This window comes from Hippocampus guttulatus, chromosome 1, assembly GCF_054856545.1.
Source record: "Hippocampus guttulatus isolate MCC_2025c chromosome 1, RoL_Hgut_1.0, whole genome shotgun sequence".
Classification (NCBI taxonomy): Eukaryota; Metazoa; Chordata; class Actinopteri; order Syngnathiformes; family Syngnathidae; genus Hippocampus; species Hippocampus guttulatus.
This window is the reverse complement of record NC_141261.1, coordinates 21,694,502-21,764,829: the sequence shown is the minus strand read 5'-3', so window position 1 is coordinate 21,764,829 and position 70,328 is coordinate 21,694,502. Positions and strand designations below refer to the sequence as shown.

General features: G+C 42.9%; 4 protein-coding genes across 7 annotated transcripts; all 4 read left to right on the top strand.

Annotated features, from left to right (window-relative positions):
* The first annotated feature begins 16,104 nt into the window (after positions 1 to 16,104).
* On the top strand, positions 16,105 to 20,579 carry lancl1 (LanC antibiotic synthetase component C-like 1 (bacterial)). 2 transcript variants are annotated; one of them, XM_086119489.1, is made up of 11 exons: positions 16,105 to 16,276; positions 16,359 to 16,460; positions 16,541 to 16,658; positions 16,929 to 16,978; positions 17,058 to 17,268; positions 17,916 to 18,063; positions 18,148 to 18,294; positions 18,372 to 18,554; positions 19,086 to 19,262; positions 19,384 to 19,456; positions 20,199 to 20,579. In XM_086119489.1, exons 5-11 carry the CDS (start codon positions 17,081 to 17,083, stop codon positions 20,273 to 20,275), a joined length of 993 nt encoding a protein of 330 aa, XP_085975615.1. In that variant the 5' UTR covers positions 16,105 to 16,276; positions 16,359 to 16,460; positions 16,541 to 16,658; positions 16,929 to 16,978; positions 17,058 to 17,080; the 3' UTR covers positions 20,276 to 20,579. The 2 variants fall into 2 exon arrangements, with proteins under 2 accessions (XP_085975615.1, XP_085975605.1); XM_086119479.1 differs by lacking the exon at positions 16,929 to 16,978 and having other exon boundaries at positions 16,105 to 16,460.
* Positions 20,580 to 21,313: 734 nt separating this feature from the next.
* On the top strand, positions 21,314 to 24,133 carry mylz3 (myosin, light polypeptide 3, skeletal muscle). Its single transcript, XM_086119502.1, has 6 exons — positions 21,314 to 21,998; positions 22,324 to 22,351; positions 23,038 to 23,181; positions 23,267 to 23,437; positions 23,517 to 23,594; positions 23,676 to 24,133. The coding sequence occupies exons 1-6, from the start codon at positions 21,996 to 21,998 to the stop codon at positions 23,702 to 23,704; spliced, it is 453 nt and encodes a 150-aa protein (XP_085975628.1). The 5' UTR covers positions 21,314 to 21,995; the 3' UTR covers positions 23,705 to 24,133.
* Positions 24,134 to 25,743: 1,610 nt separating this feature from the next.
* acadl (acyl-CoA dehydrogenase long chain) lies at positions 25,744 to 31,382 on the top strand. Its single transcript, XM_086119467.1, has 11 exons — positions 25,744 to 25,782; positions 26,144 to 26,193; positions 27,767 to 28,084; positions 28,174 to 28,338; positions 28,949 to 29,015; positions 29,310 to 29,474; positions 29,562 to 29,663; positions 29,742 to 29,855; positions 29,929 to 30,056; positions 30,127 to 30,213; positions 30,765 to 31,382. The coding sequence occupies exons 1-11, from the start codon at positions 25,744 to 25,746 to the stop codon at positions 30,856 to 30,858; spliced, it is 1,329 nt and encodes a 442-aa protein (XP_085975593.1). The 3' UTR covers positions 30,859 to 31,382.
* Positions 31,383 to 32,706: 1,324 nt separating this feature from the next.
* Positions 32,707 to 70,115, top strand: LOC147210966 (uncharacterized). Of its 3 annotated transcripts, XM_086119454.1 has the most exons (18): positions 32,707 to 32,987; positions 50,047 to 50,101; positions 52,451 to 52,624; positions 52,838 to 52,912; positions 54,268 to 54,480; positions 55,997 to 57,670; positions 58,404 to 58,556; positions 58,678 to 58,806; positions 59,395 to 59,447; positions 59,561 to 59,596; positions 61,295 to 61,471; positions 61,553 to 61,670; positions 63,478 to 63,785; positions 66,607 to 66,699; positions 67,017 to 67,109; positions 67,747 to 67,828; positions 67,904 to 68,016; positions 68,962 to 70,115. In XM_086119454.1, exons 3-18 carry the CDS (start codon positions 52,492 to 52,494, stop codon positions 69,169 to 69,171), a joined length of 3,660 nt encoding a protein of 1,219 aa, XP_085975580.1. In that variant the 5' UTR covers positions 32,707 to 32,987; positions 50,047 to 50,101; positions 52,451 to 52,491; the 3' UTR covers positions 69,172 to 70,115. The 3 variants fall into 3 exon arrangements, with proteins under 3 accessions (XP_085975580.1, XP_085975563.1, XP_085975573.1); XM_086119437.1 differs by lacking the exons at positions 32,707 to 32,987; positions 50,047 to 50,101; positions 52,451 to 52,624; ... (3 more) ...; positions 61,295 to 61,471; positions 66,607 to 66,699 and adding an exon at positions 62,910 to 62,966 and having other exon boundaries at positions 54,519 to 57,670; XM_086119447.1 differs by lacking the exons at positions 32,707 to 32,987; positions 50,047 to 50,101; positions 52,451 to 52,624; ... (3 more) ...; positions 61,295 to 61,471; positions 66,607 to 66,699 and having other exon boundaries at positions 54,521 to 57,670.
* The last annotated feature ends 213 nt before the right edge of the window (positions 70,116 to 70,328 follow it).

Genomic DNA, 70,328 nt, shown 5'->3' with positions numbered 1-70,328 from the left:
ATGCGAACTTGAGTAGATGGAGGGCAAAAAGTTTAAAAAATAAGAACAAGGTGTAAAATGGTTTGCACAGCAGCGCCAATGTAGCGCATGCAGGCGAAATGAGAGGCTGTGGGCTGCTTGGTTTGGCATGGGTGGGAAAATAATTTTCTAAAAAGGCCACATGAGGAACTGGAATAGTTGTTGAGGGCCACACCGACGTGCTCGCCTCAACTGTGTTCCATATTAATTTAATGTTTTAATAAAATGGATTAAATGGTCTTGTTTTAATAAGCTGCTACCCATTTAGATGGGTCATTCCATATAAACGATGGCTTTCTAAACAGCGATGATTTTTTTGTGTGATTTCTAATGACCAAAAGTGTCATAACAGTTAACCATTTAACATTATAAATCACATAAATAAGAGCTTAATATTTTGTTAAATATATATTTTATGCGATGACATGGAAAAATGAATGCGACTTCGTAGAGCATCTTAACATTGCTAAAACAAAAAAAAAAAGAGTCATTTGTTATAATCATGCAATGAAATGCTAATAAGTTAATGAGTGAACATGTCCAGTAATTAAGCACCCATGATTTGGGATCTTAGTAAAAAATAAAAATAAAAAAAACATTGCAATCTTAGTAGATGACACATAAGATGCCCACCAACAGCATGCACAATCTGTTGAAGTGAATATGCAACTTCACTTTGGGATCAAAGGTAAATCAGGCCCGGGCTCTTGGGCCTGATTTACCTTTGCTTATGTGCTTATAGTCACAGTATTACGTTTCCAGTCTGCCCAGAAATGAGTGCAGGAGTTAGAGCCCTATCTTACAGCTAACATTGCTCTCTTCACCAAACACTGTTGGGGAAAGCTGCAGGCGATTAGACATCAATTCTTTCTATGCACAGAGCACGCCTTTTTTCTTCGAGATTGCTCCTGGGCTCCAAGTCAGAGTTGTCACTCCTCCGATCTGCTGGAATTAAAATCATGGTGGCAATCCAACATTGAGAAGCCGAGCTGTGATTGTCCTAAAGGTGGTCAAGGATGTGTATGGGCGGGTTACTGCGAGCACATTAGCCAACGCCTCTGTTTGACAGACCGCAGACCTGCCTAAAATAGTGTAGAAGCGTTGCAAGTCCTCAAAGTCCTCTTCTCATCTTGAGTGGTGTAATCCAAGCCATCTCTTTGTTGACTCTGAATAAAATGTTGACTTCAGTAATATTAGCGGTTGTTTATCGCTCTGTCTGCTTCAATATCGTAGAGCACAGGTGTCACACTCAAAGCCCGGGGGCCAGATCTGGCCCATCGCATCATTTTATGTGGCCCGCGAAAGCAAATCAACCAGGTAAACTTCCATGACGTTTGCTAAAATCTGTGCCAAATTTCAAGTTGTCATATGTAATAAATAGACATGTTGAGCTATTGCAAGCATGTTCTTCTTTTACATTATAACAGAAACTTGAACAACAGGGGAACAAACTACTCTTCTTGACTTTTGATTTGAAAATCTATTAATTGTGTACTTTGTATGTAATAATACGAGGAGGTGATTAAAAATTGATACAGTTTCACAGTCATAATGGCCCTCTGAGGGAAACTGTGACTACAATGTGGCGCACGACAAAAATGAGTTTGACACACCTGTCATAGAGCATAACACAAAATGGTGCCGTTTCAAACTCAGATAAATAACTTTTCTGTACGGTTCGACTATACATGGAAAAATTATTACAGCTAGTCCTGCCCCTCATAGTTGGTCATAAAATAATATAATACCTTATAGCAGGGGTCCCCAAACTTTTTCCTGTGAGGGCCACATAACTTTTCCCTTCTCTGATGGGGGGCCGGTGTCAGTTTGTAACAGAAAAAGTGTGACGATCGTAGGGGAGCTTAAAAAATTTATTGTTTTCCAGAAAGTCACACATAACCAAATAACCCTTTCCAGGTTCTTTACAGAAAAAAGTCAGGAAACAAATAATAACACTATTAATGAAATAAATAATAACTAAATAACCCTCTCTGAGTTCTTCACAGAAAAAACAGGAAATAAATAATAACTAAATAACTCTCTCTGGGTTCTTCATAGAAAAAAAAAGCCATGGAACATTAACTTTCTGTTGTGCCATGCACAATCTTAACAGATAAAAGTTCAGCTCAGTTGTCAGAGCAGAATCTCTCTGACAAATATGAGCAGTCTCTTAAAGTTCTTGTGTTCCTTCCTTATAATCCTTTTGTAGGTTCCAGTAGGCTTGTAGACACCGCTGTTTCCAGCTCTCTCTCATCAACTTCCCTGTGAAAACCACAAAGGAAGCAGGTTGAGAAACTGAACTAAGTGATAGAGCACCTACACAGCACAATACATTTCACTACCAGTATGGTTGGAAAGATGGATTTTATCCCAGTAGATTTTATTATGATTATATTTGTTTATGCTCAGAATGACTCATTCAAGTCAGAAAAGTGAGCTTACCTATGTATGTTCATCAGTGTGAACTGTGGGCCTGCATCTGGCTGGTGAGAAGTTGAATATCAGGTTCCATTCTAGTTACAGCCAGTCTCAAGCACTGATGCAAATGTTCATCTGTCAATCTTGATCTCATCGGAGTTTTCAGCAGTTTCATGCAAGAAAAGGTTTTCTCGCAGATATACGTGCTGCCAAAAACTGTGGACATTTTCATTGCGTGTTTTTTGATGTTTGGATATGTGTCGTTTGGGAGGGCGGGATAGAAGTCAATGAGACTGTTGGGCTTGAATGCGTTTTTCAGAACATCACAGTTCTGTAACTCAGCCAACTCAAACTGATATGAAGGCTGGGCTTCATCAATGTCGGCAACAAAGGGGTTCTGAAAAAGACGGATTTATTTTGCATGAACATGTAGTTCACTGAATCGCACACCGAACTCCGCCTTCAGCATTTCCAGTGCTTCCACGCACTTTTCAGCTGGGAACGGAACCGCTGGGTTCTCTGTCGACAGGTTTTGGGTAGCAGGAAGATGGACAAAGTTTCGCTTTTTCACTTGTTCCAAAAGCAGCGCTAATTTCACCTCAAATGCTTTTATGTGTGAATACATGTCGCAAATGAGTTTCCCCTCGCCTTGTAGCTGCAAGTTAAGGCTGTTAAGTATTTCTGTCACGTCTGTTAAAAATGCGAGGTGCCATTTCCATTCTGGGTCGATCAGCACTGGGACCGTTTTGTCTTTTAAATGAAGAAATGCGTTAATTTCGGGTAGCAGCTCGTTAAAACGCCTCAAAACTCAGCCCCGGCTCACCCATCGGACCTCTGTGTAGTACAGCACATCTCCGTGCGTAGACTCCAGTTCAGACAGGAATTCTTGGAACTGCCTGTGTTTAAGTCCCTTTGCTCTGATGAAGTTTATGCACGACACCACAACCTTCATTACAGAATCCCACGTCAACACTTTGCAGCACAGTGCTTACTGGTGAATTAGGCAGTGTACTCGTAGCGGGGCGGTGAGATTCCTTTTTTCCAACTCCCGGTTCATGCGTCCTATTAGACCGCGAGTTTCGCCCACCATGCTAGGAGCCCCGTCAGTCGTGATCCTAGCTAGCTTTGACCAGTCCAGGTCCAACTTCTCCATGGTTTGGCACACTTTGTCAAAAATATCCTCTCCCGTTGTAGTCCCTTTGAGACTTTGGAGGGCTGCCAGCTCCTCGCATATCTCAAAGTTTGCGCTAACTCCACGAATAAAAATGAGCACTTGCGCTGTGTCTTGCACGTCCGTGCTCTCATCCAGTGCTAATGAAAAAAAGTCAAATTCTTTCGTCTTCTGCTGCAGCTGGGCATATACATTACTCCCGATTTCTTCAACGCATCTGGTGATTGAGACTTACGGGATTAAATGCATCTTTCTTCTCGGGACACACCTCCTCCGCGACAGCATCCATACATTTCTTAACAAACTCTCCGCCAGTGAAAGGCTTACCGCTGCTTGCTATCAGTTTAGCAACCCGAAAGCTGGCCCGAACGGATGCCTGGTTCAGCTGAGCTTGGCGTACAAATGTATTCTGCTGAGATAGTAGTCCACTTTTTAGCTTTGAGAGTTTGTCTGCTCGTATTTGGCCTTGCAAGCTATCGTACTTGTCTTTGTGACGGGATTCATAGTGTCGGCGAAGATTGTATTCTTTGAATACCGCCACTGTCTCTTGACAGATGAGACAAACAGCCTTTTCTTTGCATTGAACAAAAAAATAATTGTTTGTCCACTGCAGGTTAAATACCCTGCATTCTGAATCAATTTTTCTCTTACCTAACCTTTTCGCCATTATTCCGTTCTCTTTGACAGGGCCGGGCCTAGGATTTTTTTTCTGGAGGCCAAATAGGAAAAAAATCCGATAGCGTCTCTGGTATTGTTTAGAGGGCCGGGCCAAATGTGCTGACGGGCCGTATCCGGCCCGCGGGCCGTAGTTTGGTGACCTCTGCCTTATAGCATAGCTAAGTAGTTCTATTTTGTCAACAATTTACTGACCTATATGAACAGGTAGATGTATAGAGACAAAAAGGTTGCTTTCTTCCAGATTGTCATTGGAGACGGCTTTCTCGGCTGCAGTCAGAGCAGGAGATGTCCCCTCCCTTTTCAGACTGTAGACATGGAAAAGAATCAGGTTTGCGCCAATCATTCGTCACCCACCCAACTCCACAGCCAAGATTCAACGACAGCATTTCAACTGACATCCATAAACAAGCAAAGGTCAATTGTCTCTTGTCAGTTCAGTCTATGATCCATTAGGTTTTATAACTCCTGGAATACCGCCTGCCAAAATAATTCTACAGCAATTGCACAGACAGAAGTTTGGATAGGATGAAAAATGGTGACATTATTAAGAGCTGAGCATAACTGTTAAGTCTGCAACAACTGGAAAGCTTTAACGCTGACTGATGAGCTAAAACAAACCAGTCAGCTGATTCACTGTTGGGTCACCAAAGACTTGGAGGCCTTGAAACCAAACCTTGTTGTTACTTATAGAATTACCAAACACAGTAAAAATGTCTTGTAAATTTGACACACCACCGAGTAATGTTAACAAATCTGCCAAATTTGAATGACTAAAAAGCCCTGAACTTTCAAAATGGTGAAAAATTAAGCCTCTGAGCATGTCTGTTGAAAGCCCAGAATCCATCGAGTTGCGTGCACCCAACTCGACTATCAACTGTCAATCCAATAGGACTACAAGGACCTTGAATGAATGCTACTTCGTAGAGCTTCTTTCTTAGGCCTGCGCATAACTACATGTATGAACTGTAAAAGTGATATTCCCAGACAGTCTCCGGTGGCTGGAAGATATCCCACCGGGTTGTCATGAGGCTTTTCCACGCCGCGACAACAAGACGCTCTAAAGGTTTTGAGAGTTATATATAAAAAAGGCAGGTTTATTCTCTATTTTGATTTATGTTTTATTCATATTATTTCTTTTCAAATCACCATATTTATTTTTATGTTTAATGTGAGTTAAAAAAGAGGCCCATGCTCAATGCCTTTGTTCAACATATATGCTGATCAGGAGGCACAGAATGACTTTTCATTGTTACGCTGATGATACACAGCTTTATATCTCTGTGTCTACTGATGACACAATCCCACTGGATGCTTATTTTAACTGCATGTTCGACATCCTGGATGTCAGGGAACTAATTACAGACAAGGACAAAACTGGAGTTCTGGGGGTTCAATCCTGGCAGCTTGCGACTATGGTCACTTATCTGCTCCTGGTGCAGAGGGCTCCATGAGAAGCCTGCCTATGTGTCTTTGACACATAGGCAGGTGGTTCTGGTGGTGGTGGGTGGGGGGAAAGGGGATGATTTTAATAATGTGAAGCACTTTAATGATTGATTGACAAAATAAAGAGAAATGCATTTTCAGAGCATAGACATAGCTAACTAGCTAAGGACGAGTCACAATTGCGGCAGATAACCACTGCTGTGACTGAAGGTGCTCAAGTTTTTATAGCCCAAGCCAAAGTGCGTCACGAGGCATCGTTTTAGCCATGCCACAAACACGAGGAGAACAGAAAAGGTGAAAAAACTGAAGCACACAATCCTCTCTCACCCATCACCCCCACACCCTGTCTGAGCCTGCGTTCAAACCCTTAGGTGAGGTGCATCTTCTCAATTTGGGTGCTGTCTCTCCTTTAAATCAGAAACTGAGTTGCAGAATCCACGCTCAACATTTCGAGGCATGCACAAAAAATAGGTCGAGAGATTCCTGGCAGTGTCCTTATCCCCTGATGCCAATGCTGACAAGACAGCGACTCGGTATGGGATGATCAGTGCGGCACTGTGCCCGAGTGGCACAGAATGATCAAGGTCAGCAAGGTCAGGAAGGGGGAAGTTCTGTCGACATCAGCGGACCCAGCGTGAGGTCGGATAATCACTCGGACTCCCATTCGGCAGCATCACTAAGTGCAATCAGGAGGAAACGGTCCAGCAGCAAAAAGAATGCAGCACATCTGAAGAAGAGAAAATCTTCTATTATTCTCTCCTCTTTCATCTCAAACTGCTTCAAACAACAAAGCGTGTGATGGAAAAGTGGTTAGAACTGCATGACTGTCCGTGTTTTATGTTATGTGTTGTGTTTATTATTTTACTTTATGTTAACTGTTTTGTTAAGTGCTTTGTTACAGCTGCCGCTGTTGTGAAAGCGCTATATAAATCAGCATGTATTGTATTGTATTATCATATCCGCGCAACATGCAATTACTCATGTTATTGTCCCTTTTAAAGAAAAATCTGATTACCAAAGAAATTAAAAATACCGTCAGCCAATCAGCAACACAATGACATCGTTAGCTGCCTTAAAGAGGGAACAAAGAGAGATGTTTCCATCCTTTAGGTAATTTGAAATGACTAGTGTTCTGGAGATTACAATCATTGTCAAGATTGTGTCTCATCCCTGAAGTCAAATAAGTGGATTCCCTATCACATTTTTTTCTTTAATGCCAGATTTGTATTTCTCGCAAATGTATGTGTATGAAACCAGTATGTATATCAAATGTACGAAACTGAACTTGCATGTCGATCAGTCACTTTCAAATAGGGGGGAGTCCCTCACCCCCTTTGTGTAGATGTGATGCCAGGGGTATGCAGGTAACTTTTTTTTGTTAATGCCACCCGTGCATAAAGTGTAATTCCACATCCACAGTAGGTGGCACTGGTGTACTCATTGCCAGAGAGTGCGGAATATTAGCTCCTCTCCAGAGTTAGACATATAACAATTTTATAGCCAAATGATAAGATTTATAGTTCGGGTGGCACAAAGTAATTTCTGCTTCCTTGTTGGGTAACAAAAATAAATGAGAAGTGCTGATCTAGACTGTCAGCTAGTGTCCTTTCTTTGTTATGATTCCCTCCACGTTCCTGTGATTCCCAGCCTCTCGCAGATCAATAGGAGTCTTTGAGCAAAGCAGAGGCCCTGTGTTGGCTCGGCCAATCCTTGGCCATCATTGGTGTAGCTAAACCATGACGGATTTTTCCTATTCTGTTTCTTCCATTAGTTGAACATGGCAGGGGTGAAAATACAATCCCCGAGTTTAATGTGTTTCAGTGGACCTGCGGCAGGTGCTAAAGAGCATTGTGGCAGCTTTAGAATTCACTGATGATGACTTACATTCAAGATTTCTTTATTTATTTATTGTAATGTCTAAAAGACTTGAATTGAGCCCTCATTTGATGCATCTTGCATACACGTGTAATTTGAGTTTTGGATTGAAATTTCCCTGAAGAAAACATTGCCAGTTACAGTAGTCTGCTATTGGACAGAGTTGGATTTATAATTTCAGTTGTGTGAGGGGTTACTCCAAATTTAGGTGCACACGGATGTACTTGCACGGGCTTCCACGCACGCACCCGTACGTTCATATATCAAAAATGTAATTTTATTGCAGAAACAATAGACCAAATGACATCCAGCTTCAGTTGTTCTAATCTCGCAAGTCACCATGTTGAAGCTACAGCCGGTCACTCTACCCGTGTTCATGTTTTGAATCTTCATAATGAATCAGGAATGATGAGTCTGAGGTCCCCATGAACATGGATCCTTTGATTTCTCCGGATGGCTGCTGCTGGGTCCACAAGGCAGGTTAGTGAACTAAATGGGAACACTGAAGACTCAGATGATTTTCTTCAGTGACTTCAGTTAACGGACTTGGCGGAAAAACTGCAGAGTCATATTATTTGGTTGAGTGACTTTACATTCCAAGTGATAAGTTAAATATTGGATTAAACCATATCTTAAACCAGTGGTTGTGAGGCTGATATATTTTCTGCACATGCTATGGCAATGATGATGTTTTGTATAATACTGAATAGATTTTTTTTTTAAGAATAATGCCTCTGCCTCGTTTGTAAGGAATACTTCGGCCACCTACATTTAAATTTTGGTCATGATGGCGCTACTTCCTTTTTTTTGGTTGGGACTGACTTGCCTTCAAGTCACTAGGCTAAAGTGTAACGTCTTTAACCCTGTTAGCATTTCCTGCAGTACAGAGAACAAATATAACACATGACAGTTGGTAGCTGGTGTCGGGCTGTGAGCGTCTTGACCCTTGAAGCTTTTGGAATGCAAATTGATGTTTACCCGATGCTGAGTGAATACTAGCGACACAAAAGTCTGCTGTGTCATGATGACAAACAAGTACTGCCAGCTCTAATTTGTGATTCAAAAGATTTAAACATGGATGCAGGGTCCAGAGATGGAACACAGAAAGCAAAGTAGCGCAGACAACGTGGCATTGTGATATGATTTCTTTTCATTGTGTCTATTATGATGTCGGCGTTTGTACACAAATCGGTTTGCTGATGGCTTTATGTGGATGAGAGAGAGCCACTCACGAACGTGGGCAGTTGTTCAAGCAATGACCCACATTGATATCCCTGAATACCTCATTCTCCTCACAGAGTAATAAAAACGCCCTCCGGAAACCTTCACCCCAGTAGTTGAGCCAGGGAATATTTGGTGGAGTGTATAGGAATCTATATGCTATGTTTAGGCTTGAATATAAAGTGCTTTGTAGAGACACATTATATACACAATTTACGGACGAATCTGCCGCATCCAATAAGGTAGACACACTTATGTATCATGAACAGGTTAGCATCTCCATTTGCTTAGCTAACCTGGTTGATAGTTATACCTCGGTATGCCATGTGCGCTAAACCGTCAGATCCATACAGTGCTGTCGCTATGAGGCAGTTAACTTTTGGAAAATTGACCTTCACTTTGTTATAGTGAACTTGTAATTCTCTGCTCATCTGATGGCTTGAGCTGCAATGGGTTCACACACAAAACATCTCATCATTACCACATACAGTATGCACGTGGAAAAACTAACAACACAAAAACGCAAAATGAAAAATCGTGCTGACTAGGTGTCCTCTGATTCTTAAGCATCTTTCCACCTCTCGAAGAAACAAAATTCTGAACAAGAAGAAATGTGACAAAAATGCATGCATGGTAAAGGTAGCCAGTGTCTTGGCCAGGTTTTGGAATGATTTATCATGGTTTCAGTTTTGTTTTGTTTTGGGGTTTTTTTTGTTTTGTTTTGTTTTTTGTTTTTTTTTATATACCACAAAACCTGGCATTTGAACAGGGGTGTGAAGATTTTTTAGATCCATTTAAGATGCTAGATAAATTAGTTAAATTAAAGAAAATAATATTACATCTAAGATAATATTGTGTCATTATAAAAAACAGTCTTCTTCCCTTAGTCTATAATTTACTAATAACTGCTTCAACATGCAGTGGATACTCAATTGAGGGATTCCTAATGTACGGCCCGATTGTCAAATGGATTTCTAAAGGTGTGGAATTTCCATCAATTGTTCTTGTCTTGTGGGGCCGGTGGATGTCCGAGGTCTTCCAGAATGTTCCTTATGGACGTCTTGAACATTTCTATGTGCATCTCTAATGCCAGCAATGGTATATCTGATTGGTGGATTCCGATTCTTTTAAATTGACTTTGCACATCCAGTCGCATTTTATGATAAATGTCCGTGAACTAGTTATTTGCATCTGAAACAAAAAATACATGTCATGGGCAGGCAAAGAGTGAGTACATTTTTGGGACACCATGTAGTAACTCTGTAAGGATCATACAATATGTCCATAAAACCAAAATGTAATTCTACTTGTTTACCTCCTCCCATCTTTCATCACTGGTCAGAGACTCCACCCACTGTTGTGCATCCTGATTCAAGAATAAGCACGGCTTGCTCTTTATTGTAACCACAACAACACCAAAAGTAAAAGTTCTTCCAGCAGTGTCTTCTTTTTCATCTCATGTTACTGTGATGTTCTTCTTCTGTGATATCTCGCCTAACTGTCGGGACGGGCGCCCCTGTTGTGAGGCTACATCTCTGACTCCACGGGGGAAGGGCTCAAGGCAGTTCCGCCCGAATTAGAATCGTGCGCCGCCTTCCAATCATGTCATCAGACTCTCCAGATGGGAAGTTTGTTAGCGTGTGACTCAGCGTACCAATGGCGTGTTTGAGTGTGCATAAGCGGCTTTTGAGCAATGGGGGATGTTTCAACTCCCTGGTGACGTGAAGGTTTTTGCACATCTCACGCCTCTTTAAAAGGCATGGGAATATTTTCTCCTTGTATATCCTCTCTTTTGACCAATATGGTCAATTAGTGGTTAGCACATCTGCCTCACAGTTTGAGTGGAGTTTTCTTGTTCTCTCTGTGCTTTTCTCCAGGTAAATGTGCATGTTGGGTAAATTGAAGTCGCAGTCAACAAACGTAGAATGAAAAAAAAAATCTGATATGTTAATGCACCGAAATAGTGCTTGGCATCTGTCTCACTGTCAGGAGATCCAGGTTTGGATCTGTGCTGGAAAATATCTCTTTTTGCCTGCATGTATTTTCTCTGCGCACTCCAGCTTTGTTACACTTCTCAGAAATATGCTTCTTACATGAGTGGTGTCCAGGCACCACAGGAGTTTTCTACTATTGTCTTCAAATTCAAATTACACTACCTCCTGTCACACACATCTGAGGGAGTTGCAATGAATTCACAATGCACTATTTCACTGGTGTCAAGCTGAAGGCCCGGGGGCCAGATCTGGCTCGTCACATTGTATTATGTGGCCCGAGAAAGCAAATCAAACGTCAGCTTTCATGATGCTTGCTAAAAACTGGACCAAAATATCAAATTCTCGTATGTATCAAATAAGAGAGATATTGTAAGCACTTTCTTGTTACCAAACCCCTCATTAGAGTAACTTAAACGAATGTTGAATAAACCATTATTCTTGACTTGTTGATAGGTTTTCACAGTCATAACGGCCCTCCAAGAGAAACGGTAACTACAATGTGGCCCGCGACAAAATTGAGTTTGACACATCTGCACTATTTCATGTGTCTATTTAATATTTTTTATAAAGTGTAACATAAAAGAATGCAATGGGAAAAGATGATTAGAGATAGTACAGTAATCCCTCGTTTATCGCAGTTAATGGGGACCAAAACCACCCGCAATAAACGAAAATCAGCGAAGTAGCGTCCAATTAATATAAACAGGTAAAAAATTTTTTTTTTTTTTTAAAGTCCGCAAATGGTCCGCGAGAAGCTGCAAAACAACAGCGATTCACATAGAGCAACATATACAGTCCTGTTCTCCATGTATATGTAAAAAAAAAAAAAACGTTTTTTTTTAAATATGTTTGAAAAAAATCCGTGATGCACTGAACCCGCAATAAACGAACAGCGAAGTAGCGAGGATCACTGTATTTTAAGTTGTGAGTGTGGTCATGGAATGAATTAAACTTGTATCTCAAGCAGCACTGTATATTGGTTTGTATAGATACTGTACCCACAAAGGAAAAAGATAGCTACATGGTGAAATAAAAAGGACTTTTCATGATTTTTGAGTGGTCGTCAGCCCAGTATCCCACTAAAATAGGTCCTCCACCTGTACCGAGCATCAGCAGAATCACATCTCCGCGTTCAGAACTGAAAACTAAAATGACCCTGACCTGGAACAGAGAGTGGGGATTCTGATGCAGCGTGATGTCTGATATGTGGAAAACGAGGAAGTGGGAGATGAGAACCAATATCATCTTCTTTCAAATATCCTGTCAAAATGGCATTGTTTACCCTTGACATCATATAATCACCACTACTGTTGGGGTGAATGTGAATGTGTGTTTGTCTTCACAGTATGTGCCCTGCAAGTGGCTGGTAACTAGTCCAGGGTGTACCCTGCCTCTTATCCGCTGGGATAGATGCCAGCTCACCCGCAACCCCATTGAGAACAAGTAGTATAAAAAATGGATGGATGGATTCTCTCTCTTCTCACCATATTGCAGGTAATGTTTGAGAGAGTGTCTGTGGCCCACATGAGAATCTTAATTTCCCCCAAACACACACACACGCACACACACTGCCCCCGCTGTGTTTTGAGAAACCTTCCTGCTATGTGTGTGAGGTCTCATCAAACTTTTGCCTACTTTTAATGAGGTACCTGTTTATGAAGTCCAACCAGCGAGGCTATGTGAACGTCTTCGCATTTGCTCTCCAATTAGGGAAGCTAAACAGTCCCTGTTGCACAGAATCAACCAATCGGGAGAAGAAGACGTGCGCTAACTGTTGGGAGCATTTGGCCACTCTGCAGAAAGGCTGCGGGAAAGGAAGAAAATGCCGAGGTGGACACGATTTTTAGCATCGAAAAGAAGTTAGCTTAGTATTGCGGGGAAAGAGGACATTACGTATCCCTGCTCAAAGAAAAGATGGACATTAGGTTAAATTACAAAAATAAGGCCAATATGGCCATCTAGTGGACGGAGTTGCTGTAGATTGTAAACGCCCACCGAATGATCCAGCCATTGATACCACAGCGAGAAGGTTCATTCAAGGCAGTTTGAGTATGTGATCGTAACGTTTTGTTTAAAAACCCTAAGCGGAGTTTGAAACCCTACTTTGAAGCCCCAACCATACTTTGAAACCCTCATTTGAAAGTGGATGGGAGTTTTTCCAAGTTGATGCCCCTCAATCCAACATGCCCGTAATGCACTATTTTGTGCTGTGGATTCCCAGTGTCAATTACCTATTGGCCTCCACCCTCTGCATATCCCTGGGAAGCCTGCATTGCGTTCCCGTTGAAGACCCACACAAGCGCAGGAAAAAACATGCAAACTCTACACAGGAAGGCTGGAGACTGGAACTGAACCACAGAATTGTGAATCAAATGTGCCCATCACGCATCCCCTATGCATTCCTTATTTCTATCATGAACATTAGATAAAAGTGAGGACGCACAGATGAAAATATCCATCCATCCATTTTCGAACCGCTTGATCCTCTCTAGGGTCGCGGGGGGTGCTGGAGCCTATCCCAGCCGTCTTCGGGCAGTAGGCGGGGGACACCCTGAATCAGTTGCCAGCCAATCACAGATGAAAATAATCATACTAAAAACGAATAATGCATTGTATGCATTATTCATTATTATATCTCCCCCTGCTATAGCCTCTAACCCCAAGATTGCAGTTGATCAGTTTGGGGGCTGTATGTATTTTTAGCATAGCCACAGATGGGGGCATGGCAGCTTGTCAGGGGCCAGAATGTTCTTTGTCTCAGCTGTCAGGCTTTTTTTCCTAGAGACAGAGATGGATATCATCCACTTGGGAGGGGTTGGGGTACGTACTGTAGATGATCACATTTTAATTCTGTCTTTTACTAGAGCTCAATAACTTCGCAATGCAGATGAAGGGGGGCCAAGACACAATATCCACAGCTGCTGAGTCACTTCCTCAGTGTAGCAAGCGGAGGTCAAATTAGGAGCAAAACCATTTGTCAGTGTCCTGTGAAGGCTGGTCTTCTGGCCATGAGATTAATCTGGGCTATAAGATTCATTCCTAGCTTCCACACTATAGAATAAGAGTGTTCAAGCTACAGCCAAGGGGGAATTTTGAGCCCATCTCATATATACCAAAAATATCATTTGACATGGCCTGCAACGCTATTTTATTAAGATGGAGGAGTGGCAATATGCAAAGAGTGGGTATGAAAGAAGTGTGGATGTTGTGATACCCACATCCCCAATGCGCCTGACAACTTCTCTGATTACTAATAATGATAAATATTCGAATACATGTAACACTTCCAGTTGTCCAACTAAGGCAGTGGTGTTCATTTTTTAACGGCCAACTCACAGCTAAATTCAGGTCACCATTGATTTGTGCACATTTATTTTATCTCTCTCTCTCTCTCTCTCTCTCTCTCTCTCTCTCTCGCACTCTCTCTCTCTCGCACTCTCTCTCTCTCTCCCTGTGTGTGTGTTGTGTGTGTGGGTGGGTGAATGTATTTATTCATTCATTCATTCATCTTCCGAACCGCTTGATCCTCACTAGGGTCGCGGGGGGTGCTGGAGCCTATCCCAGCCGTCTCCGGGCAGTAGGCGGGGGACACCCTGAATCAGTTGCCAGCCAATCGCAGGGCACACAGAGACGAACAACCATCCACGCTCACACTCACACCTAGGAACAATATAGAGTGTTCAATCAGCCTGCCACGCATATTTTTTCTGGAATGTGGGAGGAAACCGGAGCACCCGGAGAAAACCCACGCAGGCCCGGGGAGAACATGCAAACTCCACACAGGGAGGCCGGAGCTGGAATTGAACCCGGTACCTCTGCACTGTGAAGCCGACGTGCTAACCACTGGACTACCGGGCCGCGTATGTATTTTTATTTTTATTTTTTATATATATATATATATATATATATATATATATATATATATATATATATATATATATATATATATATATACACACACACACACTGACAACTTCTCTGATTACTAATAATGATAACACAATAGCGTGTGTGTGTATATATATATACACACACACACACACACACACACACACACACACACACACACACACACACACATTCACAGTATATATGATTGCTTTGCCCTTGTGTCCTTTGTTTTAATATACAGTCCTTGAAGGAAAAAGGACACCCTTGTAAAACTGCAAGAAGCAGGAAGTGTGACACCAACTTTGTTTTATGCTTTTTTTCTTTATTGCAAATGGAGTGACTGAATATGCTGGAGGCTACAGCTTGGCAGTTGACTGGTCAGGCTTGTATTTGGAGTTCGATGAGACTACTTTGAAAGTGAATGTGCTGCCCATGATATTATCAAGGCTCTGGCGTCCAAGGAAAAAGCGGTGATTGAGAATAAGAATATTTGGTGGGTGTTAAACAACCTTGAAAATGTTATTATTTGTCACAGCAACACTGCACGATGTAGAGTGAGAGTCACGATGTAACAACAGTTGATCAATATAGGCATTTGATGTTTCACCCTCATGATCGTTTTCACTATTGGCCCAGTAAGTCACTCAGCTCAGTCATGGATCTTTCAGTGAAAACTCTAAATCAAGCCTCAAGGTCCATTTCGGAATATTGTCACAGTCTTGGTCTCATTTCCATCCCATCTCTCAAGGCAAGGTAAAACCGTCCCAGGGTAGATGAGCAGAGACAAAATACACTGGATCACATGACTACCGCCTTCGCCCACTTGCAGTCCACTCAATTGATATGGAAATGAGAAGTGGGAACAGGAAAACACAGAGGTAAACAGAAAAAAAAAACAAAGGACTGACCATGATGACTCTCGTAAATTCGTTGCTGGTCAAACTCCTGGCTTTGTTTGCATTTTTGAAAGACAAGGTTGCATAAGTCATCAGGGAGAATTTCCTCCACACGGCTCAAAAATTAATGAGTGCATCCTTTGACTCAAGCACTAAAATACTGCTTGATAATAATATGCATTGCTATGTTTCGTGCTGTGCTCTTCATGGGCCAAGCTGCAGGCAAAACAAATCTAATGTGGCAAGGCTAGTGCAGCAGTCAGCCCCTTATTGAATTAACTGCATTCAAACTTTTTGCACCAAGTGCCACCTGAAAAAATATTACGGTCTCCTATTCAGTCCAGACCACAAAGTACTTTTTAATTACCGTTTACTGTGATCGTAATGTTTTAAAAGAGTGTATTTGTTTGAACAGCGCGACCTCTCTGGTAGTGCCTCTTCTCTACCCGGTGGGGGCAGCATAATTCCTGTATGCTCTAATCCTCTCAGGGTTGGGGAGATGAGGAAGATCGGACGTAAACATTCGCGGTGCGCAGTGAAATCCGTTGCTGTGAAATCACGTCGCTTTCAACGAGAATATTGAATGACTAATTTCTTCTCAAAATTATTGTGCATGTCAACATATTCCGCGTGTTGGCCTAAGGCAGCGCTTTAGCTCTATTAGCTCGTAGGTGGGCGTGCTTCTAATTGTTAGTATTTTTACAGATGCTCCTTCATACTGAAAGGTTTTGAGTTGTTTTGCTTTTTTTTAAGCATCTCGTCAAAGAAATGGACACGAGAGCCTTGAGGAATCCCTATCCTGACTTTGACGGGAGCCCTGAGCTCACGCAGTCGCTTTTTGACGCCCATGGCAAGGTAATCCACTCACTTTGGGAATGTTCCTGCGTTTATGTCTGTGTTTTGAATAAATCTATTCAGACGTATGCCTTTTTCAGCTGACGTCTGCGTTTGCGCAGCGACTGAACAGCAAGATCGACGAGCTTTTGGCTGTCATGGAGAACGGGCTTAAGACTGCCGAAACAAAAAATTGCACCACTTACACCGGGTGGGCAGGTACAGTGACGTCTGAAAGTCGGAAAGCATCGGAAATTTATTTGCCGCTAATCAGATTATAATAGTAATACACAACAGATTAATGCATATGATATTACACAATACAGTTACAGTGATTTTGAAATTGATAAATTGGGTGCTCAGGGCAAGTGTACTTCTCGGTGGCAAAAAAAAACCAATTGACCCGGACAGAAACGATGACAAAAACTTGTTTGAGGTTGCAATGCCAGATATACCCCAAAAACTTTTCCTTTATTTTTTCAAAAATAGTTGTACAGAGAAGATATTAGACGCAATAGCCACTTCGAAACAGCAAGCAGGTACCGGTACCTGTACTTCACATCAAAATGTGCATTCATGAAGGCCCGGTGTCTATTTGGTGTTTGTTTCTTTGTTCAGGCATTGCATTGCTCTACTTGCACATGCACCGTATCTTCAACCAACCGGCATTCCTCCAGAAGGCTCTGGAACACGTGGGCCGCAGTCTGAAGTGCCTGACCCGCCGCCATGACGTCACTTTCCTTTGTGGTGACGCAGGGCCGTTGGCTGTGGCCGCTGCAGTGTACCACCGGCTGCAAAGGCCCGGAGAGGCCGACGAATGCATCAGAAGGTCAGTGTTGCTGTTTGAAAAGATGAAAACAAATGGAAAACCTCATATCATGATCATAGTGACCCAAATTAAGAAGAATCACTTTTATTTTAATTAACTGACACTCTTTTACATGATTAACAGTTTATGTCCTCTCCCTGTGTCCTCTCCGTGCATCAAGCACACAATAGCACAGGGAGCACCTGAGGGTTTTGTTGCTATGCATGCAAGAACATGTTTAAAGGTCAGCTCAAGACAAGCTAGCTATTTAACGGTTTGTGAAGAAAAGCATATTTTTCCCTATTGCCTCAGAAGTCACCACATCATATATGTGGCTCACTGAAAATGTGTCTTTCTTTCACTGCAATGTCCTAAAAAGTAGTCAACGCCCAAACGTATAATATACATATTCCTTGAACTATTCTCTTGAGCCAAGTTTACGCAATAAAATTCCCAAATTAATATTTGTCATGTTTACCTCCTCCATCCATGTTTCTGAACCAAATCAAACCAAGTCTCAAATTCTATTTCAACATTTGAATGAACACCACAATATTTCAGTTCAGTGTCAGCTTTTCAGTTGGACTTTGGAATAGTCAGGCAAACCATCACAAATTGCCAAACGGGTTTATTGAGAGGTGTTTCACTCTCATATTCACCTCTTGCAGACTGCTGCAGTATCAGCAGACTGTCGTAAAAGGCTCTGGCGGGATGCCTGACGAGCTCCTCTACGGTCGGGTGGGTTACCTCTATTCTCTGATCTTCATCAACCAGCAGCTGGGCACGGACAGAATTCCATTGCAGCACATCCAACAGGTGACAAATTATCATCATTCACCTATATGAGCTCCTCCTTCAAATAGTCACTGATTAGCAGCCATGTTTCATATTCTCCATCAGATCAGTGAGGCTATCCTGGCATCAGGCGAGCACCTCAGTCGAAAATTTCATGTCCAGAATCAAAGTCCCCTGATGTATGAGTGGTACAATGAACAATATGTCGGCGCTGCGCACGGATTGGCTGGCATCTATTATTACCTCATGCAGGTAAAGGGACCATCATTTTGTTGTTAGCATAGCAAGAACCCTCCTGTTTTGACTCTTACCTTCTCTGACCTGGGCAGTCTGGCTTTGTTGCGGGTGAGGAGAACGTTCGCAGGGTGGTCAAACCCAGCGTCGACTACGTCCGTCATCTCAAGTTCCCCTCTGGGAACTACCCTCCCTGCGTGGGAGATGGTCGGGACCTGCTGGTGCACTGGTGCCACGGATCCCCGGGTGTCATCTACATGCTCCTGCAGGCACATAAGGTGAATGCTAAGTTGCATTTTTAGCATCAATTACAGTTTCTGTAGGTTTTGCGGGTGACTACTGAAGAGCTGTGGCTGATTATGTTGTGGAATTAATTGCATAGTTGGGATGCGGAATGTGAGACTCGTGTTGGGGGAGAGAATTTCGGTGCATAAAGTACATGAATGCTCTTCAGAAAGAAAAGAAAATATATGAAAAATATCTCAATTGTATTTATAGAGCACTTAAAAAAAACACCGCTGTATACAAAGTGCTGTACATGGAGCATAAATAATTCATACAACAACAAAGCAATAAATTAATAATGAGGACAGTAGAAACCACAAAAACAGTAAAACTAAAAATTAAGTCTCATGCTAAGTCAAAAGCCAAAAAATAAAAACTGAGTTTTAAGGTGAGTTTTAAAGAGTGACAGTGAGGGTGTTTGCCTAACGTTCACCGGAAGGTCATTCCAAAGATGGGGACCAGCAGACCAGAATAATCCTCTCCATGTTGCGGTCAAACTGAATGAGTAAATTTGGACGTTCCAGGTGTTCGGTGATTCTCAGTACCTGGAGGATGCTCTGCAGTGTGGCGAGGTTGTGTGGCGCTGGGGATTGCTGAAGAAAGGCTACGGGTTGTGTCATGGCGCGGCAGGCAACGCTTACACCTTCCTGGCTCTGTACCGTCAAACACAGGACCCCAAGCATCTTTACAGAGCCTGCATGGTTTGGACATGTCAATGATGAGTTCCTGACCCAGACTATGTAGCTTCCTGAAATATACAGCGTGGCGCACAACATACTCTGCAGGGTAACTGTCACTGAGATGTTTTCTTTTCCTGTTCAGTTTGCAGACTGGTGCATGAACTATGGCTCGCACGGCTGCAGAACACCAGATACGCCCTTCTCACTTTTCGAAGGTATGAGTGCCAAAATATTGTGCTATGAAGACAGTGGTGAGTCACTACACAACAAGAAGTGGTTTATACTAAAAAACGAACTCCCATTTATTATTGTCAAACTGAACACCAAGACAAATACAATCAGATTTTGTCTCTGTACAACAACCTCATAATTTTGCAGTGGAACTATATATTTAGGCAGACAGTATGACAATACTCACATGCATATATTCTTTATCCTCTGCCAAAAAAAGACAGCAACTTACTGGGCCATGAAATCTTTTTTTAAAAACTGGTATTCGTTTCTGCCTGCATGACTATGTAATACTTCTTCCCCGTGGCCAAGTTGAACACACCAGAAGGTGTCACTAATAATTAATCATGATGCAGAGTTTAATTCTCAATATTCTATTGCATGGTGTTATGTTGTTTATCCATTCAATCCCTTATCCGAGCCGCTTATCCTCGTGAGGGTCTCAGGCGTGCTGAAGCCTATTACAGCTGTCTTGAGACGGTAGATGGGGTACACCCTGAACTGGTTGCCAGCCAATTACAAGGCACAGATAAACAAACAACCAGTCAGACTCACAATCACGCCTAGGGACAATTCCATTAATCTCAATGGGGAAAGATGATGTAAAATCTGAGTGTTGTCAGTCAAGGGTGTAAACGCAACACAAATTAAATGTGTTTCTCACGGTACCACTGTAAAAGGAAGAGTTGCTTACTTGGCTTCGCCCGCTTGTGTCACTTCCTGTAGGCATGGCAGGGACAATCTACTTTTTGGCTGACCTCCTGCAGCCAATGCAGGCACGATTCCCAGCCTTCGAGGTGTGATTTTTTTTCCCCAAAGCAGCCGCCCCTCGACCTCATGCCAACAGATACGTATATCCTGCGGTGACATACCAAGACTGGATGTGAGATTTCTGCGTTTTCCCAGCTCACTTTCCTTCTGCTATAAAATTCACTTCACACCCCATAATAGTCAGAACATAATGGAAAGATTGTTCTGTATTATTTTGGGGGGGCCAACAGTTTGAGTCATCTGAGGATTTCTCTGTTGTCCATTTGGTAATCATGCTCTCTCATAGATGGATCCTTTGCACTGTCTAAGTAATAAATAAGTGATTTGTCACAGCAACTCTTGTTGTTCTTGTGCAGTGGCGCAAACCACCAGAGGGAGGCAGCAATGTTCCGCATGGCAAGCATTAATTAGCACTATTCAGGCTATGTTAATTTGATGGTTAAATTTAATGTTGATTAGGCTTGATTCAAATGGGATGGCCAAATATTAGAAAATAATGACTGCATTAACAGTTAGGTCAGGGAGTGAAAGCACTTTCATCCAAGATGACTTCTCAGCGATTGGGTCACGTCTTGTCTTGTATGTCGCTTCTCCCATGCAACATCGTGTATGGCTCCCCAGCTCTCTTTCCCAAATAAGGCTCACACTTTAGACTCACCCAAACGCCACACTGCGACACAATGCCACCGCTCTTTTTTTATTCCTTGGGCCTCCTCCGTGTCACATGTGTAGGGGTGGGGGTCGTCTGCGTGCTCGGGTAGGAGGGGGCCATGCCTGAGAAGCAAGAGGAGAGTTTGCTTCCCCCCATCTAAGAAACCAAACACCTCACACAGGAATAGTTAAAAATAGAGCTCATCTGTGCAGAGGCATGTCCTAAATGGGTTCACCCTTTCATACAAATGCACTTCTCTTGGAATTACATATGTATGTTGTATGTGCGATGGCGAGGCTTTGTCTTCATTACAATACATCACTCTTGTCTCAATGAATGGTTCTCCGACTCAACTGCAACTGCATACAAGGGCCTTTTTAAATCTGATTTGATCAAATATGTCCAAGTAAGACAGATTGAAGACATCACCCACAGTAGAGGATGATTTCAGCAGTCACGGACTGCATCTCAGCACCATGGAGAGCGCTGGCGGTGGTGAAGGAAACTTCTGCAAGCCGTTCAACTTGGTTATTCTCGCTACATTTTAAGGTTCCTGAACATGTGAGAAATACAGTATATGACTTCGACAAAGTGATGTAAATGAATGGTTACCCTGCAGTCTTCAGTGTGGTTGTGATTCATTGCAAGAAGAGGATCCATCTCCCTGAGGTTAATAAAAGGTGTAATCAATCTCTCTGGGTGTGGAGGCCTTCTGAAGAGAGTCACTAGGTTGCACAGGTTAAATACATTTTCACCATGAAATTCTGATTGCATCTTGGAAATGAGACAAAAGCAAATGCCATCCAATAACAGTTTTAAATGCTTTCAAATATTAAGGCTCAATGTGTTGAGCCTAAAAATAGCCCCGCCCCCTTCTAAAGGCCTGCTGCTACTACGGCCTGGCCGCGCCGCTCACCTCTCTGTTTGCCCTAAGAAAGTTAAAGATGTCCCAGTGTGTCATCTGAGTCGCCTCATTACCATGTGTGACATCACAGGCCTGGAACAAATAAGAGAGCGCTCGAGCCAAGGCTCAGGACCACTCTGTCTCAGGACTTTGGCCTCTTTTTTTCGTTCCTCTCCTGCATCTCCAGCTCTCCAACATGGTGTGTACTCACTTGGGTGGTGGCTATGGTACCTTTTCGGTTGTGGCTATGGTACCAATACAGTTACTGTTGCTTTTGTATTCATTTGGAAGGGAAAGAAATTATAGAGACTAGAAATTGCAATTGACATGTTTTAGTTGCTCTGCGTGATGATGTCGACGTGTAAATGAAAATGCTCAAAGTAAATGTAATTTTTATAGTTTAGAGTGACATGTTCGGTTTATTTTATCAAGTGAGCATTTGATGTTTTTGTTCTAATGGTTACATTTGTTTCATACACGTCTCTTTGTCTTTTTGTGTGTGTTTGTATGAATTTCCGTCACAGACCGAGTTCACAGCGGATCAAATTGAGGGTAAGTGAGGAAGATTGTTCAATTGCCATTTGTCATGGTCCCCATTAACAGTAATCTGCGCCAGTTGCCATGGGAATGTTAGTTATTTCTATTCTGAGCTGACGTGGCCTCTCCCTGTGAGCTGCACTGTTAATACCCAGAGTCAAGGTTTCACATCCTGACTCGATGAGCAAGGTCACCTTACAGTCAGGAAATCCACATTTTGATCCTCGCCGCAATTGAAACCTTGCCCTATGTTTCATTCAATAATGCGATGATCGATGAGGGGAAACAAGATCGCCGCATTTGTAGTCTTAGATGTATTTGCCGCCACCCTGAACTCCCCAGTCAGCATTTTAAGTTTACCACAAGTGTTGCCATGCCTCTATATGGCAATTGTTGAGGGGGCGTATCAGTTTGCACCTCCTCCCCCCTTCATGAGGAGCAACAGAGGAGGGTTGCAGTGGTGTGTGTGTTACAGCTGTTGCGACACTCGCTAGTTGCAAAATAACATAAAAGCGTCATCCAGCTAGACGCTCCGATGGACAAAAATAGATCACCTCCGCTTCCACTTAGCCTGCGAGCCAGCATGGCGCCACATAGCTGCCATGGTGGTAAACATTGATATCAAGTAAAATGTGTTTTTTTTTTTTAAAGTTGGAACCCCAGTGGGTGTAAAAAAAATCCCCATGTTCTCTCCTGCTCAGACTTCAAAGAGGCCTTTGGTCTCTTCGACAGAATTGGTGACAGCCAGGTGGCCTACAACCAGGTGGCCGACATTATGCGCGCTCTGGGCCAGAACCCCACCAACAAGGATGTCGTCAAGATCCTGGGCAACCCCACCGCAGATGGTAAGACCTCAACCTCTCGTGAATTTCTTGTCAGACAAACGAGTGTGCGTACTTAATGCCCCTCCACTTGTCACATCACCTGCAGACATGGCCAACAAGAGGATCAACTTTGACACCTTCCTGCCCATGCTGAAACAGGTGGACGCTCTGCCCAAGGGTACCTATGACGACTATGTTGAGGGTCTGCGCGTCTTTGACAAGGAGGGCAACGGCACCGTCATGGGTGCTGAGCTGCGCATTGTGCTGTCCACCCTGGGTGAGGCCCATCTCAAATCAATACGAAAGCACTGAAATGCCCAGCGCCATTTGTGACATGGAGCCGTCTCATCCAACAGGAGAGAAGTTGAACGAGAGCGAGATTGATGCCCTCATGGCCGGCCAGGAGGATGAGAACGGCAGTGTGCACTACGAGGGTACGTTTCCTGGGACAGCACGGCATGTACGTCGTCATTCTCTTTCTAAGGTTAAAGCTCTTCTCCCTATTCCTTTTGCAGCTTTCGTCAAGCACATCATGTCTGTGTAAGCAGCACGCAGCAGGAGCGTGTTCAGGACATCGGACACTGTGAGGAAGACCAACAAGAAAAGACAAGGACTTTGTTCAAGGGATGTTGAAGCGAACCCAACTTGTTTTATTTTGTTTTCCTTTCCGTTTCAACCCTCCTCTCTCGCGACATCCCCTTTCCAGTGTAGACCACATCACTCACATCCCACCGGGGGCGTGTCTCCACTCGCCGCATGAGGTGAGGAAACGGGGGAGCAGGGGTGACCGCTCATCAAGTGAGGGTCGATCCCTCCCTTCCCACCGCCACCTCATTCAGTCGAGCCATCACTGGCCCAGTAGTGCCAAAGGTCCTGGACAAAGGCAGTGGACTGACCGCCAAAGTGTCCCACCTCCCTGAAAACAGTTATTTATTTTCATTCTGTTCACTGCAGAATAAACTTTTCCAAAGTACATCCCAGCTCAGTTTGTTTTTGATCTTTCATTCACACTTTCAGAGCAAGAGAGAAATTGCAACACACGCGTAGATTACATCAGCAGACTACTGTATACTGTATAGAGTGAATTTATTTCAGTTGTTCAATTAATAAAGTAAAAGTCTAATTTAGCAGATGAATATTGGAAAATACATTCCAGAAGGCAAAGTGTTATCCTATTTCTATATAGAAAAGAAATGGTATTGTTATGTATTATAAACCTTCAAATGGTACAATTTAGTCTGTAATTGGCTGGCGACTAGTGCAAAGTGTACCCCAAGTTTCACATAAAGGCAGCTGGAATTAGCTCCATTTGAGCACAAGGACAACCACTTTAGAAAGTGGATGATTGGTTTGTGTGGTGTTTTTATTCATTCATCTGTAATCAAAACTATTTTTAAAAAATTGAATCAGGCAATATTTCCCTCTGTGTATAGTGAATGTGTGTACTCTATATTTAGAATGTAATGTGATGCATTGGCCAACAGTTTCACTCTTTTTAATTCAACAGCTAAAATAAATTGAGCTTGCCATAATATAATTTATTGATATACATCTGTGCAGTGAGTAAGACATTATTTTAATGTACCTAAAACATGGAGTTAAAGTGTCTGAAAAGGCACTCAGAGTGAAGGGAGGCTTTTCAAGTATTTAAAAGTCACTTAATCTAGGCGGGGGAGCAGAGGACTTTTGCAACAAAAAGAAATACAGTCACTATGTTTGAAATGTGTTTTGGGAACATGAAGTTTCGTGAAGACGAAATACGTACCTGGAAAAAGCTTAAATGTTCCCATGTGGCTCTAAAAGACAATAAGATCGTGCAAAAGTCGAGACTGTGAACATGGGAGAGCGTACAGTAATTCTATACAAGTGAAAGTGTTCTCAAAGCGTGGTACAGGACACGTACACACTACTGGTACGCTGGCGCCCTCTCGTTGGTATGTGAGGTTATCACTGAATTCAATCAATCATTCAATCTATCCATATAAAAATTGAGTAAAAAATAGTACACTTTGTTTAAAACATGTATTTAGGTGAACTTGTTCTGTAAGTTTTATGTGCAATAATTTTAAATTTATAAATTAGTTAGGTGCAACCAGTGATTCTTCCGGGTGGGTAAACGCAAACGAATCGATCACAAAGTGTATGCATGTTTTTTGTTGTTGTTTTGTTTTGAATAATTCCAAATTTTACCACCCGCAAGTGCTTGTGACGCCATGGTCAAAGAGCCTGGCAATGATGCAATGCCGGTGTTGAGCTCTAGGCTCGGGAGTTGAGTTTAACCCAAGATGTGTCTGTAATTTTATCAGAATAAGAAAATTGCGTTAGAAAGCCGTCTCACTCTGTCGTGTTTGAAATGACACAACTTCCTCAACGTATTGATTAGTAAAACTACACTATATGGTCGGTTATTTATGGTTGCAATTAATGTGGACGCTATGTAAAAAAAGAAAAGAAAATTAAAGAGAAAGAAAACCAACAGAACAGACATCATTAGAATAGAGTGATCTCTCTTACCAGCACATGCGAACAGATGTGTCTTGAGTTTGTTTCAGCGTCTAACCTGTCGGACAGTTTTTTTCGATTATGTTTGTCAGAAATCTAATCAAACTATTTCGCTGTGACCCGGTAGTCCAGTGGTTAGCACGTCGGCTTCACAGTGCAGAGGTACCGGGTTCAATTCCAGCTCCGGCCTCCCTGTGTGGAGTTTGCATGTTCTCCCCGGGCCTGCGTGGGTTTTCTCCGGGTGCTCCGGTTTCCTCCCACATTCCAAAAACATGCATGGCAGGCTGATTGGACGCTGTAAATTGTCCCTAGGTGTGAGTGTGGGCGTGAATGGTTGTTCGTCTCTGTGTGCCCTGCGATTGGCTGGCAACTGATTCAGGGTGTCCCCCGCCTACTGCCGGGAGACGGCTGGGATAGGCTCCAGCACCCCCCGCGACCCTAGTGAGGATCAAGCGGTTCGGAAAATGGATGGATGGATGGATATAAACAAATCTCTCGGTCAGCACAGATTCTGCCGTCGGCTGCAGCAAGGTAAATGTTGCCTAATTAATATGCAGTACAAGAGAAATGTGTCCAAGAAAAATCCGTTACCGAGTACAGTGCATATATTTGTTTTTGTAACCACTGTCCCTTATCTTTATCTTCGATTGTGTCTTTATGTTTGTTTGTCACGTAGGTCTCAGCGACCTCTCACACACTTTTATGCAAGACCTTCTGAGAACCTGATATGATACCATTCATATTTTGACGGCTGGTTTTAGCCACATGTCGGCGTATGATTAAAAAGAATGTTCTTATTCCAAGTTAAGACTTTACTTTTTGGAGGGGTGGGGGACAAAAGAACAAAAAGTGATAAGAATATTTCATTTTGTTAATAAGATCAGAAAACAATTAGGTTTCATGCTTATGTTCTGGGGCGGCCCGGTAGTCCAGTGGTTAGCACGTCGGCTTCACAGTGCAGAGGTACCGGGTTCGATTCCAGCTCCGGCCTCCCTGTGTGGAGTTTGCATGTTCTCCCCGGGCCTGCGTGAGTTTTCTCCGGTTTCCTCCCACATTCCAAAAACATGCGTGGCAGGCTGATTGGATGCTCTAAATTGTCCCTAGGTGTGAGTGTGGGCGTGGATGGTTGTTCGTCTCTGTGTGCCCTGTGATTGGCTGGCAACTGATTCAGGGTGTCCCCCGCCTACTGCCCGGAGACGGCTGGGATAGGCTCCAGCACCCCCCGCGACCCTAGTGAGGATCAAGCGGTTCGGAAAATGGATGGATGGATGCTTATGTTCTGGAATATTTTAAAAATATTCTCAATGTACAAGGTGTCTTCCTGGATGGAGTTTGCATATTTACCCCCATACTAGTGTGGAAAGGGGCGGCACTTAGCATGTTTGCCTCACAGTGCAGAAGTGCAGGATTCGATTCCGGTTCTGACCTTCCTGTGTGGATTTTGCATGTTCTCCCCGTGCCTGTTTGGGTTTTCTCCGTCTAGTGTGCCCCCCCCCTTCCCAAAAATATGCATAGCAGGTTAATGAAACACTGTAAAATTTACAGAGTAAATTGTCCCTAGTTGTGATTCATTCAGAGCTCAAATGGTTGTCCCTGGAAAGACATGCCTTCTGGGTTACATTACTCCATTGGTGTGAATGTGAGTGGAAATGGTTCTTTACTTGTTTGTGCTGTGTGATTGTCCGGTGACTGGTCGAAATTCAGCTCCAGCTCATCTGTTACCCCAATGAGGACACACAGTAAATGTTGAAACTAAACCAGTTTCTGCGTTGCAATTTCAAGCGTTGTATGATGTTACAAAGATCAGTAATTTTGTAATGTCTACGTTAGATTTGAATAGCAAATCTTATGTGACAGCCTCGGATGTCGTACCTGAATAGGTGAATGATAACAAGTTACAACACGCTGCCTTTTCCTCTGCAAATATAATATTCATCACAAGATGTTGACAGGCTATGCATATATGCAAGAAGAAAGCAGTTCAGTTTTGTTGAAGCCTATGGTACAGTATTGTCCATAGAGAATCATCCTCAATTTGAGTACTGTATGTCCGGTGGAGCATTCCACTGTTTTTTATTTTGAAATACTGGACTCTTGCACCCAGATTGCAGCACAATGGTGCCCATGAACTTGGTCAGCCGGTCCCCTCGTCTCGTCCAGAGACATCCAAAGCAAAGACCCTTATGGACATCGGGACTCGCCGTATTTTCAACGAAGACCATGACCTCTTCAGGCAGAGTGTGCGCCGCTTCTTCCAAGAGGAGGTCGTGCCACATCACAAGGAGTGGGAGAAGGCTGGTCAGGTGAGCAGGGAGGTGTGGGAAAAGGCCGGTGAGCAAGGCCTTTTGGGAGTTATGACACCAGAAGAATGTGGCGGCATTGGCGGGGACCTGCTCTCAGCAGCTATCACGTGGGAGGAACAGTAAGAGCAAAAAAAAACAAAACATTAAAGACATCAGATGAAAATGACATCTTTTTCTCATGTACCCTCTCTTTGTTTTCTAACACCAGAATGTACTCAAACAGTTCAGGACCTGGTTTTGCGCTTCACTCTGACATTGTCATGCCTTACATAATCAACTATGGCACCAAGGAGCAGATTGAACGTTTTATTGCCAAAATGGCAACTGGAAAGTGCATCTGCGCCATTGCCATGACTGAGCCAGGAGCGGGCAGGTCAGGACTGTTTATAACACATGGAACCTCTAGTTTGAAACTTAATTGGTTCTTTGAGCCCATTTGTAACTTGAAACATTCATAAATTGAGGTGGCACTGGCAATTGAAATGAATGAAGATGGAATTAATCTGTTGCAGTCCCAAAATGAAGTTATATTTACCTTTTTTCCCCCACTAGTATGTTGTTTAAAATAAATATTGCAATTTAGAAACAAGTAAAACACATAACATTATTAAGAAATAAAATGGTTAAAAAAGAAATATGCTCATTAACTTTACCGGGGGGGATGACAGCTCCTAATTCTACATTTCCTCTTCCATAATAACTTGTCCATGCCAAGACCGTTCTGACATTGAAAATAGTACATAAAAAGAGGTCATCTTTTCATGAAAACTGTGTACGTAACTCAAATTTTAGGTAAAGAGGATCATTCGCAACTAGAGGTTCCACTGTATTCCAGTCTCAACATTTAATTTAGTCATTCTTCTGCTTACCACTTGAGGTAACTAGCATATCATTCGTGGTACACATAGCACACTTTCTCTGGTTTGAACAATACAATATGGCTCGCTCGGTGCCCTGAGTCATGGGTTTCATGACCTTTTCAGTGATCTTCAAAGTGTGCGGACATACGCCAAGCGTGATGGCAGCGATTGGATCCTGAATGGCAACAAGGTAATAATGCTTCCAAGGAAGGCAAAAGACAGGTAACATGTTTTTTTTTTTGTCCTGTGATCCATTTCAGTTCACTTCAGATATAGTGTACAATAAAATTTCCAGTAAATTTTGCAAAGGTTTCTTGTTAATTTCCATGGTCAATTAGACTGTGGAATTTGGATCGATGATGGCAGTTTTGAGAATGGATAGATTGGATTGGATTTAGGACCCTTTACAATGAAACCGTACTGCTTGGGGGAGACTATGTGCTTGATGTGTTGCATCTCAGAGTGACCTGGTCAACCTGTGCAGGTGTTCATCACCAACGGCTGGATGGCCGACCTGGTGGTGGTGGTGGCCGTGACCGACCGTGAGGCAAAGACGGCAGCCCACGGCATCAGTCTCTTTCTGATAGAGGATGGCATGAGTGGCTTCCACAAAGGGCGCAAGTTGGAAAAGATTGGCCTAAAGGCACAGGTATTTAGGACCGCACATTTGATGAAGATTGTCTTTCCCCTCTGACATGCCAGCGCTTGTATTACCTGTCATCATCATCTTCTCAAGGACACCGCTGAACTTTTCTTTGAGGATGTACGACTCCCAGCGGAGAGCCTATTGGGCGAACTCAACAAAGGTTTCTACTACTTGATGAATGAGCTGCCGCAGGCAAGTGTCCGCTCTAGTCTGCACACTGTTTTTGCACGTTGGCTTAATCTAATTTGTCATGTTGTGATCTGTGTTCAGGAGCGTCTGGTAATCGCCGACATGGCCGTCGCAAGCTGCGAGTTTATGTTTGAAGAAACCAGGAACTACGTGTTGCAAAGGAAAGCATTTGGAAAGACAATCGCTGACCTCCAGGTGTGTATGGTGGCTTTTTGTAATTTTGTGAGACTGTGTTGCCTTAAGGGACTTCGTTTAACATCCCTTACAGACCGTGCAGCATAAATTGGCGCAGCTAAAGACAGAAATCTGCGTGGGCCGCGCCTTCCTTGATAGCTGCCTGCAGCTCCATGTCGAAAAACGCCTTGACCCTGCCACTGCTTCCATGGCCAAGTACTGGTAAGCGTGCATGTCTGCTCGAGTGTGTGGATGTGCCACTGTTGTGTGCTCTAACTTTGCCTTTCTCCAGGGCGTCTGACCTGCAGAACAAGGTGGCCACGCAGTGCCTGCAGCTTCATGGTGGCTGGGGCTACATGTGGGAGTACCCCATTGCCAAGTAAGCACTGAGCAGGCCTCACAACACCTCTGTTCACAAACTGCATTGAGCCCGCCAGCAGGGCTGTCCAAACAGAAAAATGGAAGGATGTAAGGACCATTTTACATATACAGTGCTACCTCTCACTTCAAAACAAACAACAGTTTGAAAGATAGTGAAATATTTTTTTTAAAAAAGGCTTTACGATTAGTGTCAAACTAAACCTAAAATAAAGACCATTGCAGGCATAACTATATTCACAGGCATATATTCTTTTTCCTCTGTGAAAAAGGACTAAGATTACTGCAGTTGATTAAATCACTTATTGTGAAACTGTTCTTCGATTGTCTGTATGATTATACTGCTCAGGGTGGCCATGGCGGTCATGCCAGAAGGAGCACGGGGTCTGGAACAGATTAATGGCATTATTTTCTCTTCATTTCAATGTGGAATGGTGTTTTGAGGTGGCCTACGAGTGTTTAGAGTTTCGAGCATGGTCACAGAACAAATGGGCTGGACTTTGGACAGACCTGGCCCTTCAAGGTTTTTGAATTGCATCGCTGTCATTACAGGGCATTTGTGGACTCTCGTGTCCAGCCCATCTATGGAGGAACCAATGAGATCATGAAAGAGCTCATCGCGCAAAGCATCGTCAGCCAGAAATGAGACACCTTCTCACCTTGTTAAGGACTCTCGGTGGTGTTGGTGGGTTTATTTTTGTTTTTTGTGGAAACACACAAATGGAATAGAATAAATAGAAAACTGAGAATTGACCAACTAAGACAGAATTTTAGAAAGCAGAAGAAAAGTGCCAATTGTGTTAAATTTAAATTTATTTTTTTTAAGTTGCACTGTTGTAATGCAGGGTCATTTTATCAACTTATTGGTTGGACTAGTGATTCTATCCATTACTATTGTTTTTCTTTAGACAATGGATTTAATGACATTTGGATTGGATTGTATTGGATAAACTTTATTGTTAAATGTACTGTATGTGTAACATACAGCACAAATGAAATTTCTTCATTTGCTGTGAAGGCAGTGACAATAATGTTCATATTGAATGAACGTCTTCCATTTTCTTTTAATCAAACTTAATGAAAGTGCTGTAAATCTAATTTATTTGAATCATAATTGGTTCATTACAAATACAGTAGTATTTAATGTGTAGTAAGCAGTCACACAGTAAGAAAAAAAGATTCGTAGAAAAAATCAATTAGAGACTCATCAATAAATGCTGTTCAATTTGTAGCCCTCTGAATTACATTGAAATTGAAAAATGGGCGGGTGAGATACGATCAACTTTTGTTCATCGTAAAACATAACAACAATCAAATGCTGCGCAAGGCGGATCTACCCCTTGTGTTTACTGCTTCTTGTTGAGCCTGGCCTATATTTTAGAATCAGCCTTCCCAAACTGCCCAAGCAAATAGCAAAAGACACGATGATGCATGTTGAACTGACGTCTCACACAATACTGTATACTATCACTCACAAATGCTGAGCCATAAGGTTGACGGAGACGGGCCATGGCAAGGCACATATCTGGGTGAATTCTGTCTCACTTGTATTCCCAGGAGCTCAGTGGCCTCTCATTTTTTAATGAAACTAGTTTTTAAAAAATGGAACTCTTCCCTGAGCAGGCCACACTCCCAGACATACTGTATAGAGAAGAACCTTGAAGAGAGAAGGGAATCAAACAACATGCAAACATGACACAGGAAGTTGGAGGCTGGATTCGAACCCTCAACATTCGAAATGTGAGGTGAATGTGTTCATCACTCCTTCAGTGTGCCCCTTAAAACAAAAACACTCTTCCCTATTGTTACCTTTGGACCAAGTCAACACTCTGATAGTCTTGACAACATAAATTTGAGGCAAAATAATCAAGGTGAAATATTTGTGGTTTAAAAGAACATACCTCGGGTTAACATTTCCAACATGCCAGTACATTTCTGCTTTGGCAACTTAAAGGGCCCACTGTGTCTCTGGTAACGTTCAGCTCAATTGAGTCAGCGATTGCCTTCCACTGTGCTCCTCTTATCTTATACAAGCCCCGAGTCAAACCCGAACCTCAAAACTGAAAAGCCAACATGCTGGCCACTATGCTGACGGTGATGCTCCGAAACGCAAACCAATGATTAAATTGTTGTCAGCTCAACAAGCAGGTTCGAGGAGACCTGCAACTTAGAATTCCTTCACTAGGTGGCAGCAGAATGTTGGGTAAGCTCAAAAGACCAACCCTTTATTCATTTTAAAAATGTAGCCTATTTCGTGTACCGTAGGAATAAAGTGCTCGCCACCTGTGTACCAATAATAGATCAGATTTTTTGATATTACTGAATCCAAAACATTGTCATCTTGGCCTCCTATCCGATGTCTGTGCTTTGCGTCTGGCTGTCTTCACTGATCTCACACCGCCTTCCCTTTTGTCAATCTTCCCTCAGCAACAGCCACACCCTGATGCTTCAGCACCACTTGGCACCTGCTGAGCACTTGATCCACGAGCGCATTTCGCTCTTGGTGCATGCTCACGTGCGCCCTCTGTGTATATTCGCACATTTAAAAACGCCACATTCAATCACCAGTTTTGCCCCCCGGTGGCGCGCGATTGTCGCTGAGGGCCTTTAGTGCGATCGCCTTGCCCCAATACTGCTGCACTTACGGTAACTGCTTTTGCGGTGGGAGGGGTCACAGGGCCCAACAACGGCGCTCATTGTCAGCTGCAGCTCTCCCCACTGCCTGATTCTCGTAACTACGCGCCCCTTGTGCCGCACTGCTGCCGAAACCCGCAGGTAAGAAACCTTTGTGTAAATTGCGTCAGTTCGTAGAAGTGAGTATCAGTTATTCTGTCGCAGCTATAGAAAATTATAAAAGTTTCGTGAATTGTCACGAAGAAGAGGAAAATGAATCAAAAGAACGTTGGTGGCGTCGCTGTCCACCAATCGCGTATGCTCGTCTCGACATGTGCAACAATGTGTTAAGGAGCCAGGGTACTTTGGAAGTTGCCACAGTACGCTCCGCGCAATTGATCAAGCATGGCATTTCTTCCAGGGCTTATTTGCTGTTGATTTTTCTCGTGGATGGGTGTCATGCTTGCTGCGCGTTCGTGCGCTTTTTTGCGCAGTCGCGAAAGCCCGCAGCCGGCCGGCGCCTTTTGTTCTGGTCCACGCCTGCGAGGTGCTGAAACCGGCGTACCTGTCTCCTAGACATGCACTGCCGAGGGAGCTGGGCTGTGGGCTGAAAATGTGACTGTGCACATTATTTCAACTTAGTCTACAATTTCTTTCTTAATGGTTCATGATTTGTGGGTGGATTGGGATGGTTCATCCACGCCGGCCTGTCTCATCTGATTGTCCTTGCGGCCATTCGTACCTTCCTCACCTAAATATTATCTTGGTGAAAATATTCCCCCCAACACAATGATTGACGTTTGGGTTAATTATACGTGAGACTCATCACGAGGCTGCCGTGGATGTTTTTTTTTTCAATTGCAAGCTAATTACTAATTAGTAATTAGAAATGTCAATGAACGTGTCTTTCCTCCCTCACTACGTCCAGTGAGCAGATAAATGCATGTTTAAATAGAAAAGCATTCCATTATGAAGATGGATTAATGTCGGCCTCAAGGTATGGATGTTCACTTTCCTGGAATGCAGTGAAAGAACGCGTTCCCATGCACCGGATGTTGTACTTGTAGCGCAGCTGGCTTGTCAGGGTCAACAGAAAACAGCAAAGGTTCATGTGATTGGGTGTGTTGTTTAGTCGTGTACATCAGGCAAGGAAACGCCCAGAAGCATGAACTCATCCCAGTATTACATCCATTTAAAGATGAGGGCTTTCCTGCATGTTTGCTGACTTTTAGCTGTTTCACCAATTTACCCCATATGGACCCCCCCCCCCCCTCCCAACAGCAGATTCAGTCTAAACACCGGCAAGTTCAGGAGAATGACCTCAGTCACACACTGTTTTTGTTGTTGTTTTTTACAGAACAAAGAGTTTAAGGTTTAAAATGCAAGTTTGGGCTTGGCCGCGTAACATCATGCATTAGAATCCTCAGTCTTCTTGCAGGAGAGACTTCTTGGCAGCTGAGTGTCATTTGGAGCAGATGCAAGGGATCTTTCACAGATTGACAGTTTGATTTAGTTCTGCTGATTTGCAGAGGGAGAAATCACCACTCTTGCTTTTTTTTTGGGGGGGGGGAGTGGATCCTCTCAGGCGCCTTGTAGTTTTGCATGCCAATTAAGGGTGTTTTGGGGCTCAGGAATGGTTCCCACTGGTGTCTATTTCATCCTTTTCACTCGACAGGTGTCTAATAGGAGCTGGCAGGGTGATTCTTTCCATGATTAAGGTTGCAAGAAGGCCCTAATCCCCTTCACATACGTCACAGGAATGCAACCTGCTGATAGGCATATGGTGATCTCAACTTGGAACTCTCTTCCACGTTTCAACAACCAAATGGTTTGTTTTGTGAATTTAAATGCGAGCAATAGTGCTAAATGTGGACACACACAAAAAAAAAAGATACTTGGAGGTGATTGTTCTTGGCTGACAAAAAATTCTCCAAAGGTGCCTTCCAGTTGAGATTGCAGTTGTCTCACGTGTAGTACAGCTGTGCTTCCTTACAGCTGTGCGAATGGCCGTCTTGGCTTACATGTGTTTCAGGTCATTGTTTTCTATCAGACTCTTCGTCAGCAGTCCATTTGCTGCAGGAATCTTGGACTCTTCCTCCCATGGTCCTGGGCCCCCTGACACCCGTGTAATAGCACGTCACGGGCCGGCTCGCGGGCAGCCACTCAAACGAGGCCTGACAGCCAGTGTCACTTTCCATTCCTTACGGACGATGCCCCTCAACAGAGAGGACACTCATCCGGGGCATTCTTCCTCAGATGGTGGCATCTAAAAAATCTGTGCTGGGGTGACTTTTATTTCCAACAAGACAAACATCCATGCTCGACTGACTGGAATATCTGCTTATTGAATACCTTCTGTTGGGAAGCTCTCAAAATTTAGGGCTTTGTATCCTAAAAAAGAAATAAGGTCAGATTAACTTTATTGAAGCACTTCTGGAATGTGTGTGTGTGTGTGTGTGTGTGTGTGTGTGTGTGTGTGTGTGTGTGTGTGTGTGTGTGCGTGTGTGTGTGTGTGTGTGTGTGTGTGCTTGCAATACAGGCTCATGACATGCAATCAATCTTAAATTGTTTTACTTAGATGTTTCACACCCCCGATTGCTACAGAAGAATGTTGGCAACTGTGCCGTGGACGTCTTCGGGGTAATGTTATGGCTTCCGCCCGATGCTATATCTGCCCAGCTGTGTGAATTTGGCACTGTCATGCCACTCATGTTTGCAGAACTTTTTGTCCATTCCATACTTCAAGGCGCTTTGTAAAAGTCCGATTTTTAATGTTTTATTCTGAGAAGATATCAGTCCGAGTCTATCGCTAACTGACCCAGAGACCTAGCTCGGCGTTTCGCGTCGCCGTAACACAACACTGGGCTATTATGTCTTCCAGATGTGGTGACTAAACTGCACGACTGTTTGCTCCTTGTCCCCTTGCGTATCGCACAGGCTGCTCTGCTCGGAGGAATGAATGAGCTCAGTTGTTGAAGTATCAACTCTGTATCTGGTTCATCAAAGCTTTTATGCTTTTACATCTGAATGAGAGTGTGTTTTCCACGCCTTCCATTAAGGAGATTCATTGGAATGTAATATGATTGAGGCCAGTCTCAGAGGAGAAAATGCATTTTCAGTGCCTGATGTATTTTAAGTATCCCATAGAGTGACGCGTTGTGTTTTTCTCTGCATGGTGGGCAATATCCAAGCTAACGGGGCTGAGTGGAAACCCCCAAATTCATAGGAACCTTGCATACTGTAGCTCTGTTAAGCCAGCGTGACACTGAGGACCAGATGCACTGAATGCGATGATGGTGCAGTGTGAACACAGCAGCTGAGTGTGTGCGAGTACCCCCAACCACCAGCACCCACCCCGCAGTTTTATCATCTTTAACGGTGGTCTTACCTTCCTATCTGAGGCACCTGTGGGAGAAACTCCATCTGGTGTTGGTGTGCGTGGAAAATGGAAACATCTCTAAGAGCCCAAAATGTTTTGCCGTGCAGTTAATAATCAAGAAGAGTTTGCATTTGTGAATTTGCCTCGCACCCCCGTCTGTCTGGACTGTCTGTGTTGTTTACTGCTGCCCTCTGAGTGCATGAAGGGCCCCCCGCTCCAAGGCAACCCCTGCCATGGAAACCAGCCCCTGAATGGAATGACCCTTGTGAAACACTAGTGTTCCTTGAGCCCGTGTGCTCCTCACCTGCTCACCACTGAGCAGTGGAAAACCCCCCAAACATGTTTTTATTCCACTTGGGAATGCCCCAAGTGGCACTGAACCTTTGACCTGAACACACTACAGTCACTGGCGTTTACTATAGTGATAATTGTCTGTTCTCAAGCCAACAAGTGTGGACTCTCTTATTTAAATATTTTGTTTTTGTAGAATTTTTTTAAAAACTTAATCAGACTGATTCCACAGGACAGTAAGGTGGGGGTTTTGTGGATGTCTGGTGGGACTTCTTTGCTTGGCTCATTAAATCTCCTCATAAATCCTGCTGTGAGAGGCCGCCATTGGCATTGTTTTGCAACATCGGCAGATGTGAAAGACCTCCAAGGACGGACGGCATCTCTCTCTCTCTCCCCGCTCCCCCAACTCAGTGAGGAGTTCAAAGGTAAATGGAGGATTCCCAAATCCAGAACCCTTCACTGTATGGTTGTTATGTCTTGATTTTCTGCCCTCTTAGAGCGTACAGCACACGTTATTCCAAATATGTACTGTTAACCCGTGTTACCACACAAAACAGAAGTATAATTGGACTTGATTGTCTGTATTAGGAAATGAAGGCGTAATAGACGTGCGCTTCAAAAGCTTGAGCCTGATGTTATCTTTTTCGTTGTCATGTCTACGGGAGCGTGATAGTTATCAGCCTCTTCCGTATGCGGGCCTGTTTGTGTTTCACTACACAACAGAGAGCCTGTGTCTCTTGCGAAGTCAAAGCCACCAGCTTTTCACGCTTTTTCCGTCGAGACGCTGTGGGATGCCAATTACTGTATTGATTTTAGTCCCTCCGGAGTGTCCTGGCTTGAGGTTGGAGGAGAGAGACCCCCTACTGGCTCTGCATGTTAATCCCCTGCCATCTGCTTTCTACCCCAGGGGAAGGCTGCATGACGCCTTGAGGTCCCTTGAGGCCCTGGCAGCCTGAGAATTACCTTTGCGCAAATACAAACTACCTCCCGCACCCTCTGGTGTTCTTCCTTCCCGCTTATTCTGCCTGAGTGCTGATCAATAGAAGCAGGCATGATTTACACACAACTTCCCCAATGTACCTGCCCCCACTTGTATGAGTGGCAAGGCTTCTACTGTGTGTGGGATATGCAGGTGCTCAATGACATGACATTTGGGCAGTGCTGAAAGTGCCGCCTTTTAAGTGTACCCTGCAGTTAACTCGGCTGTGATGTTTGGTGCAGTATAACACAAGTTGCCGCGAAAGTCATGTTTGGTTTTTTGTTTTGTTTTTTCATCTTGGTTTGTATTCTGGTAAAACAAAGTGTGCTATGGGTACCACAAATTCACAAATAAGGCAAGGCGGCTTTATTGTTATAGAGCACTCGGGTCAAACTCAAGGCCCGGGGGGCAGATCTGGACCGCCACATCCTTTGATGTGGCCCGCAAAAGCAAATCAAACATGTTGACTTCTATGATGCTTGCTAAAATTTTAACCAAAATTTCAAATTCTCGTATGTAATATATAAGAGAGCTATTGTAAGTTTTCTTGTTACCAAAACCCTCATTGTAGTAACTTAAACTATAGTTGACTAAACCATTATTCTCGACTTCTATGTGGTTTCACAGTCATAACGGCCCTCCATGGGACCCAGGAACTATAATGTGGGCTGCGACAAAAAATGAGTTTGACACCCCTGATATAGAGCATTTCATACACAAGGTCAATCAATGTGCTTCAATATAGTTCAGTTGTACTTCATTTTTATATGTAATATTTAAGAACCCTGTTTGTAAACGTATTTAGGTGGAATATTTATGTGCAAAAGATATATATTGAGGCAGCACCATTGACAAATGATTTGCACATCCTCTTCACAGTTCGGAGGTGTTCAAATTCGGGCCTTCCTGTCTGCCATTTGCGCGTTCCCCTCATGCTTGCGGCCGTTTCCTACGGTTACCCTTTTTCCCTCCCAAATTCCAAAAGCACGCATGTTACACTTCATTGAAGACTCTAAATCGCCCGCAGGCGTGGACGTGCGTTTGAATGGTTGTTTGCCTCTGTGTGCCCTGCGATTGGTTGGTGACCAGTCCAAGGTGTACCCCGCCTCTCAACCAAAATCAACTAAAATGTTATTAGAGAAGATATAGAATAAAATCTGATAGCTTCATTGAATTCACCGTACATCAGAACAAAACTCCATGCATGAAACAATCTAATGAAGCATGATAGTCATTGTCGCTTTGAAAAAGCTCAGCTCATGAAAGGTCGTAGCCACTCTGCAGCATACTTTCAATAAGTTCATCCAAGACACCGCCCGCGTAATGGAAACTAGTGAGAGAGTCCCAAGAAAAAAAACCTGACGTCCCTTGTTCGGCTCCACCAGCTTGTCTACTGCAGCATCACTTAAGCTAATTGCACTTTACTGGAGGTGCTTCCTGTGCATAATGATAAGATGAAATGCATTTCGTCTTGATTCCATTAAAATACTGCATCCCGGGAATATAAACGTTATATACGATAAAATACTGTATACTGCTTTCTCACACTTCTTAAACACAATTGATTTTGGCTCTAAATTTTAATGTCCATCCTTAAGTCAAGCATAATATAATAATGACTTACCGGTAACATAATAGTGGGACTTAAAAGGTCGAACCTCAGGTTTGATACAAAACAAAGAGATAATCCTTTCCAGAGTCAATCTGCCCCCTTCAGAAATCATTTATAAATTGAACATACAATTTGAAGGAACACTGTAATATTACCATGACCTGGATGATTGAGGACGTACACAGAAAACATTCTATGCAGTCAGAAGTCTCATCAGAGAAGCATGTCTTTTAGGAGATGTCATAGTTATTTAAGCCTTATAACATATGCTGAGGAGTCACATGATATGCTGGCATCTCTGTGACCGTTGCATCATCAATACAAAGTCTGCAATCCATAAAGTCATACATTTGCACTTCCATAGTGTCAGTACGAGGCTTGGTGGCCACCGGTCATCATGCCAGCAGACGCCAGCGTCTAATGGCTGGTGCCCAGATCTCCCAAGCTTCCTGTGTGGGTGCTAATTCATAGCAAATGTCAAAGAGAGACTAAGGCTCATTAAGAACCTTCTCCTTGCTGGTCAAGCAACACGAGAGCCAGTTTTTGGTGGGAATGTGTTTGAATTACTGTATTATTTGTTCACACGGAGGTCCCGAAGGAGAACTAAAAGGTGTGTGTGTGTGTGTGTGTGTGTGTGTGTGTGTGTGTGTATATATATATATATATATATATATATATATATATATATATATATAGTTCATTCGTTAGTTATTTTACTGTATACTTATATGCCCTGTATACAGTATATACACACTACGATTGTCCAATGTTTTTTTTTTCAAACCTTGTAAGTCAATGTCAATGTGGTATCATTAGACTCGTCCAGCCCCCAGAATCATGATGACACCCCTGTCAGTTCTCCATCCTCCATGAACTAGAAAGTACAATGCGAAGACTTTTGCACAGTAATGCACTGTACTGTCAGCGGACATATATTTCTTAATGCTGGAGAAGCGCTCTTTTTTTTTTTTTTTTAACCCTCTGATTCATAGATGACATTGATTGCCCAAGTGTTGGTCTATGTATAATATGTGGCCTAGGTCTTCACATGTGTGCTTTACTTACCGTATTTTCACGACCATTCGACGCACCGTATGGTTGGGCGCAGTCTCATTAATGGGTGCTATTTCTGTATTTTACACATAGACAAAACGCACTGTATTATTGGGCGCAATTTTAAAGTGGTAAAACATACGCCAGCTTAAACATACGGCATGCATGCGCGCACGCTAAAAACACGTTAGCTTGTAGCATACGGTAGCATGCCAAGACATACAGATACAAGCTAAAAACACGTTTTTAAAAAGGCAACGGAAGCAAAACTGAGTTCCGTTGTATTTTTTTTAGCCATTGTACAATGTACTCACGTTTTTCGATCAATCATCACCCAGAAATCAATCAAAATCCTCATCCTCTGTATCAGAATTGAACAATTGTGCAAGTACCGGTAATCCATCAAAAACGCCGTGTTCCCTCTCGTTGACAGTCACTCTGATTGCCATGTGGCTCCACAGAAATGATGCCGGCTTTGCCAAAAACTCGAACAACAGTGCAAGCAGACACGTTCGTCCAAGCAGCCACAATCCATTTGCAAATTGTGGCGTAACTCGCCCGGCGCTGCCTCTCACTCTTTGTAAAGTCGTGTTTGCCATCGATCATTCATTGTTCCCATGCCGTTCGCAACTTTACTTTGAACGCCCGGTTGATGCCGATGTCCAGCGGTTGGAGTTCTTTAGTCAAGCCTCCGGGAATAACGGCAAGCTCAGAGTTCATTTGCTTGACTTGGTTTTTCACCGCTGCTGTGAGATGGGCACGCATGCCAAAAGCATAACCGATGGCTTGAAGTTTGAACTGAGCTTCGTAGGCGTGTCTCTTTGTAGAATTTATTTTCGGGGGTTCTTAGAAACCAAAACCGAAGTTGTTTTGCAACAATGCACATAGCCACACTCTATACAGGTGTTGGTACCTGCTTGTAGCATGCCTTTAGCGTCCACTTACACGCCCACCCTTCACTCATTGGCGGACTGCTTCCCCGCATGCCTGTCACTCACGTCTGCCTTTTCGCTCTCTTTCTCTCCATATATGTATATATACACGCCCACCCTTCACTGATTGGCCGACTTCTTTGCCGCATGCCTGTCCACAGTCACTTCCGCCTTTTCTCTATATAAACAGCGTGTCGGCTGTCAGTCAGGTTTTGGAACTCAGCGCATAGACAAGACGCTTCGCATCATAAGGCGTCCTGTCCATTTTGGAGAAAATTTGAGACTTTTAATGGCGCCTTATAGTCGTGAAAATACGGTAAGTTAGCTGCTCAGACTTTTGGCCTGTGACAATGGATGTCGATGACTTTCTGTGGGCCCCAAGCATTTTGGGGCGGCACCTGTGAAGTCCCCCTTCCTCTCCCGTTGACACATTCAGTATTTAAAAATAACATTTTGGACTACCATTCTCTGGCAGCAAAAGTAAAAGCCTGGCCCTACCTAGCAAGGAGATAACGTAATATTATCCATTATAAGAGAGAGATCGGTGCTGTTGAACGGTCTGCGGCTGGATGGATGTAAGTCTTGAGGAGTCGACGATGAGAAGAAAGGAGCGTTAGCGCGGAGCGCCGATGCTGATTTGGAACTGGGAGTCGCGGCTTGGGGTTTGAAGCGGATTACGTGGGACAGGAGAAGTGAACTAATCTCTTTTCGTCAATCGACGCTACAGCTTCGTGTTTGCTTTCAAAACTTAGCTTGTAGCAGACGTGTGCACATTTTCAGCATGACGTCTCTGATCCACTGGTGAAAGGACACTTTGATCCTCTCCTCTTTCATCTATAACTGCTTCAGACAACAAAGTGTATGCAGAAAAGTGGTGAAGATTGCACGACTGTCTGTGTCCTATGTGTTGTGTTATTTTTGTTATTTTGACTTCAAAATGGCGCCGCGAGAGTGGCTGCCTTTCCAGCAGCTCCTATATTTTGTTGTTCTACTTATAACTTTGCCGCTGTGAATTGGGAATTTCTCCATTGCGAGACTAATAAAGGTTTTCTTATCTTATCTTATAATTTCATTTGCGATTTTTGGCGGCCCTTCATAATGCCCCTTTGCAATGGCTTTGAAACAATACCTGATCTGACAAAGAAGAAGAAAGGGGAAAAAAAACTACTGTACTGTGGTCTTCAAGCTAATTATGTAGACACTGAATTGAAAATTAAATTGTGTACTGGGCCAGAAGAGTACCTGGCAACCTTTTAACATGTAGCCTGAGTGCCTTTGATTATATTTTATGATTTTATTTTGTTATTTGCCATTTCTGTGAGTAAAACAACACAGGCATGAATAACCTGCAAGATGGTTATTGGCTTAGCTGCCTCTCTGTTGCCACACGTTGCCAAAACAGTTGATTGCGAGGTCAAAGTGTAGGCGATGGCATTAACATGTCCAAATATAATCAGGAATTCAGAATAGTGGCACTTAAGGCACACAGAACTTCCACAGTTGAACAGAAATGTGTTCTATGATGCTGGTTGTCCTCCAAATTGTTCAGCTTTTGAAACCCTTTTATTTCCCATGAGAAATGAGTGTATAAGTTCTCTTCATTCCAGTCACCAGTCTCACAAGTGTGAACGTGAAAACGTCAATTGAACGTTGGAGTAATCGTGTGATGGTGCGTGATGACATACGTTTTCTATTTTTCTTCATTTTTGTGAAAAATAAGTAAAAAATATAAATAACCTCGATGGCATGCTGTACACAATGACACTTGCTGCCTTACTGCTTTGTATGTCTGGATCAACATTCAGTGTTCAGTGAGCCAATGTTTTCAAGACTTAAGACTCAAGACAAAACCCAGGCTATCAAGTGACATTTTATAATAGTGTTGCCCCTCCTCATGAAACTACACTTGACCTTAGTTCATTTCCTTTTCTCTTTCCGTCAAAAAATTGGACTCATGTATAACGTGAAAAACTCCCATTTGTACAATTCTCCAATTAAGAGCCATTGTGGGTTTCCTTGAAGCTGTTTATTTCAAATTGACACATCAAACAAAAGAAAATTCACCAACGTCTAGTTAAATACCGAAATATTTAACTACAAAATATAAATCGAACCAAACTCTGCAAGCTTAATGCGAACATAAAATGTGAAACACCATAGATGCGCGAATGGAAGCTAGCATGAATGTCACCGTCATTAACTAGTATTTTCCCCAAACACGAAGCAGCAGGCATACAACAGTACTCGCAGGCTCACGTTCTCTGCTCATATGTGAGTCTTATTTGGCTTCAACAATGTGATGCAGGTCAGTGTCATTACTTCCAAACAGAAAGTGACTTTCCAGGAGACTTCATGTGACTTGTCAGCATAGCCCACAGGAGAAGCTCAATGGTGATGAAGGGAGAATTGGCACCTCCCTGGAGCCTTCCTCCCTGCTCTCCTTCAGCATGTCACCCGAGATTCTCCAAAGTTTACTGACTGCTTGCATCATCGTCATCGTCAATAATAGCTTTGTTTTCGATTAAACGGGGCAAAATGTCACATGAAATCAGTCTGTGAGTAAATTGAGAAAAGCTCATCATACAGTATGAAAACAATAGTGGTACTTTTTGTGACATTTGTTGTTTTGTGGTGTGCAATGGGATTTTAGGTTCCTTGGTTCATAAAGGCTGGTCAAACATAGACAGAGAGCAGATTGACTGGCACGACTTTCATGTTTCACTCATTTTCACCTTTGATCTCATTTCATGGCGCTGGTAACACTGTGAAGAGATGATCTGTTTGATGTTGTTTTTTAATTATTTTGATTATTTTCAATCCAAATGATGGCTTTTTCTTTTCGGAGAGGCTTCAAAGACAGATAAAGACAATGACTATATTTTATTTCCTTTGCCGATAATGAGCATAGAAGGAAGCCTCCCTCCATATTTTCGAGGTCCCCCGCTTCCCTCACCTCACTTCTTCCCTCCCCGCCTTTGTCTCACCGCCACCGTCACATTCGGCCGTGACTGCAAATGAGCTTCAGGACAGAGCAATTATTCAGCATTCCTGCACTGACATGAAGGACTCACTGTCACTGGTAAATGTTCCAAGTCAGATTACATGTTTAGTGTCAAACCTCAAAACCAAATCTTATATGCAGAGGATAAAATCTGCTTGTGGAAATTCTTGGATAGCTTTTGTCTTGCGGCTGAATTCATGCGGGCCACAAGCACACTGCTTTTGACGTACTGTAGCTCCCATCCCCCGACACCGGTTGTGCAGCCATTTGTGTTTGCTTTGCACGTTTCAAACTCGTCTTTTGTTTTCATCTTTTCCTCTCCCCACCCCCTTGGAATACAAAAATAAGGACTCATTCCCTTATAATATCTGATGCTGATACAGGTTAAAAGGGGAAAAGTGACTGCACTGATTATTTTCACACCTTCATTTCTGTTGTATCAACTGCTCTTTGAATTGATTGAAACTGATTTGGTATTTTGCTGACATACAAATTGCAAATGTGCCATTCTATTTGTGTTCCAGTGACCGCATTGTGACTCACACTCCATGGACAAATATTTTTGGACATTATCTTTTTAGCACTGGACTGAGACCTCAAAAGTCAAATAATATAATATGCTCGGATGGGTTTGGTGTGAAACATTGTAAGAATCCTAGCCTAGTGCACATATGTTATGAGTACTTTTATATCTCCCTTTCTTTGTCAATAATTCATTTCAAATTTCAACCTTCAAAGGAACTATGAGGCGTATAATACACACATCAACTGTGTCACTGACTCTATAGTCTTCCTTCGCTGCAGGTAACATTTAGAATGGTGACGGTGACGTGGCGAGAGGTCGATGATGGCATGTGGGCTGTTGGCGGGTCGCAGCAGATCGCTGCTAGGCTCCCAGTAGTGACGGCGATCTTGCGTGGCTGTCACAGAGTGAAACTCGCTCGGAGGAGGCATGTTGTTTTGGAGTCAACATTGCTGCTTTTTCCTGTCAGTCAGTATCATATTTGAATTGGAAAGTTTAATGCAGGTGTTGCCAGCATGGGACTGTGAAGCATAATCTCCACAGAAGTGGGAGTAATAGTGATATGTTCAAGTCAGAAGTAAGTCGAGTCAAGTCATGACTTGTCTGAAGTAAGTCATACAATCTTGCTCAGTCCACTGTGCACCTGTATTAGTCAGCTAACACATACTAACACATTCACAATCACCTTTTCTTTGTTTTTGTGTTGTTGTTGTTTTTTTAATGGGCCCAAATTAGTCTCCGTACTGGCTATTGCTTTATTGTCTTATTCATTGAACGTATAACAGAAATGAAGCCGAGTTAATGTTTGACCAGCAGGTGAGCTAAGATGTAGCTGAGCCTGCCTGCCTTTGTGGGTATGAGAATGATGGATGACATTGGATGTTGTAGTTACTGTGTCTCTTATTTTTGAGTTGTGAACCTTGAATGTTTATTTTATTTCCATGTAATCCTTAAATCTGTCTGATGTCACCTTCAGAGCTCCCTCCATTATACTTGCTTCATAAGTTGCCCCTGTACTCAGTAACATAGCCTACTGCCGGGTTGTCAGGTTTGCTGCACTATAAATCACTTAACTTTCAAAAACAAAATGAGTGAAGTCATGAAATTCAAATAAGAAAACCAAGTGAAAGTCAAGTCGGGGTTTTATACAAGCAAGTCCCAAGTCCTAAAGCTATTATATTCTGTCATGTGACTTGAATTCTCCACCTCTGCCTTTCACTGCTACCCAAGATTTAAGGTCGAATGTTCACACAGCACACCAACCCACAATTCAAAGTGAGGAAAGCGGAACTACCGTCTAGCATGTGAAGAGCATCATTAATGTTTAAACGTTACGCTGCTGTGCAAAGGTGTGGACAGTGATCGCTTGCAGTTTGTTTGAAGTGTGATCCTTCATGGCTGTCAGAGTGCAGGCCAAAGTGCGGCAAGGAGTGCACAGATGTGCTTGAGGTGAAGGAGACGAGGATGGAGGCTTGTCTTGTCTGTGAAATGTCTCATGGTGATGGTACACGCAGGGGGCCATCAGTGAGCGAAAGTAACAAGGTAGATATGAATTGCTTTACTTACAGGGGAAGTCAACCTCAAAATATTCTTGACAATAATAAGTTCTTGGCAGCCCTACAAGTCTAGACACGGCAATCTGAATATTATTGTGTTTGTGGAATAGCAGTTAAGCAGCAAAATCTACCCGGTTTCAGCCATCTCAGTGGGCAGCCATTTGCCACTTTCTGTCAACTGAACTGTCATCACAGTTTCTCAGGGCTCAGGTAACGACCGATCATTGCTCACTGGTTCTCTGAAGCTGAGACATGATTGGTTGTTACCTGGGCTCTGAACAACTATGACGTCATTTTCAATTGACAGAAAGTGGCAAAATGGCCGCCCGCTAAGATGGCTAAAAATGGCTGGATTTTGCTCCACAAATGCAATAGGAATCAAAATGTCGTATTTAAACTAGCGCAGGTGCAGAGAACATATTACTATGAAGAAAATTTGGGGGTCGACTTCCCCTTTAGGATTTTTTTTAAGGTATCTGTAATTTACATGTTTATTTTACTGATGACAGTTTTCTTTTACTACCCACATTTGAAAATAGATACTTTCTACTCCTTACTTTATCGCGATATTTTATTATTTTGCATGTAGAGATTTGATTTTATTATACCGTTATCAAAAAAAAATCTATATTGTATGTGTGCTGTATATGTACAGTATATTTTTACCATTCTATTTAGATACATTTGATTGGCTGTACTTTTTTGGAACTTTAGTAAAGGAGTTGTACTTCCGTACTTCTACTTTTGCTTGCTGTTTTTACCGAAATATCTGTATTTCTCCTTGAGTGCAATGTGAGTACTTTTTCCACCGCTATTGTGCTGTTTTTCATAAAGAAAAAGTCAAAGATAATTATTTTTTATTTGTTTATCATCTCATATACTATATGTTCAATTTTAATTTAGGATTTGGCTCAAATCAAAAGCTTCACCACAAAACAAACACAGATTCTGCCCGTTGGCAGGCGAGGTTTATCAAGCTGCTCGGATTCATTTCCTGTGTCTCCAATGATCAAGTCAAATCTGAGGATTAGGCCAGTTCCCGAAAATCCAGCCCTCTCCCCCACCCCAACCTTTGCTTGCTCCCCAAATCCTCGTGTGCTATATGCTTCAGGAGGTCATCATCATCATATCTTGTCGCGCCAGTACTGGATCCATTGCTTGGCAGCATCACTTGTGTCTAAGAGGTCTTGATCTGTGCAGGTGGGCCCCAGTTCACAATCCCGAAGAATGTGCTCCATTGTTTGTATTGGGTGGCCACACGGACACTCACTGCTGAGTGAGAGTCCCCATTTATAGGTGTCGTTCCCAGTCTTGCCTACTCTGGTTCTTGCTCTATTTAATGTCACCCAGTTCTTTCTTGAGAGGGCAGTTCCACTTGGAAGATGTTCGTTTGGGCTTTGGATTGCACCATTTAGTGCAGAGCTGTCCCATTCTCTCCATTTTTCGAGCCTGTGGTTTGTTGACTGCTCAGGATCTAAACTTTGGACGGTCATAAAGCTCTTTCTGGACTTCAGTCTTCTTATTGAGTCACTATGGCCATAGAGGGGGTGTCTTGTGTCATTTTCTTGACTATGCTTTTGTGTCCTTGCATGAATGTCTCTACGTATGTGTGGTGGTGCGATGCCCGCCAATCTGTAGAGTGCTGGCAGTGGTGTTGGTTTTAGTGTGCCAGTAATTATTCTGCATGTGTTGTTCAGCTCAGGATCTATTTTGTGAGAATGACACGATCTTGCCCATGCTGCTGAGCAATATTCAGCAGTAGAGTAGCGTAGTGCTAGAGCTGTTGTTCTCAGAGTTTTAGGATCTGTTCCCCAGTTAGAGTTAGCAAGTTTAGCTAAGAGGTTGTTTCTTGTGGCGACTTTTGACTTGAGTTTCCTTACATGTTCTGCGAAGGAGAGCGTTCGATCTAATGTGACTCCAAGATAGACGGGATAGTCAACATGCTGAAGTCTCTCATTATTCCAGTGGATGCTTAATTTTCTATTTGCCTGGTGGTTATTTAGGTGGAATACACACACCTGCGTCTTTCCTGGATTGGCATTAAGTGAGTTTTGTTTATAATACTCTGTTAGATGTTGAAGAGCAGCTGATAGTCTCCTTTCGGTGGTCAAAACTGGTGTCAAGATGGGGAGCAAAAATCAGCGTTCTTCCTTCCCAGGGACTTGGGAGGAAGTTTGTGTTTGTTTAATCTTGTCGTCATGCACTTTCAAACGTGCTTTGGAGTTAATGAGGAGGTGATAAGCCATTATCAGAATCGGAAACAAACATGCGGAGGACGACTTTGCTCACATTACTACATCTTCACATTACTACTACTTCACATCATTACTTTGCATTTGAATATCATGTTTCTGTCATATTTGCAGTAAATTTGGATGATATAGTACTTGCTTTTCTATTTTGCCAAAACACCATGAAACATCAAAATATTTGCCAAACTATTTACTCTGTTCTTTATTAACACTGTTAATCGCAGCAGGATACTCAGTGCACGACATCCTAGCTGTCCCAAAAGAGAGGAAACATGCAAATGTGTCTTACGCTTTAAATCATCACTTCTCACACAACCACAATTTTACAAATCATCAAAACAACTGCACAGTAGATTCTAAGCAGCTGGCAAGATAAGTGGTGACGCCTGTAATCACTAGGTGAACAGTTGGTCTTTTTCCTTTTTTTTTTAAACCAAAATCTCTTTAGTAAAGTTGTAAAAGTACCCCAGGAATGTATCACTGCCATAATGTGATTATTAATCCTTGAAAGTAAACTTGAGCAAGGCAAGCTGTCCTTTTCCTGTTAAGGGATCATCAATTGCCATCATTGCTACCTCAGGGTTGTCAAAGTCATTTTTTCCGCGGGCCACATTGTATTTTTGGATTCTCTCAGAGGACAGTTATGACTGTGAAAATATTCTGTAGCTGTTTTTTGATTATGAGACGGCACGGTGATCAACTAGTTAGCATGTCTGCCTCACATTGCAGAGGTGTAGGTTTCGGTTTCTGTGTGGCTCCGGCCTTCCTGTGTGGAGTTTGTATGTTCACCCTGTGCCTGTGTGGGTTTTCTCCGGGTACTCCGGTTTCCTCCCACATTCCAAAAAACATGCACAGCAGGTTAATGGAACACTCCAAATTGTGCCTGGGTGTGATTGTAAGCGCGGAAGGTTGTTTGCCTCTGTGTGCCCTGCGATTGGTTGGCAACCAGTTCAGGGTGTACCTCACCTACTCCCCGATAACAGCTGACATAGACTCCAGCATGTCCGCGACCCTTTTGAGAATAAGCGAATTAGAAAATGGATAGATGGATGGCTGGATAGCATTGGATCATGTGATCAGTTTTTGCTTGGAAGTTTAGATCTGAAGATAAATTGGGCCTGAAACCAAAAAACAAGGTGACTGACTCACATTGGTTTCTCTGTATAGTCGTAATCAGTTAATATTAGCCACTTTATACATTTTTGCTATCCAGTTACAAGAGTTCTAAAAAAGTTGCCAGACAATAGACAAACTTTCATGGAAGTGCCACAGATTCCAAATTTGCTGTCATAAACAACAACGATCGCTACACAGTTAAATAGTCGGTCCACCAACATTGAGAAATGGGCAAGTGAGAATGAAGCTCAACCTTCTATTTAAATAATGTCTAGAATGTGCTAATTGTTTAAACAGTCTAAATTAGTTTTGTGGATGCTGGTACATTTAGCATGAATCAGTACATAATAACATGGTCTACTTGGCAACACTTGAATGTTTTTTAATTGGAAACATTTTTGTATGTTAGTGAAGTCAGAGTACTGAATCAACCACCAAATGTACGTGTTGTGCTGCTGATGAGATCTTGTGGCGATTTCTGCAGTTTTCCTAACATGCATTTCATGCGTTTGCTCTCCTCCTCTTAGAGCACATCCAAGCAGACGCTTCGGCAACGTCAGTGTCGGCAGCTCTTTGAGTCTGGTAAGCTCACATGTCACTTCAACAGCTTTTAATAAAATGTGGCTACTTGTGTATGTCATTGTAATTGCAAGTTGAGCTGGTGGATTTCTTTTCTTTTTTTGGGGGCGGGGGGGTGCTTGCTTTTGAGACATGTGGTATTATCTTGGTGCCTAGCAACTGCGAGGTGAGCCTGATTTAGACAAAAGTAGACCTTTGATGCCTTCTTGTTGCATCTATAAGCATTTACAATTAAGTGTAAAGCTTTGTGAGGGTCTGTCACTGACTTGCCGCTTTTCGCTTGTTCCCAATCCTCTACAAATAGTAGACAATAGTATACGTTTTTTTTTTAACATGTCATGAAGGGATTCCCTCCTCCTTGTATTTGTCACATGTGTTGTCAAGGAAATGCATCTGTTAGTCATTAGGATGGCAACCTCCTATTAGTACCCACAGGAGTCTGCAAGTCTCGCACAAGCTCTCCTGGCACTTTGTCCTGCAGTTGAAGTTATTTTGGTCAGGACCATAGTCTGTATGGGCCGGGGAAAAAAATCTGGCCTGCTGCCAGATGGTATATATTGCACTACTTGGACTCATGACATTTCTCACTCGCTTTTCCCATGACTCATTTAAGTGGCTGCCAGATTAGTCCTGCCATTCATGGAGATGGGAAGCTGGGGGCTCATGCTTGCAGAACAAGAAGATATTTATGACTAGCAGAAAGTGGTCCTTTCCTGTAGTCTAATAATTTTTGGCTTTTGTTTAAGGTGCACAGCAGGAAATTACGTGCACGTGCGAGTGTCTAAGCACAGACATGCCTCTGAAAGGTCTTCTCTTTTTATCTATAGTTAAGAAACAATCAGTGTGTTTGCTCCCAGCCTGACAGTCCCTGTGGGTTTGGCTTTGCACATGCATTTTGGGGCCATCAATTAAAGGCCTGCAGACATATAGGGCCGCAGTGTGCATTGCAAACCCTCGGTCTCAAAGATCTTGACGGCTGGAGATACTTTTGTTTGGAGACATCAGATGATGATTCAGAGTTTTAAAACAAACAATGCAGCAAGAGCTGGTCAAATGGAATGGAAGAATAATGACAGTATTGCCTTAGCACACCACCACACGAGAATTAAAACATAAACAATGATACATGTGACAACCATAAATAAATGCATCACCACCAACATGAAGATCCAACCAGCAATCAGTGTTTTTATTGATGGATTTAAATAGATTGTCTCCCATTTGTCAGCAGAGGCCCTGCGCATCCAGTGACCTATTTCAGGATCCATAATATGGTGAAAGATCACTTTGGCTTGCCAGCATCAACCCCCCTTGCTGACCACAACAGCCTCTCCCTCCCTTTTGGCCTCCATTACCATGGGAACGCTGACATCATTGTGGGTGGAGCTAAGTGGCCAGAAGGAGCAGGCAGGCAGAATCCACCGGCCACCACACAAATCCAATTCTTCTCTAATTTGCCTGTTTGGATAAAGCTTTCTAAACAAGAATGGCGCATAAATTCAAAAGCGATCACAACATCAATCTTCCAAAATATATGTCAAATAACTTACCTGATTTGAACAAAGAATCAATCAAATTGTGTAAGTGGCGATGGTTGTGTGTGTATGATAATAATGCAGAACTGCAAATAAGACATCAATGGTCCAATGAAGCTGGAGCAAAGCACTGCTATAAGTTGGCCTGGCCGATCTAAAGTCGACTACAATCAAGGTTACTCAAAAGCTGCACAAATAACTTTTGAAATGATCATCAAATGTCTAACAAAATAAGTGAAGGATACTCTCCAGAAATCCCAGAGCAAGCTGCTTCTCACACACACACACACACACACACACACACACACACACACACACACACACACACACACACACACACACACAGAGGATTAAAGCAAGGTTGGCCTACTGAGATACACTGCCAGAGATTCCCCGCTAAATAGATGGTGACATTCCAATGTCGGCAGCACTTTGTGGAGACATAACAAGTGACCCAGATCAGGGTGGAGCTGAGGGGGAGGGAGGTGAGGTTGGATTAAGGACATGGCGGGGCAGGAAGGTAAGGTTGAGCACAGTAATGTGTGGGTGAGGGGCATGCGTGTGCAGAAACCAAAGGAGGACACCTACCTGTCTGCCTGTCTGTCTGCTGAATCATGTGTAAAGCTTAGTTGAGCGTGAGATCAGGTCATATTAGCGATATGATGGTGGAGCCCATTTCTTCCATGGCAACAGTTGGAATGTCTTATCATATACTATAACGCTCTTGCCGAATTTAGTCTTGTTCATCTATTCTGCACAATTATTTGAGGTGAACTCATTCTTACAAGCCTCAATCGGTCTGTTTCCCCCTTTGCAGGTGAACCATCCCCTCCCTGGTGACCTAGCAGACAGGCAGGCATGGCAGACAGTCGGCAGCCAGAGGAGCGCTGGGCTTCCAACGGCCAAGAAAACGGCGAAAATGGCTACTCAGCCAACAGCTACGAGGAGAACGGATTCCACGGTGGGGCAGCTGCACAACCCAACACAGCAGGTATGAAGGTGGTTTGTTTGCAACCTTGCGTTGGAGCTGTGTCTGTGGCTATATGTGCTTGGTTGTGTCGCGCAATCACTGATGTTAAGTGTCTCATGTCACCCGCTCGTAGAAACCGAGAGAATGTTAGGATGCGCACCTCCACACAGCCTTTTCAATGACTTCCTCCCGCCCATGTCTTGTCAGTGTGTGTGTGTCTCTCTCCCTCCACAGTGGATGACTCAGCCAATTTGCCTCCCTCCCCTCCTCCCTCTCCATCCGCTGAGCAGATGGGGCCAGCGGCGCAAGGTACACCCAGTGCACACTTGTAGGCTACTCTGACCATCCGCACGGTTGCGCGAATGGTGGTGAGGGTTAACGGAAGCATAAGAACACAGATCATGTCAGCCACTACCCCTCTTCCCCTCTTATCTTTGACCGACGTGCTTTGTCGTCTGCTCCATGTCAAACCCGAGATGTTTACACTTTGGTCCATTAGTACACAGCTTTCCTTCTGTGATACCTTCATGGTGTCTCCAGGAGCAAGTAATACACTTTCCCAACCATTTCCATGTTGCATGGTGTCATGCATTCAGCCAAATCTGCGATCCTGAGAGTTTGTGCTTGTAAACTCAACTATGACACACAACACATTGGAATTGAATATCTCAATCTATCATATAAAACTGCAGACGAAGATGTAAATCCAAATACTCAGAAATTCATGGGCACAGGAATTTATACACATTTTGTAGGAACAACACAATACACCTCACTACATCAGCATCCCAACTTTTTTTTAATCATATTTAAAGGGTGCATATTGTGGAAAAAATAGTTTGCTGTTGTATTGTAATAAAAATAGAGAATTATAATACAGTGATCCCTCGCTATTTCGCGGTTCGTTTATTGCGGATTCGGTGCATCGCGGATTTTTTCAAACATATTCATGAATTTTTTTTTTCTCATATACATGGAGTACAGTACTGTATAAGTTGCTCTATGTGACCCGCTATTGTTTTGCAGCTTCTCACGGTCTGTTTGCGGACATTAAAAAAAAAAAAAAGTTTTTTTACCTGTATATGTTAATTGGTTGCAACTTCGCGGATTTTTGTTTATCGCGGGTCGTTTTGGTCCCCATTATCCGCGATAAACGAGGGATTACTGTAATAATTAATCGTCAGACAAATTGTGATTTGAGCTGACTTTGATAAGAGGCCTTAATTGTTCACGAGTCAATCGCAGGACACATACAGTATAAACAAAGAACCATTTACACTCACAGTCACACTGAAATCTATTGAGATTAACATATTTTTTAATGTGGGAGAAAGTCGAAGTACTTGGAAAAAAAAAAACAGGCAAGCACGGGTATAATATGCAAACCCGACAGAGGAGACGGTCAGAGAATAGATTCACGCCCTGAATCTTCGAACTGCGAGGCAGACATATGAGCCGTTCACAAACCGTGCTGCAAAACTGCCTACGTCTCCTTTAATTCTGGTTTCTACATACAATAAAAATAGATTTTATTTTTTTAAACACATTCTACACACGTCATTTTCAGTATCGACTCATTGCATCACATCATAGTCTTGTTAACTCATGTAACCCCGGTTCCTTCCATGTCTCACCCACCTGCCCCAAACCCCTTGTTTGAGAAGATAAAGTAGAACCTGCCAGTGTCCTGCAACAGCAGGATGAGGAGGAGGATGTTGCCGTTTGCCAGGAGGAAGTGACATGTGAGCAAGGGGGCACCCTACTCTTAGAGCAGAAAGATTTGGTAGCAGAAGCGCAGGTTTTGGGCCGCGAGCAAGCTCAAACACCTGAGGCGCTCAATGGAGGAAGTCATCACAGGGATCATAGCCCTTCAAAAGGTTTGTCAGGGTGCAAAAGTGCAAAGGACTCCTTCTGTATGAGTGTGTGAGTGCGAGTGCATGTGCGTGATTAAGAAAGCACATTCGGAATATTTTCTTGCGCAGAATATCTTGCTTCCTGCAGCTTTGTTGCACTTCAATCCAAAAGCTTGTCCATCTTCATTGTTTTGTGCTTTTCAGCAGTCTCCTTTGCTTTTACATAGACTGTTGTTGGACTTTAGTACCAACCATCTGTTGGTTGACAATGGCTGTACTTTGTGTTGCCAGCTACATTGCAAATGCAATTAGCATTTGCCACACTGTACACGTGCGTTTGTGTGGAACGTTGATGTGCAGTCCAAGGAACTCTGACTTGTGTGGTTGAAATGTATCATCGTCTTCATTGCATCTTAAAGCAATGAGTAATTGCATCTTCCTATTGATACAGTCTAATAACTGCATCTCCTAGGGGTCGAATGACTTTTGATTTTTTTTTTCTTTGCAGTTACCACTTGGGGAATGATAGTCCAGCCAACTTTGACTAGTTGATGACGTCAGTGATATTTAATATTAGTCATCAACTCTTCAAACACAATCACTCTTCCTGTCAACCTTGGTTGCACAGGGCCCACTCCCAAATTCATTTGTCCATTCACTTTCAGACACCCGCTCATGAAATTACATTCAGATATCGAAAATCTTCTCGAACGGCAGTTTATGGAACACTACTACAGGGTCTCTACTCGCTAAGCTACAGTATGTAAAGTATGAATTATCAATATACGGGTCTGTTAAGAAAAAAAAAGACCAGTCGAAAACATCTACTAACTTTTGTGTTGCTTGCTTTTGTTCACCGTGCAACTAAATAGGGGTTGCTTTGAGCAAAGGCAGGGATCCTCTGAGGGAAGGCGTGGTTCCTCTGGCTAACGAAAAAAAGTCATACGTCAATCTGGTGACCAGTGGTTTTGTTGTTACGTTAGCTAATGCTAAATGTGATGTGATAAATGTTTGCTGCACAAACATGAACCTGAAAGAACCATCCATTTTCATTTATTTTTTATTTTTATTGTTTATTCGAAAGGGACAATGCACATTAATGAACACTGGTACAATACCTGCCTAAATATGCTGAGGTTAGCATACAGCTAATCCAGAGCACAAAAACAAGCAATTGGCCTCTGTCAAAACACATCTTATGAATAATAAGAAAAATAAAGAACAAGCATTTTAATATAGCCAGGGAAACATTAATATCAAGCAACGTTTTGGTCATCCCACATGTATTACAAGAGGAATTCAATCATAGCCGTGCTCCCTTACTTTTTGCCATCTAACATCATGCATCTCATGCCTTCATTTCAGTTGTGCTCAAAAGCGTAGCTGCTGTGGCCTTCCCGTTGCAATGCAGCGTGTGTTTGGAGAGCTACTGCTTCTGTGTGCACAAAGCCTTGGCTTGGCTGCGGTGATCCAGCTTTTGTGGATGCTGCTTTAGTTAACATGACTACACAAAGATGCACAGTGTCCTCCAAACTTGCAGCCCAACTCGAAGAAAAGAGCAGAATGGACTCCTACGGCCATGCAGAAAAGGAGGCAGCAAAGGAAAACAAAGAGAAAACTGTCTTAGTGATCAAGTCAATTCCAGAATATGGCGCCGAGGCAACGGCTGATACGTTTGTAGGCTTGGCCTCGAAAAGCTACTTTGAATTTCTCACATCAGAAACGGAACAAAGTGAAGATGAAGTGAAGGGACAGAAGTGTTCAGTCACAGGAAGCTTTGACAAACGTGTGGAGAGAAGCTCCTTGGTGATGCCTTCATCTGACGTCATCACAACATTACCCGATGAGCAACCAAGAACCGACTGTGAAACATTGAACCTGGCAAGAACCCTTCCTTATCCCACCCTGCAGAAGACGGAGACTGTTGACACTAGACCAAAGTCCACACCCCAAAATGTGGCTTCTCTGGTGGGCAAATCTTTAGCCAAGCTCACCCTTGGGGAGCAGATTTTAATATCGGTGAGTGAAGAAAAACACCTGGAGGACCTGGGCAGCTGTGTCTTTAAAGAATACTCTGGACCAATGCCTTCTCCGGCTGACAAGCCAAGTCCTGAGGACATTTCTTCCCATTGTCTCCCTATGATGGATTTTCAAGTAGACAACGTTGGAGCTGCCGAAGTTGAAGATGATCAAAAATTACAAGATAATAACGTGTCTAATCTTGGTATATCGCAAAAATCACCTTTACGGTCAAAGATACTGGAAAAGGCTGTGACGAGCGCAACAAAACCGGATCGCCTCAGAATCCCTATGACGAGTCCAAAAGACAGACCAACCGAGTTTCATTTGGGGAGCAGTCTACCTGGTGACATAAAAATACACACAATTCCTGAAGTAGACATTGAAAAAGACCCTTCAAGAGAAGCTTCTCCTGTCCCACCAGGCAGTTCCTTCACATTTACATCGACAGAAACTGAAAGTGAGGTCCCCCTGACTCTCACCTCACCCAAAAGCCTCGACGATGCGTCCCAACAAGCACAGCTTTCTGAAGAGAAGGCAAGGGATATCTCAGCTGAGACCGTTGCAAAAAGCAAGCGTGGTGGGATGAACAGGGGGCAGATAGAGAAACCTGAACATGAAAAAGACTGCAAGAAGTTGCTCAGTGATCCCAGGACACCTGCAAGGTCAGAAACAAGAGAAAAGGAAGATATCCCCAAGGCCCTAAAGCCCTCTAATGGAATAAGTACACTCTACTTACAGAAAGTCTCACCAAAGCAACAATTTCCCTCTCCAGTCATAATTATACCGCAGGCACAAGTGCAAGAAGAGGATGACGTAGAGGTTGCAGAAGAGATCATATATGATGCTGATGGGCCTGTGCTCCCCAAAGTGGATCAGTATGAGCCAGAACTGCTGAAAGTGGGTCAGGTGGTCCAGGGAAACAGCAGTGTTGGGCAACCAAAGAGGGATTTTCACAGTCCCTTTGCATTCTCTGACGATAACCAACTGCTGCTGCAGCAGTTGATCATCGAGAAGATGGTTAGTTCAGATGATCCAACTGAAATCAAAGAGGAGAAGGGAACTGGTGTGCGGGATGACAAGTCCTCTATGGAGATAGGTCAGAAGGTCGAAGACACCACTCAAGCTCTTAATGATGGAGCTCCAGTGGACATCTCCATCTGTGACACAGACAGTAGCTGGATTGATTCAAAAGGTACCCAGAATTCATATTTTATGGTGTACAGTGGAACCTCTAAGGTCAAAACGCCCACTGGACGACCCCCCTTGCACACTTACTAAACGACTATTGTAAACTACAGAAAATGTTGGAGTTACAGAGTCAAACTGTTGCCATCATACTGTACTCGTCACCCTAAACAGGCCTTTGTAGATTGCAGTTATACAATATGAGCATACAATTGTAAAAACAACCATTTTTGATAGTACAACATGAAGTAAAACACTTAAAATAACAAATACATTTGAAGATGTAATGCCAAGGTGTTTCAATATGAGAATCGGTCTTTTCGGTTCACATTCCAATTCAATCCTATAGACAATGAGGGTCGTCAACTCGATCTAAGAAGCATGTTTTGCCTTGTGGCAATGTAAGCACAGGGAGAATGTGCAAAATCCACACGGGAAAATCGGAGCCCGGATTCGAACCCCCAACTTCAGAAGCAGATATGTTGATAACCTGCCACGTCCCACCGTAAATGAAGCATTGAAGTACCCTAACCATGAAAGTGTGAATGCAAATATGCTGAAGTCATGCTTGACGTCAGTTCAAACTATCAAGTGTTGTGTGACTTTTGGTTAAAAAGCCCCCAAGATGTTGGTTGAATTCTGAAGTTGGCTTGAGAGGTTCCGCTGTATCTGTTTGCATATTGTCTGCAAAGCTAGCAGAATGGAGAATTAGTTTCTCTTGTGATGCCTCTCCACTGCAGATGATGACAAAACTATCATGACAAAGCAAATCAGAGCCACCCTCACCATACTCGGGGTGGACACAACCTCAAAACAGGTCCCTGGCAGAGGAAGTAAAGTGTCACGCAAAGGTCCCAGCTTTCGTCTAAAAGAGGAGATGAAGAAGAAAAAAGGTTACCCCCCCCCCCCCCGCATTTGTGTGAATGCCCTGTGTCTGTATCCATGACACAGTGGCAACCACATTCTAATCTGAGTTTGACCATGTGGTTAATCTTGTCTCTCCTCTTCTGCTAGTAGGCGTCGTGCGGAGGGCGGACCAGAATAAGGTCTCAGCCTTCCAGACTCGAAAAAGTGTAGCCAAAGCTGTGGCCAGACATCCTCGGCCAATTCTGCTTCAGAGTTCTGCTAGACGCAAAGCCGCAGGTGAACACTTGTCGCCAGGATTTCGCTCCATGGATAGAGAGAGTGCAACAACTGTAAATGGCAGTGGATTTGTTTTAAATGGGCTTCGGTGATGACATGGTGCTACGACCATGAAGCCTAAACAATGTGCGCTAACACAATTTAGCTCATGGAGATATTGACGACTGCTCTCTCTCTATTGGTGGCTTACATTTTTTTAAGACTTGAAGCAGTTGCAGTGTGGCTGGCAAACATCATGTGCTGTTCAACTTCATGACAGGTCTTTCGTCTTTTTTTTTTTTTACTTCCAAAACCTCTCCTGTTCTGCTTCATATTTACGCTACTGTGTGTTGTCTCTGTGTATTGCAATGGTTTGATTTGCTGGCACAAAGTACTGTTGTTTTTCGGGCTGGTTTGCTTGTCAAGTTGTGAAAAGGGACTGACCTGGACGTTGATCGTGGATTCCTGCTGTTGCATCATGATGCATTTCGTCTTTCTTAAGTTGAAAAGGGGCAAGTCAATAAGATATTCGAAACCCTGCATTCCCAAGCGACTCTGTTTGCTGTTTGACATCGTTCATTAATGCATCACTTTTTTTTTTCTTCACAGGTGTCGAAAGCTGTCAGCCTTTAAGTGTCCACCAGTCCAGGGAGAGACCCACTGTAAGTAACCCACTGGCCTTTATGCTACAGTATATGTATTGCATGAAAACACCCTTTTTTTCTTTACTTCTGCATGGGTGCATTTATGTCTCTCGTTGTGTCTTGCATGCCAGCCTTTGTCCTTATATTTGTCTCGACAGCGAAAATGTGTAAGTATAGTAATCAGACTCAGACCTATGTGTGCAGCACATCCATTTTCACACCGAACATCTTTATACTGTGTTTGTCTTGTCTTGTACACATTCAGGGGAATAAAAAGGATCATAATTCTTAAGGCCCATGTCTGGGCCTTGAGAAATTGTATGGCCAGACGATGAAATTGTCCGGCTCTTCAAACATCAGCCATGATAATCGGCCAAACGGCCAATTTGTTTGCCAATTGTTTTTACCTTTATGTAAACCTTTTACATCCGTTTACACAAATAGCACTGGTCTCATTATTTATTTCACATAAATCTCTACCATAACCTTGTATCCTTAAATATCTAAATAATGACATTTGTTGATAAGGTCTATCAACCTGTCAAAATAAAGCAAATCTGATTGATTTATAGTTAGTTATTTTTACAAGCAATGCTTAGGTGAGCAATGCAGGTTGTGCAAAGAATTGACTTGGATGTCACCATTTTACACACGGCATAAAGTCACTATTTGGTTCAAATAAATCAATAGTGCAAAATTAATTAAACACAAATGTGTTAAATATGACACACATTCAACTGGTAACCAGAGGTGTAGTGGGCGTGGTACGCGGGGGTACGCCGTCCACCCACTTCTCCCGACACCACATTCAATTTTTATTTCGGTTTTAACCCTAATGCGAGTTATGCTTAATAACGTTGGCCTGTGATTATTTTGGAGTAGTAAAACATTAAATTTAATGTTAGTTCAACTGGTGTTGTAGCCTATGATTGATGTTCTGTATGTATATATAGAACATCCCAGAATCGCGTACACCCACTTAAAAAATCCCCACTACACCACTGCTGGTAACACAAACACACATCTGAGAAGCATTAATGTCTTGATATCATCATTAATTAAATGCTTTGTGGCATACAATTTATTCTAGGAAACCAAAAGGACAGCTTTTTTTTAAACAATATATTTACAGTTGACCGTCACTGTTTGTGAGGAATAGGGACCAGAACGGCCCACGAATAGTGAAAATGCTCATACAAGTGATGCACATTGAAATACATTGGGGGGGAATTTTTGTTGTTGTTTTTTTAGGCATTATGAATTTTAAAATTCATCGGTTGATTCATCAGTAATCAATATTTTTTTTCTTCCAAAAATCGGCCTTAAAAAATCCATATCGTCGAGCCCTAGAAAATAGGATATTAGATTTGCCATATTAAAGTGGTGGGACCCAAAGTACTTTTTTTAATCACTGGAATATAGACGGACAGACCGATAGATAGATAGATAGATAGATAGATAGATAGATAGATAGATAGATAGATAGATACTTTATTAATCCACAAGAAAAATACACTGTTCTCGTAGTCTCGAATAAAACAAAAAAGGTCACGCACACAGAAGTACAAATAATATAAAAAAAGAAAATCCCCAATGAAGTAATGAAATAAAATAAGAGGTCGTATTCACATTGTGGTCTGAAAGATCGATGTGCAAAATGTTTACAGTAAAGAGTTAGGAGTTGTATATACTTGCAGTAAAAAGAAATTGCCTATAATTCATGATATAAAAAGTATAAATAGACACATTTCATGTCATCTGCATCTAATGTCATGTCATAATTTCTCCATCTGTCCGTCTGCCACATCGCCATCTGTCCGGCATGCTTTGCTCCATCTTGTGGTGGCCGCCACCCTGCCACCCAGAGCCCCACACGGCCTGTTCTGTCAAAAATGGCAGTGCAGAGCCAGGGTTCTGATGAGCAACCCTCACGCCCTGGCTCTGCATGTAGCCTGAAACGGAGCCCCCAGGTGGAGGCGGTGCTCAGTGAGGCTCGGCCAGCCTCAGCATGCTCCCGCCCTCCCCCTCAGAAAAACACACAGGTAGAGAAGGTGAAAAAAAATTTGTATGACCCGACACATATGCAGCGTACGACATACTCTTTGTGGGCTCTTTCCATTCAGGAGAGAGCATACCGCAGTCCAGAGAAGAGGTCATCACTCCCCAGGCCGTCCAAGTCACTGACCCGCCACCTTCCTGCAGCTGAACAAGAGGACAACAGCACCCCCAGCAGGCCAATTTGTAAGCTACGCCAGTAGCTACCTTTATATTGAGCCAAGGCGCATCATTTTACATGAGAAAAATCTTATGGCACACTACAAAAAAGTATATATCCTGAAATGGTTATGATTTTATCTCAATTAACTCAAAATTTGTGAGCCTTTTTAGTTTAACACAAAGCTGATGTACTCAATGGAATTAAGGGAAGACACAGTACAGTAATCCCTGGTTTATCGCGGTTAATGGGGACCAAAACCACCCGCGATAAACGAAAATCCGCGAAGTAGCGTCCAATTAACATAAACAGGTTAATTTTTTTTTAAAGTCCGCAAACGGTCCTTGAGAAGCTGCAAAACAACAGTGAATCACATAGAACAACATATACAGTGCTGTACTCCATGTATATGTAAAAAAAAAAATTTTTTTTTTAATATGTTTGAAAAAATCCGCGTTGCACTGAACCCACGATAAACGAACCGCGAAGTAGCGAGGGATCACCGTCAGTCAAAGTCAGAGCAATTACATTATTGTGTTGAGAGACTTCATAAAGTGCTCTGCAGATCATGATCCAATTTTACTTTATTCTTTCCATAAAGAATCCATCCATCGATCCATCCATCCATTTTCAAATCTACTTATCCTCATGAGGGTCAGGGGCGTGCTGGAGCCTATCAACACTGTCTTCAGGCAGTCGGCTGGGTACGCCCTCAACCGGTTGCCAGCCAGTCGCAGGGCACACATAGACGAACAACCATTCGTGCCCACAGTCGCACCGAGGGACAATTTGGAGTGCCCAATCAACCTGCCATGCATGTTTTTGGAATGTGGGAGGAAACCGGCATACACGGAGAAAACCCACGCAGGCACGGGGAGAACATGCAAACTCCACACAGGAAGGCCGGAACCGGAATCGAACCCCACACCTGTGCGCTGTGAGGCTAACCAGTCGCCCACCGTGCCGCCCCTATGAATAATCATTGATTTTAATACAAATAATATTCATCTGTCCATACCGTCAGTGTATGTGCTCTCCCCTAATCAGACCCAGATTTCCCCAGGTAAGTCAGTTTGTGAGTTTACTTGAGACGAGATCCTTAGTATTTCTTTACGAAAACAGAACTGTCCATGACATTTTTTTTGTCAGGCTGAGCTGTTTCTAATGTGCCTTGCTTCAATGTAGGTTGGGAAACACTCCTCTTAAGTGATCACTCACCATGTTTACCCATCACATCGTGTACACACCTCCATCTTTTCCTTTAGCCATCAACACCGATGCCAAGGCTGACTGCAGGTCTGGGAGGGGCCCTAGTATGGCAGGTAGTGCTCCTTTCAGCATCATCACAACCTGCTCTGCAACATCCATTGTCACACGCAATGCTTTTATGTTGACATTACATTGTCAGGTCCATCATAACTTCAACGTATTTATTGTTGTGTTTTCTATAAGCTATGATCTATTTAGAGCAGGGGTCTCAAACTCAGTTCCTGGAGGGCCGCTGTCCTGCATGTTTTCCAAGTCTCCCTGTTGCAACACACCTGATTCAAATGAACAGGTTCAATGTCAGGCTTCCGCAGAGCTTGCTGATGATCTGATCATTTGAATCAGCTGTGTTGCAACAGGGAAACTTGGAAAACATGCAGGGCAGCGGCCCTCCAGGAACTGAGTTTGAGACCCCTGATTTAGAAACTTCTATGATGTCAGTAACCCGCGTGTTCAGAATCACATTTTCAATCCAATCCCTGTGTTCGGACAATCACCATCCTCACACACATTCACTATCTTTTGCCTTCTGCTCTCTAAGGGCAATCCTCATTTCTTCCGTTACAGGCACAGATTCTGCACGTTCCTGGTCAGCCCGCAGCGGCACATCTACCCCTGGATCCTCTGCGGTTACGCCCGGCACGCCGCCCAGTTACTCCCGCACGCCTGGCTCGCGCACACCCGGCAGCCACACGCCCAAGTCCTTCAGCGTTCTCCAAGAGAAGAAGGTTGCGATAATCCGCACCCCACCCAAGTCGCCATCTTCAGCCCAGCGGCAGTTGAAGGTTCTCAACCAGCCGCTTCCTGACCTCAAGAATGTCAAGTCCAAGATTGGATCCACCACCAATCTTAAACACCAACCCAAAGGTGGACAGGTAATGGTGCTCTTATCATATTTATAGTACATTCATGAGGTTTCTTCTTCTATTCTGGCTGATCCTTGGCAAATTTGTTTAAATCAAATGTGTGTAGTGGAGGTCAACTCCAACATTTTCTTTCGTAATAGGTTGTATGTGCTGAGACTAGTTTAAACACAGCATTCTGATTAATATTGTGTTTGTGGAATATGAGTTAAGCAGTATAATCCACCTGCTTTTATCCATCTCAGGGGGCGGCCATTTTGACACTTTCTGTCAACTGAAAATGACATCATAGTTGTTCAGGCCTTAGGTAATGACCAATCACAGCTCACCTGTTTTCTGAAGCCGAGTCATGATTGGTCGTTACCTGAGCCATGAGCAACTATTAAGCCATTTGGCAAAATGGCCACCACCTGAGGTGGCCATAAACGCGTGGTTTTGCTGCCTAACTCATATTCCACAAATGCCACATTAATTGGAATGCTGTGTTTAGACTACTCACGCTGCATAGAATTGAATATTGTACAGACAATTTTTGGGTTGACTTTGACTTCCTCTTTAGGACTCTTTGTGAATCTTCTGCAGTCGCCTTGACTGCTCTTGTCCTTCTTCTGAGCCTCCTTCTAACTTTCACTTCTTCTTGTCTCCACATTCTTGAATTGAATGAAAGTAATCAAAGGGAATCGCTGCATTACTGAGACAGTTTTAAAACGAATTCACAGAATAGTCCAAATAATGGCCATTCTGAGTGGCACTGGTGTCAAACTCAAGGCACGGGGGTCAAATTTGGCCTGCACTTGTCTCTCAAATTATCTTTTCCCATTAAAATGAATGGAAATGCCGTTAACCTGTTGCAGCTGCCCCAAAAAGCAAACATGTATAAATGTTTGTTCTAACAGGTGAAATAGCACTTTATAATATTATACTTTGAATAAGTATATATTACATTTATTAACAACATAAATACAATTTAGATACAAGTTTGCGTATCATGATTCATTTATTGTAATTGTGTTACTTAAAATGGGTTGCACATTGCCACCTGGGCACATTATAATACAGACATACAGAGGTCAATAGAGACAGTCACTACCTCTCAGTCAGGTGCAGTGCTACTAGCCGTTTTTTGGAAAATAATTTGGATATATAACTTCCTTTGAGTATTGGTAGACCGTCTGTCTAGATGCGTTGCGCCACCGTTTGTGTTCCACTTGACGTTGTTTAAAGGATTGTAACACTGCGACACCGATGCTGTTCATCAGCCCTTTTGCATTAGTTTGTGAGCATTAAGCTGTGTGGACTTGCCTAAGGCTAAGCTTTGTGGTTGGTTGAAATACTGTACACAACATTGCGAGTGTGAATGGTTGTTCTTTGTCTATGCGTGCATTTAACAGCTTGAACTGTTGCTGTGAAGTGAGTTGAGTTCGCTGCAAACATACAACACTCACACGTCAAAATATATACTTGCAAGTCCAAGTAATATACAGTAGTACATTGACCCAGTCACAGATGCCTGAAGCAGCCTCTTATGTGAAAGTCAAGTCAAGTCAAGTCAACAGTATTTGTAACAGTAAAAGTAGGTGCTATGTCGACATGTTAAACTTTTGCAAAGACACACTTCCCTGGATCTATAAGGCAAAATCAACCATTCAAGTAGAAAAGAGATATAATAATAATAATGATGAGGATGTGGCCCGGTGATCCAGTGGTTAGCGCGTCAACCTCACAGTGCAGAGGTACCGGGTTCAATTCCATCTCCGGCCTCCCTGTGTGGAGTTTGCATGTTCTCCCCGGGCCTGCGTGAGTTTTCTCCAGGTACTCTGGTTTCCTCCCACATTCCAAAAACATGCATGGCAGGCTGATTGAACACTCAAAATTGTCCATAGGTGTGAGTGTGAGCGTGGATGGTTGTTCGTCTGTGTGTGCCCTGCGATTGGCTGGCAACCGGTTCAGGGTGTCCCCCGCCTACTGCCCGAAGACGGCTGGGATAGGCTCCAGCACCCGCCGTGACCCTTGTGAGGAAAAGCAGATCAGAAAATGGATGGATGGATCATAACAATAATAATAATAAACTTGAATCTGAATTTCTCCAAGTTGGGACAAGCCGAAAGGAGAAGAAGAAGATAAAGGAAGAAGACTCTTTTTCAAAGGAGGTCCAGTTGTCCCCCAACTTCCCCTCTCCATGGTTAAAATTAATGAGCATCAGTAATTACTTTTTTAAGTGTTTTAGTTCTTTACAATAGTGTGTTTTCACTCACATCTATGTTGCGTTATATTTATTTGTAACCACAAAGTGGTTAAAAAAAGGTGATGGTGGAACAAATTAATTGCATTTCTATTCATTTCAATGGGAAACATTACCTCAATTTAGGAATGTTTCGTGTTACAAAAGAGGTCAACAAACAATTCACTTCGTAACTCGAGGTTGCACTGCACTTATATATTTGCATGCCACAATTTTCCAAGACTTCCTATTTTCAAATAAAAATTGTTAAAAATACAGCACATCAATCAATAATGATAATAGCATGAGGTGACCGTATATTCTCTTTATATGTTCATAAGCACCCTTTGAGGGAAACCTAAAATATGGCATGTGACAAAAATTTATTTTGCATGCCTGCACGCTGTATATGAGATCGAATGCTTCTTTCTTCCATCTTCCTCTGAAAATCGATAAATTTATGTCATGTATGTTATTGATAAAGTTATTGATAAAAAAAACGTAGTAACGCTAAATAGATCCTAAAAATAAATGTCAAAACACATTAAGTCATTGCACATTTGACATTGAGGCACACAGGGGGTTTTTTTCTATTATTTCTTTTTGATCTAGGTGCAAATTTTAAACGAGAAGCTGGATTTCAGTCATGTTCAGTCAAAGTGCGGCTCCAAGGATAATCTGAAGCACACGCCCAAAGGAGGCAATGTATGTACGGCTCTCTATGTTCCTGATCTCTTCCGTCTCTCCTTTTATTTTGGGTCCATCCTTTGCCCTGTTATTTCTCTGTGGGTTGCACGTGGGGCAGGTCGTATTTTAAAAATGTTTTATTGAAACAAGTGTCGTTTAAATAAGATGCAAAGCTTAACACTGTGATGACAGAAATGGCGTTGGGAGATTTTGAGTGAAATAATTTCTAGTGGAGGAGGGGCTTCTCTGGAAGCCCAAACCATACCATTTGGGTGGGCCCTCTCTCTGCCACTTGTCTGTATAAAAACAAAAAACAAGTACCTTGTCATTCCCAGGTCATGATACCAAGTGTTAAACTGGACTATAGCCACGTCCAGGCTAAATGTGGCTCCCTGAACAAAATCCAGCATGCACCAGGCGGAGGAAACGTGAGTTGACTCAACAACAAAGATAAAAAGTTATAGTAAAAATAAATGTCAATGTCTACTTATGAAGTTGTTTTGAAATTGTAGGTGTCTAACATGCCGCTGATGGTGTAGTGGTACACTCAGTGACAATGTGTATGTGGGTGTGAATGGATGTGCGTCTCTGTATGTGCCCTGCGAGTGACTGGCGACCAGTTCAGGGTGTAGTCGCTCAAAGTCAACTGGGATAGGCTCCAGCACCCTCCTCTTTAGGATAAGCGGTGTCGAAGATGGATGGATGCATGGTGTTTAACATCCTCCTTTCACGCAATTCATTTGTACTCAGATGTTGACTTTTTTGCATTACCGTTCAATCGGTTCCAATGTGGTCCCACCCAGTACGAAATGTACATAGCCTATGATTTCATGACGTTTTAACAAAGCTCCACCGCTTCTATGTTCTGCGTTCATTTTGATATTTGTGCTTTCATGTGCTGGCATCGCCACCTCTTTTTCTCAGTTGAGTAGAAATTAATCCGAATTTATCCGCCTTCATGTCGTGCCACCCCGTCCTTATTCAGAGATCATCCCAGTATCATACTGCAGCTCTTTCCCTCGCTGTAAACACAGAATGACACGGACATACCACTGTTTCCGACAGGTCCAAATCCAAACCAACAAAATCGACTTGAGCCACATCACTTCCAAATGTGGCTCCATGTCCAACATCCGCCACAGGCCAGGTAGGCACATGATCAAAACAGACTATATGACTAGAATGACTTTGTAATTGCCCTACTCACCCTGTCATTTCCCAGGTGGAGGCAATGTTCGGATTGAGAATGTGAAGCTGGACTTTAAAGACAAAGCTCAATCCAAGGTCGGCTCGCTGGGCAATGCCAGCCACATGCCAGGAGGAGGAAATGTGATGGTAAAATGTTGCTTTTAGTTGGACACCCATGTGCCTGTGTATGTAAAAATTACCCTTGCCACTTTTTTTTCTTTTTTCCTTTATATTTTAACTTGAAATGCATGTCCAAGTATGCTCATCTGTCATGTTATTTTTACTCATTATCAACCAATTTAAAGTGTTAAAAACAGCTTGAGAACAAATCTGTGAACTCTCTTGGACATTTCATCTGTATGAGATGTGTTGTATGAGTAGTTAGGTTCGATACATTTGAGGTGGCATATTTTGTCCAAAATTAATAGTGTAACATTTGGGTGCAGAAAGAAGTGGTCAGCCATGAAGGTACGTTTTTGTGCAGATTATCTACCAATTATACATTTTAGTCAACTCATTATTTTTACTTCATTTTCATTGCATCACTTATCATCATGGCTCTCAGACCTTTGAAAATGAGATTGGGAAGATTAAGATATCCTTTATTTGTCCCGCAATGGGGAAATTACGTAACCACATTTGCTGGCTTTTGTTAAATATTGAAGCCTCGTTGTGTTGTTTGAGGGTGGCCTCAATTTATGGTCGAACGTGATTTTTGGGTGGTGTTGACGGTGCCCAGCTGTATAGGATAGCAATTAAAGCGACTGTATAATACCAACTTGAGCGATGCTGTGTTGGTAACTCAAGCCAGACGGGGGTTTTCGATTTCCTGAAGTGATTTTGGAGAGACTAGGGTTCCGCCTGGCACAGTTGTTATTTTCACTGACGGATACTTATTGGAAAATGCATTTAAACAGAACAAGGTTTGAGAGAGAACAGACAGAGAAAATAGAGAAAAAAAAGACATAATATACCATCTATACAACCATACTCTTTTGTCAATGTTAGTAATCATGAACCGTTCAATGCCACTATTGTTCTCGGTCTTTGTGTGTGTGGGTGTGAGCGTGTTTTTCTCTCAATGCTTGTCAGATCGAGAGCCACAAGCTGAGCTTCCGTGAGTCCGCCAAAGCTCGGGTGGACCACGGTGCAGAAATTGTTGTCACCCACTCCCCCGGGCTGGAGATGGGAGGCACCTCACCTCACTTGTCCTCGGCCGGCAGCATCAGTCTACTGGAGTCGCCACAGCTCTCCACACTGGCCCAAGATGTCACCGCAGCACTGGCCAAGCAGGGCTTATGAGCCGCTCGCTTTGGGTCATTCCTCCTCCCTAACAGTTTCATTCAGTCAAAAGCATCCAGTCTTTTCCCACGGCCCTCTCCAGACCCTCCACCTCGGCGGTTATACTTTCCAATGCGATTTAAAAGGAGAATCCTCCAATTATTGTTCGCTTCACAAATTACTGTTTTCTTCTTTCATTGGACTTGTGTGTACTTGTGCGGAAGAGGGCGTGTGCTTTATGATTGTACAGTGATTTTTTTTTAAAGCATTGCCGCATTGCTCTTGCATGGGGACAACTCTTAAAGTCAACTGAATTTGCAGTAACTTAGAAAACTGTTGAAACTGTGACAAAAGAACTACTAGCTTTGAATATGAGAATCGGTTGAGCATGTCTGTTAAAAGGAATGTGGCATTGAAAGAAAAAAAAAAGATGGTTTGTGGTGATTTTATGGTACGTAATGACCTGTTGGAAAATGTGTGTTTATGTGTTTTTATATTTCACTGTAGTTTTGTATGGTGGCTACAGCTGCAGTTCTCAAATAGTTATTTTATTTCCTGCAATTGAATTATTATTTCTCTGCTTTTAAATGAGCATCGTTGTTGAGTATTCAAAAGGTCTTATCACTTGAGGGCCTTTATTCCGCTACAGAGACAAAGGGAAAATGAAAGCGTGCGCTTGTGTATACAGTACAAACATTCCATTTGAGTGTGTATGTGATAGAACCTGTGCATTGTAGAGAAATGAAGAGTGCACGGAACGCTCAACGTGCAGCTGTAATAAGTTCCAAACTGTTTTAGTGTGTTCTTCACTCACTGTTGTGAATGTCCCACCCTGATGTTACCTCCCTTCCAGTGTTTATCTGCACCCGTGTAAGTGTATTTAAAATATCATGTTTTCAATGTTTTCATGGGTAAACGCTTCCATGGAAAACAGTGGCAAAGGAAATAAAGAAGACTGAAAGTAATTCAAGCTTACCTTATGTTTTAGCAGAAGTAGCTGCAATATTTGTTCGGGATGTGGTAATATGTACATATACACCTGAACAATATAATGATGGCCAATACAACAGTTATTACCATTGCCATTAGGCTCCAGCAACACTGAGAGGCGAATGAGAATACAGTAAGCGGTATAGAAAATTCAGTCATATGTTATGCTATGACAGTGTAGTTTAACG

Excerpts from the sequence above, each read along its gene's own strand:
- mylz3 (XM_086119502.1), top strand. Across the intron at positions 22,352-23,037 it reads CACAGCGGATCAAATTGAGG|ACTTCAAAGAGGCCTTTGGT; the intron begins GTAAGTGAGGAA and ends TCTCCTGCTCAG. Across the intron at positions 23,438-23,516 it reads CATTGTGCTGTCCACCCTGG|GAGAGAAGTTGAACGAGAGC; the intron begins GTGAGGCCCATC and ends CTCATCCAACAG.
- LOC147210966 (XM_086119454.1), top strand. The coding sequence starts at position 52,492 with ATGGCAGACAGTCGGCAGCCAGAGGAGCGCTGGGCTTCCAACGGCCAA. Across the intron at positions 58,807-59,394 it reads TGCTAGACGCAAAGCCGCAG|GTGTCGAAAGCTGTCAGCCT; the intron begins GTGAACACTTGT and ends TTTTCTTCACAG. Across the intron at positions 66,700-67,016 it reads ACACGCCCAAAGGAGGCAAT|GTCATGATACCAAGTGTTAA; the intron begins GTATGTACGGCT and ends TGTCATTCCCAG.
- lancl1 (XM_086119479.1), top strand. The coding sequence starts at position 16,374 with ATGGACACGAGAGCCTTGAGGAATCCCTATCCTGACTTTGACGGGAGC. Across the intron at positions 16,461-16,540 it reads TTTTTGACGCCCATGGCAAG|CTGACGTCTGCGTTTGCGCA; the intron begins GTAATCCACTCA and ends TGCCTTTTTCAG. Across the intron at positions 19,263-19,383 it reads ATCTTTACAGAGCCTGCATG|TTTGCAGACTGGTGCATGAA; the intron begins GTTTGGACATGT and ends TTTCCTGTTCAG.
- acadl (XM_086119467.1), top strand. The coding sequence starts at position 25,744 with ATGTTTGTCAGAAATCTAATCAAACTATTTCGCTGTGAC. Across the intron at positions 26,194-27,766 it reads CTGCCGTCGGCTGCAGCAAG|ATTGCAGCACAATGGTGCCC; the intron begins GTAAATGTTGCC and ends TCTTGCACCCAG. Across the intron at positions 29,016-29,309 it reads GGATCCTGAATGGCAACAAG|GTGTTCATCACCAACGGCTG; the intron begins GTAATAATGCTT and ends CAACCTGTGCAG.